The following is a 72,089-nucleotide window of genomic DNA, read 5'->3' as shown; positions in this document are numbered from 1 at the left end:
AAGTGAAAGGAAAGGTCCACACTTCCACATAACAACCACAATGAAAACCCAGTAATTCACAAGAAACCGAGAAAGTCAAATAAGCACTTCCCTCATTCCAAACTTGCACAACAAACTGAAATCCACTAAGGAAGATCATTTCCACGTCAAATCAAACTCCAAGAACAAATCAAATTCACAAATTGCAGACACAGAGAAGACAATCTTTTCCAGAAAGAAAATGCAGAAGTAAGAACCACCAACTTGCAATTCGCAAAACCAAAATTGAAGAAATATGAAAATGCCAAGACTTCGAAATTCCAAATCCAAATTCGAAAATCCTCTTGCAAAGATATGTCGGATGATTAACCCGTGCACAAACCAACAAGCCAAAATAAATAGAAAATAAAATTCAAGACTATAGTTTTCTTGACCAATTGAAAATTTCCAAAAACCATATATCATACTTACCTTCACAATATTCGAAAAAGGCATAATATAAATATATATTTCTTACCTACCCAATCAAGCCGACCAATCAAAAATAAAGGTAGGTAGAAATAAATCAAATTCAATTACTTAGTACAGATATGACAATTAATTGGGAAATACAAATATTTCCTCAAAATTAGACGATAGGTAAAAATAATATTATTTACCCATATTTTATTAAATAATTAAATAAACTAAAATAAATAAATTAAATAAACTAAAATAAATAGAACCCAAATAAATAATTAAATTAAAAACAATAACTAAATAAAAGTCATCTTCAACAATAAATAAAACAAATTAAATAATTAAACAATAATAAAGTTCAATTAAATATCAATAAATTAAATTAAATTAATTAATTACTTAATTAAATTATTAATTAAAATAAATAATCCAATCAAGCAATAAAGCCAATAATCAAGTCACGACTGATCAAAATAAGAAGCCAAAGAGATTTGACCTCATGACCTATGAAACAAGGTAGAAGAGACTTAACCAATACACCACGTCTCTTAGTTGACCCTAAAGGGGAATCAACCAAGCAAAAGACATCAAGATAAACTAACAAGGTATACATCTTAGACCAAGAGTGTGTGAGGGAAACTATGTCATCTCCGACAACTTGCCATTGGGATAGGACACACTCAGACCTGTGAAGCCAGGTGGAGTCGATGTCTGGTACCTGCAAACCTGCATCAAAGACTAAACACAACATATACGATACATAAACATCATATTAAACATGTATGTGATAGAGAATCACAACAACATATCATGCTCACAATGAGTGATATGACATCGTCTCTACTCATGAAGATAGTCACACAATATAACACCAAAACACCGCATAGAAACATCGTCATGAAATATGGGTTAGTGTCATCATAAATCAAATAATCCACATGATCAATGAACACACACACACACACACACACACATCCATGAAACATACAAATCATTCATCGAGGTGATTCTATGTACTAACATCCATTAAAACCATCAAGTATCACATGTCATAAAGCATGTCTAACATCATCAACCATATGAAGCTCCAAAACATAATAAGTCATATCAAGTAATCATAAATCCACGTAGAGTCCTAGCATCAATGATACCATCGAAGATAGCAGAAGAGTCATATATAGTCATCAAAACATCCACCATAAGCATCAAAACATAAATAGAGTCATAAGTATCGATCAAGATACCATCAATAAGTCTAACTAGGTCTATTTGGACAACAAAAGAAGAGATGAATCTGGGAGGGGCATTACATGAGATCTGCTTCAATGGTAACATGATATAAGGTGTACCAGTCCAATAGATAGAATTCAGTATCCGATACTGCAATATATGCAGCCTATCAGATGCTCAAGGAGGACAAGAGATATGATCCATGTGGAGTGCTTCTTAGTGAGTTAATGAGCAAGATAAGAAGCGTGATTTCAAGTTTGGTTCTTTGATTGTTTGTTTGGCACTTTACTTTTTGAATGAAATTCCTGATATAGGAAAAGTACAGTGGGATTATGATAAACCGGTGGCAGTCCAAATTAAAGAAGGTTTGCAAGGATTAGGTGATGTAGTAACTCAAAAATTTGCTTTGTGGGGTTACTTCAAATCATTTCAGGCTATGATGTAAAGTAGAGAGAGGATCCCAAAAGATATTGTTGAAAAATATGAAGATACCATATGTTTTATAGTAGACAAAGATCAATGTCACATGGAGGTTGCAGAACCAAGAACCGTTTGGATCATGCCCATGGGGTATGAAGTAGATAAAAACACACTTGATGCATATGCTCAACACCTATTGAGTAAACCAATAGATGAGAAAGAAGAAAGGTACGATACTTATAAGGAGAAAGACCTAAACCTGCACAAGAAATTCACTGAGTCCACAAGGAAGAGGAAGGTTAGAAGAGAAGTTGAAGAGCTTTTAGAACAAATGGGAATAACAAAAGAAGTCTTTCAAAGGGCTAGGGAATAGAATATACTAAAGGAAGAGGACATGGTAAAGCCTAAGAAGTCAAAATTGGTCTCCAATCCTCCCAAGCCAACCAAGCCAAGCCAAGCCCAATCAACACCTACCTCTGGTGCTCAGATGCATGTCCCTCCACCTAAGCCACAAGCCAAGTCAATCGGTGGAGCAAAAAAAGAGGAAGAAGGAGAAGCCTCAAAGAGAATATGTTGCAGCCACTCTTGAAGATGTAGAGAGAATCTGATGAAGCAGTGAAAGAGGTGAAGAAGTCAGCTACCTATGCTAGGGTAGTGAAGAAACCTCAATCCGATGGAGCTCAGCCGACCAAGAAGCCAAGGACAAAAGTTGAGCCATCCGGTAGAGCTAGAGCAAGCAAGAAGCAAAATTCTGAATTGGATGAAGCTCTGAAGTCTGGCAAGGTAGAAGGTACTTATGTTGTTGTGCCCCCAATGACATTAAATGAAATAATTGATGAATTGCTAAAGGAAGGTAATTTGAAGAATGTACTTGTATATTATTAAAAATGTGATGATAATGATCAGAGAGATATAGATGAAACAATTGTACAATATATGAATATGTATAGCAAAGCCTTGATAGAGTTGTCATCTATGATTCCGAAGGGATTATATTATATTTTTGATGCCAAGAGGCATACAACTAGCTTAGAGGATGAAAGAATATGTATTACTGATTTTGTCTTCTGTAATCTCTAAAGCTGAAGTTGATATATTGCTTAAGCTTGCAAAGGATAGATTCAGAAGCAAGAAGAGAGTCAACAAAATCATGCTCGGTAAAATATATGAAGTGACTAAAGAGACGGAAGCAATTTTGAGACAATTTTTGAAAGAGCACATATATGATGTAAATTCGACACAAGATGACACTCAACCGGAAGAGCAGGCACAAGACACTTCCATTTTGGAAGTACATGCAACAATTTTTGATATGCAGGATGAACAACCAACTAAGAAATCCATTTCGGCAGGGTATACAAATGAACAAACCACAGTTGCAGATGATACTAACACTGTTAAGGCTGATAACTCCAATGAAGTTGAACAAAATACTCCAGTGATAAGTGTTGACTCTGAAAAGGCAGCTAAGGAGATTGGAGAAGTTGATGAAGAAAAGGGAGAGGTTGATGCAGAGAATGATGAAAAAGATGGTAGTGCATAGGTAGAAGAGAAGGAGAAAGGAGAAGAGAAGGATGATCAGGCTTCGATGACAGTGGCAAGAGATACTATAGCTAACAAAGGAAAATAGGTTGTCATCGACTCAGATGATTTCACTCAAGGACCTATAGATTTGAGTTCACTATCTCCTATTAAAGCAATGAAGCTTGCAACTCTTGCACAAGCAAAAGAAAGTGAGGACTTACTCAAGTCTCACACCACAAATAAAGAGTTGATAAAGTTGGCCACAAACATGTTAGAGAAAATTTTGCCATCCTTCAAACCAGATACAACTGATACTCCCTTTGGTAAGCTTAGAGGCATGCTAAATGCAGTAGAATCTCATTTTGTGTCTTTGGAGAGAGCGACAAATGCTAGAATTTTGACTTGGTCTAATGCTATGAGATTGAGGACAATTTTAAAGATGATTGAGGGAGATAGGGTAAGCTTGATAACTACAATGAAGAATATACAAGATGCATTAGATGAAAGCAGTCAAATATATAAGTCATGTCTAATTTTGCCTAAGTTTACAACTAACATTGACAGGAAAAGAAAAGAATGTGAAGGCCAGCTAGCTAGCACGTCTCAATCATATGCACCCTAATTAGTCCCGACTAGCAATTTTGAAGCTCAAGTTATGGCTATACTGGATAAGATTAAGAGCTTAAATTTGGAAAAGGACAAAATTTTGGGTAGGGTGGGAGAAGTAAGAAGCCTTATCACTCCTCGGATAGATTCATTGATCAACATAACAAGAGTGTTCCAACATACTGAAGAGGAGCTGAGATGCATGCCTGTCTTCTTTGTGGTCTGATCAATATTTTGGACAATTTGAAGAAGGGTTGGGATGACCACTTTTTGTCCCTAAAAACAATTTTTGTCGATATCTTCAAATTTTTGTAAGTAACTATATACATCCCTGTATATAAATTTTGGTGGATTCCTATATTTGGCATTATTGTCAAAAGGGGAGAGAGCGAAGTGAAAAATGGTGCAAATCCTCGGGGGGAGCTTGTTGAGCTTGTAGAGTCTTGGAGATTTTTGAAGTTTTAAAGTTTTGCAGCTTTGAGTGTATAGTGTCATTTTTCACAGTATTGCCATCAATGCCAAAGGGGGACATTGTTGGCAAGAGACACTAATCCGGTGAAGATTGATGCATGAGAAATGCTTAGGAGTTGTCATTGATGGAAACTCGGTTATGATATCATATTCGGTACACATATATTTGATTTACCGAAAGTTGTATTATCATGAGGCATGTCTGGAAGGTGGAATACAGTAACCAACGAAGCATGAGTACAGTTTGTAGATCTTGATTTTGGTTGCATTAATTTGGTTGCGGTAATAGAGGAAATGATTCGAGGCAACTTATTTTGTAATCCTAATATTCGATGTTGATTCATGAGCAAGACTGAAGGTCCGGTAACTGGTAATTCAGAAAGAACAAAGCTATTTTGATGTAACATGTGATCCAAAATCTTTGGGATGATTTCGGTGATTGGTTTCAAGTTCAAGGAGATTGGGCTGACATATGTGAAGCTTGTTATCATCTTGTTTAGGTCCACATATGGATTTGCAGATGGATTGAGCTGACTTGTTGGTTACACGTTTCATGTTGCGTGTTATGCGATTTTTGGAAGCCGACATGGGAATTGATTTGTTTTGTTGATGCGGATATATAAGATCAACTTGTATGATTATTTTTGTATCAAAATATGTGGTAGATGTGTGAATGTTGATGTATGATGAGTGAATGAGCATCAATATGCAAATTTGGTGCTTCGATATATGATTGTGTAGCAAAATAGGGCAGATAAGCAGAATAGAGGAAGATAATCAGATTGTGCTTAACTGAAACTGGTATTTGACATTAGTAGATGCTATTCTTTAGTTTAGACACTATTGTAATCTTTTGTAATCATTTGTAGGACAGTGAGTCCTCCGGGTTGTAACCCTCTTTTGCATTTGAGTAGTGAGCTCTAGGCAGTGTGCTTGAATGCAAGTGCATTCCCCTTTTTGTAATATTATCATGCTCCTGATCAAAGTATAATAATATTGTGGGTTCAAATCTCACCGTGGTTTTTCCCTTTCCGTATTTCCATGAAAAAAATCCTGGTGTTATGGTTTTGTGGTTGATTGGTTTATGTTTCTGCACTTTACTTTTCCTCATATGCATCTAGTGGTTTAAGAATCAATTTAATAAGTTTGTGAATTGTAGAACACTGATTCACCCCCCCCGCCCTCTTAGTGTTCATTGATTCCAACACTTCTAAATAACATTTATTTCCTATTATTTCATTCTTCACTATGTGACACTAGTAGCTTATCTTTTGGGGGCTCATTCTCATTCATGGTGGTATGATTTCATGTGTAATCATACTTGGATAGCAACATAATAGCCTAATTATTCTTGACTCTACATTGGGGGCAAAAATAGTTTTGAAATATCTCTCTTTCATTAGGATTCACTTTCCACTTGTTTAGTTATATCTTTCATAACTTGATATCTTTTCTTGCATGGAATTGTTTGTCCTTCACGAGGAATTCATCCTTGGTTGGAGGCATGTATCCTTGATTTGGACCTCTCCCTTTCTTGAAAGTGTGTGTCATTTATAAATGATCTCCCAATTGTGATAGAAAGCATGCAATCCTTCATCAAGAATCCATCTCCTAGCAATTGGGAATGTATGTAATCTTGGCTACCTTATCCCTTATAGTTGAAGATGTCATCTTTATTAAAAATCTCCTTTATGTATAGAGTAAGATGTATTGAGGCAAATATCTCTTCCTCCCCCATTTGATAGTTATGCATCATTGATAAGGATTCCTTTACACTTGTTGCAATATATCACCTTTGCAACCATCTCTTCCTTGCTTAAAGAATCACATCCTTTGCAAGGATCTTTCTTTTTAGCTAAGAACACATGTTTTTTTAAGGATATCTCCTCAGTTTTAAAGATTTTATCTTTTATGTCGACCTCTATCTTCCTTGATATAACAACATGACGATATGTTGACATTATAAAGGGGATGCATATGGGGTCTCCTTTTTGTTTCTATTCATTTATTAGTGTGCCCCTGAAGTGGCAATGTTGTGTTACATGGTTCCCCTTAAGGCATAATTATCAATCTTTAGACCTTTTTTCTTGGTCACCTAGTATAGTGTGGCTTGCTAGTATGATCATTGTTGTTCATGCCTACTTAATTGTTGGTTACCATTGTTGTTTGTGTCTCCTCGAACATTGATTACCTATTATATTATGGCTTGTTAGTATGATCACTAGTTGCACTACATTGATAACCCAACATAACACATCTCGTTGGCCAGTGGAATTCATGCCTTCTTGTCTTGTCAATTGGTGTACACCCTTGTTCTTTCTATAATTCCACTTGTGCTCTTGCAATAACATACAAAGAATGATATTAGTAGTTGAGACATTTTGACACCGAGGTCTCTTCAACTAGCTGGCTTCGAACCTTTTGTTTGCTTTAGTGCTAAAATTGTTTTCTTTGTGTATATTTGAAGGTTTTTAATATGATCCTATACTTAGGGGATTGATCATCGCTCAAACTTAGTATTATCCTATCGCTATCTTCTCTTGCTCTCAGATGCTCCATCTCTTCATCTCTACTTTACCATGAGTATGAGCATAAGTTCATACTCTCACTAAAGTGGGGGCTAAATATAGTGTCTTGAATTATAACCCCTTATAATGTCACACTCATTTTTTGGCCCCTTCATTCAGTGTGCTTTCTCATGTGTCATTCCAAGCTTATTTTTGGTTATATCTTATTTTAATTTCAAGACACCTTATTCCCTACTAAAATGTCATCGATCCAAATTTAAATTTTGTATATCCAATATTATGGCCCTATTATTTCAATTCCCTAAAAATTAGGGCCTATTTTGTCAGGTCATTGTAGCTTAGCCACAATGATCGACACTATTTGCCAAAATTTTGGGAGAGTAATGTGTTGGCATTGACATTGTGGAATTTGGTCTCAAAACTTGTATATGACTGTTGTAAGTCATCCTAAATGCAAAAACACCTTGAGAACCCTATATAAGACATTATATCTAATTTATTTTGACATATCTCACACATCCATGAGTTCCATTCAAGCACTCAATTCTTCATTCAAGAGCATATCTAAGTATAATAGGTATCAAGCTACAACAAGTCATCTTCAAGCATGTTTTCATTAGGATTTTGTTATGATTTATCATATTATTGCATCAACACTTTGAGGAATTATCTAAAGATCATTACATCATCAATCAAAGGTATAATCAATTTATTTTAACACTTCAATTCAACATTTATTCTAGATTTAGCCTTTTCCCTACCAAGGTTAAGCTCTCTAATCATCATTGTTGTATGTTGGAGGTTAATATTCACCTGGGGTTTGGCTTACACAAGCCTCTATACAACCCAAAACCATTTTTCCTCTTCTTTTATGCATTTGAAGTCTTAGGAATAGATTCCAAACTTAGTTGTAAGTACAAGAACAAAAAGCAGACTAAGAGAAAGGTGACTAGACAGAGTTTGGTAGAAAAGGTAGGCACTAAGACAATTAGGGACTAGGGTGCGTAGTGCCAATGTCTAGGTGGTTTGACTTTAAATTTGATAGAAAATTAGATTGAAAGATCCTAAGACCAGTTTTGACCCTTGTTTACACTTGGACACCTATAAGGACTGTGATGCCTAGCTCTGATGTCCAACCATTTTGAGCCCTGATTTCATATACCGGTTCCCCTCTATACCTCATTTCTAATTTTGTAAATCTCAGTTGGCTTTTTATTTTGTAGCTTGTTGTTTATGCTAATTATTGTCAATATTGCATCATTTAACCTACTTTTTGCATCATTTATCATTCTATCATATCAAATCACAAAAGAGAATAACCAATCAAATTGCCTAGCTTCCCCAGTGGTGTGAAGTTGGGCCTATTGATTATTCTCCAATGAATGTTGATGTGAATGGGTTTGATTCCTGATTTGCATGTTTAGACTAGTAAATCCCATTTCCACTACATTACAAAAGCAAACCACTCCTTGTGAGTAGTTGTGTGGTAGGAGCAACCTAAATAAAAAATCCAAGAATCATTTTAAGAGTGTTAGCTAAAATAAATAAATCATTAGAATCACCATCAAATGAATTTTTCGTGGAGGAATCAAAATTATTTTCTTAACTTTACACTCCTTTACATGCACTCTCGAAATTATTTTCTTAACTTTACACTCTTTCACATGCACTCTTTTATTGTAATTCCAATAATTAATTATACTCTTTCTAGGTGTCTTATAGCGTCTTTTATACTCATCCTTCTTTTTATCCCCTTTAGGCACCTCCTCTTTTGTCCTACCCCACACATGCAAGGCATCTTGAGAGCCAACGTTAATAGAATTTATCCTCATCTCTTATGAGAGAAGTATTAAAATCATGTTGTCCATCTTTAGGTCTACATTACCACTACTAATGGGAAAAATTATATTTTCCCAAGATTTGATCTAAGAACAAAGAAACGAGATACACTTATCTTCATCTTTTAATTTAACATCTGTTGATGTAACCTAACTTGTAATCACAATGAATGCATTTAAATGATCTATAATTGAGTCACCACCTTTCATTTTTTAAGAATACAACTTTCTTTTGAGATATAACTACTTGGAAAAACTTTTAGTTTGATAGATATCACCTATCCTGTTCTACAACTTGTATGTAAAGTCTTATGTAGAGACATTTAAGATGACTAAATTTGTAAAACAAAATTAAATGGTTCCTCGTGCCTTCTTGTCCAAATCCTTCCAATCTTCATCGATCATTGTTGATGGGTTTGTTTCTCATGAAACTAACAACCAATAATCTCTCCTTTCCAAGAGATCATACATCTTTAACCTCCACATCTCATAGCCAATCTATTGAATTTATCAATATATTGGAAAGAATTAGAGGACACAATTTATAATTCTCATCAAATTTATAAAATATCACACAACAAAATCTCCCACCATAGCAAAAAACCTTTAACACTTCAAGGAAAGGTGTCCTCTTCTTAACATAACCATCGGTTCTAATACCAAATGCTGAAAACAAGGTGAAGAAAACTTGGAAGTCTAAAAATAAGATTACCAAATATGAAATATGTATGTGATTGCACATTCAACTCAAATGGAAAAGTCAACAAACAATACAGACACCAAATTTATGTAGGGAAACCCTTTCAAACAAAAAAACTCCACACTAGAAAGAGGGCAAGTATATCAGTAATTTTTCACAACATTAGACACACAACAATAAACTTCATTACTCTCCACCTCAACAACACATTGTTACCTACAAGAACTTAACATTGTGTAACACTACCATCTTATGAATCCAAATTATATAAATTTGCGAGAGGGAAAACTACAATGGTATCTCAAAACAAGAGGCATGAAAACACTTGCAAAAACCCATGCCTAAGATAATGGACATTGTTTAATCATAATAATAAAATAATATATTTCAAATGGCTCCAATGTGGGCCACCTAACCTGTAGCCACTCAACTCTTCTTCTTTGTGGATGCTCCATAACTCCCCAATGACTCTTTGGATCACTCAATGGACAACATTTCATCTTCCAAACTTGGGCACCCAAAGAATGACTCTTCACATTCCTCGAAGTGGATGCCTAGGAGGTATCTTTGCCCATTTTGTCTTATCTTCATTATCAAAAAATGTTCACCTCTTAAATATGCAATTACAATTTGTCATATAATACAAATATTAAATATTTTTCATTTCATATCCCCGAGAACACTTTCTAAGGAACATGTAGACACATGAATTCCACAACATTGCAAGGTTAACGTCACACCTTATCCTAACACTTTCGAGTAAATTATCTTGTAAATCATGAAGATGCAACTAGTTTGTAGTAGATATTTATAACTAAATATCTTCTTGGCCATTTGTGCATCTTCAAGAAGACTTCTAAGTAATGAATTGTGATAGTTTTTTCTTAGCTTGGGATTTTTTCTCATTACATTTGTTGGCATGAATATAATACTAATTTGAAAGTGTCACAACACTTTAGTGCATTGTAAATGTTATTTCTAGTTGTCTTTACAACTATTGCATATGGACATTTGCAAGTTTAGAAAGGGATTACTATTTGTTAAATATCATAATTATTTTGTTATTTATATGGGTTGTTGTTCTAATTCACAAAGGATTTGTAACCCAATAAAAGGTACCAATCATAAATTTTTTTACCCTCCATTCACTTAAAATGAACAATAGCATTAACCAATGATGCATGAATAGGGACTAGTTTATGCACGTACTTCATGATTCAACATTATTCCCAAGGAAATGTTTCCAATAAGTTCCAAGAGTTTTATCCTTAGAGAATCATGTCTTGCATGCATTTATAAACTTAATATAGGTTATATGTGCAATAAGTTAGTCATTGGTCTAGTGACAAATTTTAGGTCCGTGCATGCACTAGATACTACCATAATTGCTTCAACATGTCTATTTTTGGTTGTGTCTAAATCTTGTTAAAGGTGATCTCAAAGTGAAGGAGAGATTATACACCCTCACTAATTAGCCTATCACCACTCTTTGTTGATGAGTTGGTCTATCCATGTTTAAGAATCACATCTCTTTTGCCTTTAAGTGGATTTATCCATTTAAAAGTGTGAGCAACAATTTTAGGACCAATAGATCATAAGCCACTTTGCTTTTTGCATACATAAACCAAGTCAAAGAATGCATGTCACATGAAGTAGATGGCATACCTACAATATTTTCACTTGGAAACTAAGCATAAGCATGGGAGACACTAAGACAATAAAATAGGATAGTGTGTTAATTTGAGTGATTGGGTTCTTTTCAAGATTAAGCATTTGCGCATTCTAGATGGTATGACTCGCTAATATAGGTGACATGCCATGCCTAAACAACTAGACACTTCAATGTTGCTAAAAATTTGGTAGGGATATAATGAGATTTTTATTGTTCCCAAATGCATGTAGACATTGAGTCCTGCATTAAGTCCTATATCTTTTATTGTGTTTCCAAGCCAAAGAAGATGAAGCTTCAACTTTACACACCTCTTGTATTTTTGCAAAGGTCTTAGGAATTTATTGATATGGATTCTATGAGTGAACTATTGATGACAAGACACCAAAATGACTCACTATTTGTCACAGTGGATATGTTCTTAAAAATGACCATCGATATTGCTTGTAAGAAAAACATCACAGTGTAAGAATTGTACACCTTTTCTTACACACACACACAACATCCAACACAGCTACAATAGATATTTGTATGGTTTATATGAGTCATAGTCCTCTCTAGACATGTCCTAGGTCACATCTCACATCACCCCTTTACATATCCTATTATGCACCTTCACACTTGGGAGTTGTGCGTATGAATGAGAAGCAGGCAAAGTATAATATTTTTTGCAACACATCTAAAGTTCACCGACATGTTTAGTACATTATCTTAATCCAATAATAAAAATATAGAGAGAATTATGAAACACAATGTACAACTCATTTATTCAAGGCCAATGATAAAGTTTCATTGTATCTTCATAAGAAACATTTCAAGGGCTTACATGAGAAGATGATCCCTTGTACCATGGTCCACACACCATTTGATGTGTAGTAAATGATCTTTTGTTCCTATTCTCTTGTATAACTTGGATTTACATTTAATGTTTAATGTGGAATTATTCAAGCCATATTTTCCTCCTTTTCTTGAACAACCTAGTAGGTAAACTCAATATCCTTTAGACCTTAATCTTGAGCAAGGTTTACATATTGTCATGTGCAAGATGATATCATCTAAACTACCAAAATGTGTACTGACCACTATTCACATAATTTATTCAAAGTGGCCAAGATAGGATAGTATGCAAATCAAACAAAGAAGTAGGATCTTCAACAATTTCATGTTCAATTTTTTTTGTTACTTTTTCTATTTATTGAAGATGAATGGGGACCATCACTTCTCAAGAAAGGGCTAATAATTTGAGTGTAGCTAGGGAAGACTTTCAACACATTAAATGCACTTCGATAATCATCACTCATGTTTTCCTCCCTAGCATGCATGCCCTGCATACATATCTTAAGCATCACCATATACTATTGCACATGACTTTTCATAATGTTCATCATGTGCTACCACACACGACCTTGCTTAACTCCATGCATTCACCTAGCAACTTCAACAAAGTTGTACATATGTATGACTTTAGTCATGAGATAGTGCCAATCTTCAAGAAGAGCAATTGAAAGGTAATTTGAGGGTTAATGGTTTATACTGTTACAATTATGATCATTTTTTTAAAATGAATATGAAATATTTCCACGAATCCTCACATTATAGTTGATTATGGATATTATATAATTGTAAGTAAAATGATCTGTGTTAGCTCTTTCTAGTTGCATGAATATCTATTCCTAACACTATCTTTAAATGTCTGTTGCACCTTATTTTTTATTACGAATCAAAGTAGCATACACATATTTATTAAAATCTTTTACTTATATAATTTAATAGTATTGGTTTGCTATTTTTTTGTTTCCCATCATAATTAAAGTCAGAGACATTCTACAATGACATCAAGAGGTGAAATATAATGACACAACCATGTTAACTTGATTTGCTAGAATTTATTAATAACTTTAAAGATTATTGATTTTTTAGTATATATAAAATTGTTTCTACTCAATGTAATTGATTTCTCACATTATATTAATACAATCCACAAATATTTTCTTTGTATTAAAACTTTAAAACCTGAATCTTTGTTGGACATTTTTGAACAAGAAAAAAGTGAAGACACTACTTAAATTGGCAAACTTCCTGAACAAAAAACGAGGGGATGTACTAATGTTGTACTAATTATCTGGCACAGGCGGGAACTTATAAATACAAGATACGCTGATGTTTTTCACTCCCGTAGAAGGAAAATATCTGGAATGTGTGTATACAAGTAAACGGGAGGATTCCTACATTTTCTACGGCACAATGAATGGTCCGCCATCAAGGTCGTTCGTCTGCTATCACAATCTATATATACAGATAACCCCGCTTTGTTACTGCTACAGTATGTATAGCGGATGATATTTGGTGAAGAATAGTGGGATTGGGTGAGAAACAACAAAACCATGGCTGAGGGAGGAGGCAGTGATAGCGATGATAATAGCATGGCGAATGCAAAAGACTGGGAGATGATCTCTATTGCTGCTTCTTGTACAAGTGAGGTTTGTACAGAGCCTTCTGATTATCCAGATGATTTCATTTTCCCCCCGAAACTCCACGAAGGTCTGCCGATTGAAACATCCCAAGGCTCCGGCATTGTGAATTCTCGATTGGGTTTTAATGATTACGCTGATGGTTTTGAAGAAAATGATAAGAACGAGAGCCCCAGAGGTCGCGGGGTGGAATCATTAAAATTTGAAGCGCCCGAATTCTTTAGCGAAGTGCAGGATTTGGGTGTTTGTCAGAATGAAGGAGTTTGCGATTCGGAAGTTGGGGAGAATTTTGTGTTGGAGAATGAGGAGGAAGTGCTGGTAAATTCTAAAAATATGGGAGAATATTTAGAACCGTACGATATTTGGGGTTGGGGTTTTAGGAGTGGGGTTAAGGGTTTTGTTGATTGTGAAGACTGGTGGAAGAGGCAGGTGGATCGGCTGGGGCAGCCCAATACGCTGTGGTCGATTGCCATGGCTGCTGCTCTGGTAGGTGTTGTGGTTTTGGGGCAGAGGTGGCGGAGTGAGAAGTGGAAGAATGTGCAGATAAGGCAGCAACTCTGTGCCAATGACGAGGTATGTGAAGTCTTTTTTACGTCTTCTACTTTTTCATTTAGATGATACGAAGTAGGAAATTAGTTTAAGATCATAATAATCAGGCTGAATATGAAAATTATGATTACAAAATTAAGAAACCGTTTGAATTGAATTTCTGAGTGAAATCAGTAGCTGGACCCACATCAATGAAACTTTAGTCAAATACATTTTTGGGACAAAGAACATGGAAGGCATGCAACCTAAATCAAGTTAACCATAAAAACACTTATTTTAATCTCCCCGCTACATAATAGTATAAGGCATGATACATTTTGTAACCATAGTGTCATATGGGAATCTTAAATCAAGATAATCAAACAAATCTTAGATAAATTAGTGTGTTTGTTTAGAACGGAATAGTCAAGAAACAATTTTCTAAACTGATAAATATACCTTGATAGGTCCTGCAGACTAATTTGGTCCAGAGGGTGTTGAAATTTAACTTGTTCTATTGGGGTGTTTTCTAATGTAGTCTCAGTGAGGAAGATGGACCGTGGAACATCCACGAGAATATGGTGGCGTGAAATTTAATCAATTGGGTTGATTAAGTTTCCTTTTATTAAGAAAACTGTTTTTACAATACTCAGAAGTCAGAACTGTAGGCATGTGAATGACCACGTGGAAAATTTGTCCCGAGAACCCAGCGATGAAGTATTCGAAAACTTGTTCATTATGTTATCAGATCTCTTAAATAAAAGAATGGTTTATCTTTGTATTATGATAGTTTAAATTTTGTTTTCACCAAAGGTGCAGGATTTGCCTGGTAAAACCCCTGGCATGCGTACTGCCATACCTGGTACTGTATGGCTCTGATACGGTACAGGTACCGTGTTTGATTGTACCCAAAACACCATTTAATTTTTCTGTGCTTGATATTGCAAGATACGGCACCCATGTAATCTGTGCCCAATATGAAAAATATTAACCCTCAAATGTTAAAAAAGCCCTATTTTTAACATATAAATGTAGTGCGTAGTCATGTACAATTTCAAGTTACCAACATGGAAAAGTCGACGTTGCGGTGGTGTATGTACAGATTGCAGTGTTGGAGCAGAGGTAGGCAGGGTCGAGACCCCGAACTTTTGTTTTCTCTATGTTTTCATTTGTAAATCCTATGTACTTTCCTTCTCCTGGTCACCCTTGTGCGAATGCTAGATCATCACCGATGGTGTGGTGTCTGCCACGAGAAGAGTGTTTCCTTGAGTTTCGGTCACTGCCCACACAAGTTGCTGCTGCGCGATCATCTACTCCACTTTCTCTCTAACCTTTCATTCTTTCTGCCACCTGGATCTATCCAAGTTTTCTCCTGCTCCCAATCCAATGCATATGCGTTCCATTTGAATGTATTTTAAACCTTTTTAGGTTATGCTGTAGTATTTTTATGCTGAGAGCCTGAGAGGCATAATCAGTGGCAACACGGATGAAGTGTAATGATAGGAGTGTGTTAATAAAAGCTATTAGACAGATAGCATATCAAAATAATAAAAATACAAAAGAAATAAAATGTGTGACTCACAATGTTCAACATTAATAATGAAAAGTTATATATATTTAATAAAAAAATTGATAACTGCATATAGAATATTATATGCATATTTTGTGTGTGAATGGTTATTTTCGTTCAACAATAGTGAATAAAGTAAAATCTAATGAAATAATTGTATACTTCAGTAAACAAAAGAACTAATAGCCGTGCATTTCAGTAAATAAAACAGCAGAGAATATTTCTGATTTAACAATATGATTAAATATAAAAATTTGTTTGGTACCTAGTTTTTTCAAATTTCAGGAAAACAAAGTAGATTTTATTCATTAAGCTGCATAGCTATTAGATAAAATAACAAGTAAAACTTCAGATTTAAGTAGAAATGAAATAGTAAACAAAACTTTAGACATCTTAAATAGATTTTGATATAGTAAATAAAACTTTAGCTTTAAGTAGACAAAATAATAAGTAAAACTATTAAAAAATAATAAGTAAAATTATTGAAATAACTATATAGATAAGATATTAAATAAATGATATGTGATAGTATGCAAATAAGAACATAAATTCAGATGTGTTGTGTAGAAAATAAAAGAAAATAATTAAACTTGTAAGAAAAACAAGACATATGCTACTTACTCTCCTTTGATTGCTTCTTAGTTGAAGCCTCAAACTGATTTAATAGGGAGCAGCTGTGATGTTTCCATTTAAAATCCTCAGAAGGAAGGTCATCCTTATTGTGGAACCTGTTTTTGCATCAATATCTTGCCTCAGTGATGCAGTACGATGAGGGATCACTTACACTGGCACCTTAACTTGACAAGGTTGTTAGAATTCGTGAAATGCAAATCCCACAAGCCCAGTTATCTTTTGCAAGAATACCTGTCACACATAAAGAGAGAATTGAACAAAAAAATAATTGAAGACAATAACAATGAAACTGATTGAATTGCTTTGAAATTTCTTTAGTTACAATGAAGGATATTACATCCTTATAAAGAAATCTAACTCTAAAGATAGAAACCCTAAATGGTGGAGTCTACAAGATAGAGAGTTTGAAACACAATGCATGAATCAGTCATGTATGCACAAAAAACATAATAGACTAATTAAATGCTTGAAACTCTCGAAATCTAAAGATAGTTTGCTTTTCCTAGTTTGCATTATGCATGGAGATAAATATTAATTAATTAATCGTAATTAATTAATTAACTAAATAATAAATGCCAATAATTAATTACTAATTAAGGCACATATTATTTAGTGAATTAATGCAATTAAGGGAATAATTAATATATAAATTATTTATTCCAACACCCCCCCTGAATGTATAATTGGGGAGAGAGGCAAAAAAGATGTAGGAAAAAAGCATGCAAATATGAATGCAAGATGGCTCTCGGCATAAAGCTTGATGAGGTACCCATGAACAAAAATGGAAGTTTCTCAGAAACGGAGCAAAGGAGAAAACCCAGTGGGAACAAAACTCCTATCCAAAAGAGAAACAAAAAAGAAAGTACAAAACCAATGTCTCAAGAGACTCTCTCAAGAACATATGTACAACCAACCCCCCCATGAGAGAGGATCGAGGCTCCAAAGCCCCCCCAGAATGATAGAACCCCTGTGTCGATGATCAAACCGATGTGGCTCCAATGTGGAGGAAACAAAGTCAACAGACAAAGAAGAGGAAAAACTTGTATGTAAGGCAAAACTGGAAGGCCTGGATGCTGATCAAAGGAGAACGCATGATGATCCTGAAAAGGAAGCTCCAATGATGGTGGGATAACAGATGTGCTGGATCTGCCATTTGAGAGGGAATGAACATCCTTTGATATGTCCACAACAACAACAGTAGTGGGCTCAATGCATGGAGCTACAATGTCAGGCAGTGCTGAAGAGGAATCTTGTTGAACAAATGCTAACTCAACAGGAGGTGGAGGTGTAGAAGTCACAACACTGGTCTCAGGAACAACACAAGTTCAAGTGACCTAACTTCACCTCAACATGCGCTCTTGAAAAAAAAGAGTGATTCTCAGAAAATGGAGGTGGTGGACCAAAATGAGAAAAGGAGTACAAGAGGGAAGAATGATCAACTGTCCCTGTGGCAACAATGTCTCCAATCTCACTGTCTTTGATGTGCATTGAATCTCGGGTAAACTCAACTGTCTTCCCTGTCCCACTGTGAGCAATCTAATAAATAGAGAGAAGGTTAGTACACAAAGTACATCATTGAAAGTACCGTTATCAATGTCGATAGAACCCTTCCCACATACTGTCATAACAGTGTTGTTGCCCATCAAGATGTGTGGTGTAGGAGAAGCCTGAAAAGATGACGAAATATCCTGAGAAGATGCCATATGGTGTGAAGCACTTGAATCCAGTAGCTTGGAATGAAGGAGAAGAAGACCTGTCAGAAGAAGAAGAATGAATATTGCTCTTTGCAAGAAGAGTAGTCAAATCTGAAATCTGTTTCTCATATCCATCAAACTTCTTCTGATGGCATTGTGACTCATCATGCCATGGCTTGTTGCAATAAGCACAAATAGGTCTTTCTTTCTTTGATGATTCTCCCTTAGGAGAAGGTGAACTAGAGGTGTTCTGTGAGCTGAAATCCTTTCCTTTCCCTGTGGTCTTTGGATTCTGTTTCTTTCCTTTGCTCGATGAATCCTTCGTGTCCCTCTGAGTTGGTGAAGTAAGAAGAGCTGAAGCTTTTGAAGGCTTCAATGTACCCATCTGAATCAACTTGGGTTGTTCTCGCATGAGTTGAATGGCAAACTCATCAAGAGAAGGCATTTTGTAGTTGGAGCCCATAGCATCCTTTGTAGCATACAAGGCAGAAACAAAGACAAAATAATTCGGACCAAGCTTTGCAAGAATAGAAAGGATCAACTGGTCATCTTTCTTCTCAATACCGGACTGCTTTAGCTGAAGCCTCAAGGACTTAAGCTTTGTGAAGAGGTCCGGGATCGTGTCAAAATCAGAAGGATTAAGACATATCAACTCATTCTCCAATTGATAACTACTGAGTGTGTCCTGCTTACCAAATAGAAGCTCAAGTTGTACCCAACCTTATTGCGGTGTATTACAAGACTGAACATGAAACAAGAGATCAGGAGAGATACTCATGCAAAGAGTGCCAAAAGCCTCATCACATCTGTTGAACCATTTCCTCTTTTCTGCAGCACATGTTGGTTTGAGTTTTGTACCCATGGTGACTCGATACAACCCCAACTTCTTGAGAGTGATCTCAATGTGAGACTTCCACTCGAGAAAATTAGAATTGGTAAGAAGAGGCACGTTGCTTTTCTCCATGATGTGGAAAAAGTATCGATCTGAGATAAGAAAAATTAGAACAAAATTCCTTTGAGAACAATAGTTGCGAAGCTCGGATCACATAAAGGCAGAATAGGACGAAAACATGCACTGTTGACTTCGGAAGGAAGAGACAGAAATCTGGTAAACAATCTGCGAAAAAGGACTTGAGATCTGGATAGAGCTCTGAATCAGCTTTCTGGCGATATTTTGTTTGCGAAAAATGGAGTTCGGATGCACAAGATATGCCCCTGGGAATGCAAACAACAACTTTTGACTTCAATTGGCAAAAAAGCTTGCAAAATGGAAAAATCAGAAAAAAATACCTCCAGAAATGAATCCATCTTGGAAAGAGCTTTCCGACAATATATGGTTTGTCAAAAAATGCCTCAATTTGCTCAAGATATCGTGAAAAAACCCCAACTAGCTTAAAAAAGGGTTTCAAGTTGAGTTTGGGTGGTTGGCTGGCTGGTGGCGGCCCGATGGAGGTGGCGGAGCACGAGCTAAGTGCTGCTTGGCTGGGCGACGGTGGACATTGTCGGCCAGGTGGCGGTTTTGGTCGACAGCGGCCAAACTAGCGTTTTCCATGACAGGCCGCTGGCGGTTGCGGGCAACGGCTATTGTTAGCGACTTTAAAGCCGCTGGCAGGGAGCCCACCTAACCGCAGTGGTGACCCCTGCATGACCGCTAGGGTTAACTCGGTGGTTTGAAAACAAATTGGCAATTTTTATTTTTTAAAATTTTTTTTGACGAAATTTTATAAAATTCCGTACGTGTACGACCTGATTGAAATTTTTTTTGCCCCCGATGCTCCCATCACAAAAAATAGGCGAACTATATATCAAAATTCGTGGAATCGGCCTTTTGAATACAACCACGAGGTCCTTTTGGGCCCAAAAAGCTCTGAATTTTCAGGTACCCTCTGGAATAGAGCAAACCCTCGAACTTCGAACCCTTGCAAAATGGACTCCGTGTATCTAATTTTAGCGAAACAAAAGATGATTTTTGACTTTCTCGAGCCTTTTGGAACTAATTGTGTGCTCCAAATTAACCCAAGATGAACAATTTGCTGTGTAAATGCAAATAATTTTCAAAAAAGCAAACAAGAATCTTTAGATCTGGAGCTCTGGTATTATGTTATAATTCGTGAAGTGCGAATTCTACAAGCCCAGTTATCTTCTGCAAGAATACTTGTCACACATAAAGAGAGAATTGAACAACAAAATAATTGAAGACAATAACAATGAAATTGATTGAATTGCTTTGAAATTTCTTTAGTTACAATGAAGGATATTACATCCTTATAAAGAAATCTAACTCTAAAGATAGAAACCCTAAATGGTGGAGTTTACAAGATAGACCAAGAGTTTGAAACACAATGCATGAATCAATCATGTATGCACAAAAAGCATAATAGACTAATTAAATGCATGAAACTCTCGAAATCTAAACATAGTTTGTTTTTCCTAGTTTGCATTATGCATGGAGATAAATATTAATTAACTAACTAAATAATAAATGCCAATAATTAATTACTAATTAAGGCACATATTATCTAGTGAATTAATGCAATTAAGTGAATAATTAATATATAAATTATTTATTCCAACAATCTACTCAAGATTTCATATCACCAAATGGCTCCAACTCTCCAACCCCTTCAACAAATTCATCGAACACTGTAGAATATGTGTAAATGACATGACTAAACTGATTTGGACTTCCAAGAAGTTAGGTTGTACGTATTCCACATTCTTACCCCTCCAATAGACCTATAGGTTAGTAGTATTTGTTGATGTTCTATAGCTTCGGTCGGAGAAGTCTCATATGTATAAGTAATGCATATTATCGTTGATATGAATATATATATATTAATATATGTAACAATAATAAGTGTCATTATTATTATATATACGAATATCTATATATATACATAACGAATATTTATTATTGTCTATACAAATCAGAATATGAGCACCGTATCCATAAGTGTCGATTATATTGATCATTTCATTTGATCAATATGAATCGACTTTTCTTATAAAGAAATCCGATATATATTTATCATCGTGCATATCGACTTAAGTCAATCTCCTTCAAAACGATTATGGAAATCGTTGTTGCACGTAACAATAATGATTAACGATTTGAAGAATCGTTAAATACTAAACGATAAGAGAAATCGTGGTTGAATATTAAACCGAATAAATAACGATTAAGATATCGTTGCTTTGCATAAACCTTAGTTGTAGAGACATCGCAATGAAGAGGCATGTCTCCACGTACGTGGAGACATGTCTATTCATCGACATGTCTCCATATATGTAGAGGCATGTCTGTCCATTGACATGCCTATACCGTAAGGTATATAATATGGTGCAGTTCGAGTTTAATAAGGCAAGTGTAGTAATTATAAGTGCAAGCCTTTTAGATATCGATCTGCCTCATACAGCAGACTCTCATATAAATTATGCATTAAGTTGTGTTCCCTTCATATGTGCAGCAACCTGCATTCAAGAGTTCATTGACATATAGGTTAGTAAGAATTAAGTAAAAAAAACAAAACTGTTTACATATCTAATCTGATCCAAACTTAACAGTATTCCCAAACCGCAAATCAAGGCATAACTTTTAGTCCAAGTGTGATCTTCACAAACCAAAATTTGTTTTGAGTACCTTTTTCGGATTTATTAAACATATGTTAGAATGAGCATAGGTTGTTTTAGAACATGGGGGTCAAATGTTGACTGGTAATTCTGAACCTAGGCCTAATTATTACAACAAATTGAGTTTTTTGGTCATAACTTTTGATGCAGACCCGAGCTAGAGGATCCAAGACCATTTTTGGATACCCATTTGGGCTTTATACAACATATATCAAAATCATGGTAGGTTGTTTTGTAACACAAGGGCCTAAAATTGACTGGTAATCTGCATTAGGTTCATCCACCAAGGTTTTTTCAGACCCTGTCTTAGTAAAATGCCTCTAAAATACTCAAAACTCATAAAAAATGGATGAGACTGGTCACAATGGAAAGGTTATTCAATTCTCTATCCAACCATATCACTTTCAAATCATAGAACATCCGTACAAATGCATATTATTCCCTGCAACATGACTATTACCCGAAAATCTGGAAGTTGCAGTCATTAAAATGATTATAACTTTTGAAATACTTAATGAAAATCAATGAAACAAAAAGCAAATGAAAGAGGATTCAGATATTCATCAATCCCAATGCATTAAAGATCACCCATAGGCCGTACAAGGCCATACAACAGTTTGGAGCAGAGCAGAATGTTGGAAAATGCAGAAAACACAATGTATTTTATTCAATAATTTCTCAAAACTCTACATTCCACTTCTACCCTTCTCCTCTCGACCTTACATGAAGTATTTGAACATATTTAAACTTATTCCCAAGCATTGGTAACTGTCCAACCAACTCCACGACTTTTCAAATGACAACCTTTCATATTCCCAATTTTTTCATTTTTACAAGAAGACAATTTTGCAAGAATTGACAATTTTTAACAAAATGAACTCATAATCACCTAATAACCTATTGACTGACTCAAACATTTCAAATATGGTCTAAATGACCTTATGACATGACCCAAACACCATGTAAAGAAAATATTCACAAAATGGCCTCATGGAGGCATAAAGTCCACTAGGTACTCCTGCACCACTCAAACTGATTTAATAAGAAGCAGCTGTGATTACTTCTACATTAATCTCTTTTCATGTTGCAAAGATGCCTAAAGGGTAAAGCTTGAAGGCTAGAGTAGATGGCTCTTTTCTGATCAATCTGATTGCAGTAAAAGCATCTCATAGGCAGACCTTCAAAATCCACATATTGTAACTAAGATCCCATGAAGGATTGAACATGGTACTGAATTTAAAAGATCCACTCACACACATGCCCTTGCAGACTTGTTGAGGTCTAAAATTGAATCTAAAATGTACAGAAACTCCCACATTCATAGCCAACAATTTAACAATTTTGTTTGATTGATAAATGAGGGGGGGAGGTTGCCAAAACAAATCCAAAAGGAGACCTTAGTGAATTGGGATTGATCAAGATAAAAAAATGGTTGCCAAGATCTTAATATTTAACCAGATCTACCATAAAACTAGGGTCCATTATTCCAAACTGTCACACACCTGTAAAAGAACACTTTCACAGGGACATTACGTGGACAATGAAATCAATAAATAAAATAAACTTATTAGTTAAAGAGGACAAAAGAGACAAATTGATTGCTAAGTTTGTGCACTTGAAGAGAATGGAAAGAAGAGGACAATTGTAGTATGAAACAGGGCCAGCACATGAAGGTATGGGCATCCATCCTCAACAGACACAATAGGTGGGTAAATGTAAGAACCTCAAAAGGCCCTCAACTGAGACAACTAACGTTTTGCTTAACCTGTTGCGTTTCAAGTGTGTTCTTTGCAAATAATGACAGCAAATAGAATTTTGACAATCTTAAGCACAAAAAGCAACTAATAGTATTTGCTGGAAATCAATTTATATTCAACAACACTGATCAAACCCTCATTACATCTGTTCATCATTTATTTAATACTCAAATAAAAATAACAAGTAGCTAGAGAAGAACTGATAAATACCAGTATATTCTGTTAAAACCCTTATTTTCCTATTGCTGGTCATGCACAGATTTTATGACAGCAAGCTGTAATTTATTTTAAACTGACCCGAAATACTTGCATGTTAGCTCGATGGAAAGACATTGGCAAGGCGTCCCTTCTGGCATTTGTTTCGGAATTTTTGGACTCCTCCTCAGCAAAAATTGTACCCTTTCAAGGAAGAAAGGTATGGCAGATCAGCAAGCTGTACATGCACAAAACCCCCATCTGTCACACACTTATTCCTGCCTCTGTTCTAACTCTGCGGCTGCAATCAATCTTTTGCAGAAAAATTAATAAACCCCTTTCCAATCTGTCCAATCTTGGTTTCTGGATAAAACCAACTGAAAGAGCAAGATCAGCTGATATTTCACAACCTCTGATGCTGTTGCACAAGAATCCTACGTTTTCCTTTACCAATACCTCTGATCACTGCAGAAGAATCTTTTGCTGAAACCCTAGGCCAAAACTCCTCTCAGAGCTCCAAATAAAAATATCAAAACTTAGCATAATGAAAAAGAAGATCTAAAATCTTTTTTAATCTTCTCCATTTAGGGTTGGGGCGATTCCCAAGGAAGGTGCGACTTGGCCTTTAATGATGTTTTAACTTTTATTATTTATTTTTGACTATTGAAGTGTCAGAAATAAATCATCTTCCATTTAATATAAAAACTGGCTCCATCTGATGAGAAATAGACCCTCACTTAAGTTATAACTTAAAGTGACTTTTTAAAACATTAAAACATTAAAGTTTGCCATTTAATATTTAATAAAAAATAATTAAATATTAATATCTCTCTAAGTATTCATCAGAAATGCCTGCCGTCTGACTGTAGACTGCCAAACCATAATCTGTCCTTGCCCAACCTACTAGCTATAAATAGCAGGATTGCTAAAAATAGAAAGTATCTCAAACGGAGTCCTAGAGACCTCAAACGAAGACTAGACTTGGAGTGCTTGCTCTGAAGGTGGTGAATCAAACTCTGGAGGACCCTCTACCCAACCTCATCAGCCTACGAGGGTCAGTGATAGGCTAATCTACTCAGCTGACAGATGTCAACTAGAAGGGGACATCACAGTAAATAAAATAAATAAATAAATAAAAGAAACTTGTGATGTCATCAACTCAAACCTCGAGGATTTACAGTGCGTTGGCTGTACTTTCCTTGGTTACCCAAGAGGAAGAGGATGTAGCATTATTGGGTAAGTGTGGAGTCCATGGCTTTTATTTTATTGTATTCTTAATTTGTGGGCATGTCTTTTTATGCAATTTAAGTGAACTCAAGTGGTTTTAAGTTGTGGGCACGCCTTTTTATGCAACTTAAGTGAACTCAAGTGATTTTAAGTTGTGGGCACATCTTTTTATGCAATTTAAGTGACTCCTAGCCTAAAGACTTAAATTGTTCCCCTTTTCATGTATTTCAAGTGATTTTAATAAATGTGATAAAAAGGCCAAGGGGGCATGGGTTTTCAAGGAGTTTATTGGCTCATTTTTAGGGTTCTAATGTGGAGCATTGGATTGAGTTGGTAGTGGATCAAGTGATGAGGTTAAATCCTTTTTTTGGGAGTTATTATATAACATTATAGGGGTCTTTTAGAGCTTATCATGTTATCAGTCATATCTTTTGCTGCTACAATCTTTGGCTTAAGGTCTGAAACCTATCCTTGGTTTTAGAGAGACATATGGGCTCCCTCTAGTCAGAAGGGTGTGTTTTGAGGGAAGGGGTTTGGTCTGTGATGCCCTAGCACATCACTATCAGAGATGCAATTCATTATCGGGTTTGGAGGCCATTTTTTGAAGGTGAAATTCAAGCATCAGGTTCAGATTTGGGTTTACTACAAGAAGGATTCTTCATATTACTGAGTTTCATTGGAAATAGCAACGGCAAGGGAAGCTAGGGTTTGAAGACATTTTTGAGGTACTTGTGTCTAAATATGCATATTGTTAATTATCTTCATCTTAGAAAAATAAAAGTAAGTCGATGTGAATCATTTTTGAAGTTTTTGGGCAGATTTAGAGTGATTTTTTGTACTTTTTCTCTACTCAGAAAATAAGAAATTTATTTATATTAGCAAAAAAATCAATTCTATCATCTGAATGTAAATCTGAGTTTGTTAAAGAATCCCTTATATGCAAATAAAAAATCAGATTTTTCTGTGCACTATTTTTGGAGATATTGTTGTTCTTCTATTATCCCTGTTTGGGGATATTACAAAAGTCCCTAATTTTTTGCCAATATTCCTCCAGTTTGAGCCATAATGAGAGCTTCCAGATAGGTTATGGACCCTCATCAAGCATAGATGACAGAGGAAGTTTTGGGAGTAGAGGGAGAATAGAGAAAAAATTGCAGCTATGCATGAAGGATAATAAAGAGAGAGAAAGAGACTGTCAACCCTCCATGAATCTGCAATTTTGTGAAGAAAAGGCAGAGAGAAGGAAAAAACAATGTAGAAAAGAGAGGATAGAGGGACATGAGGAAAAGGAAGGAGAAATCATTTGGGAAGGGAAGGGAATCATGAGTAGAAGAGAAAAGGAGGCGAGGGGGAAGACAAGAATAGAGGTGATTGGGGTTGTGGTTACTTTGAGGCAGTTGGAAGGTAAGAAAACTGCGTGGGAGAGGAATTCAGAGACGTGAGGAGAATGTAGAGAAATAGTGTGGAAAAGGGGTAGAAAAATGTCGAAGGAGGTTGGTTGGAGTTGGGAATGATTTAGGAAGGCCGATTTGGGAGCTAAGCATGACTAAGGAGTCATTTTGCTAGTTTATTTCGTCCCAATCATAAATTTTTAAATGAATTTGTTAAAAAGGCTATAGAAACTTCCAAGAAAACATAGTTGGTAGGCTTAAGAGCTAGATCACACAACCTCTAACCACATCCTTCCTATCTGGTGCACCCTAAGAGCTTACAAATAGCTTATGGTGTGTATCCAAGGTGAAAGGGAAGAGGAAATTTGTCAAAGGGCACAACACACAAAGAGGAGATTTTAGAAATATTTGAAGGAGCTCATGTGTGTGGAGTAGGATGCCACCTCGTGCTTGGATGGCAACCCCGTCAGATAAGTTCTTTACATTCACATTGTTTTTGTGCTAAGGAGTAACATATGGTTGATGGTTGAGCTCAAGAATTACACCATTGTTTGATCCTTGATTAAATTAGGAATTCTCTAGTGAGAAAATTCAAGAATTCTCTAATATGCTCAATATGGTGGGGGTAAAGAAACACATGTTTTGTATGCTTATCAAGGTATCACCTCTATTTGCGAATTTGATATAACCTAGTAATTGTAGATGTTGCAATTGTGGCATGATATCAATATAATTGAATGATATGATGTAGGTTACTATAGTGCTTGATAACCCATTTTGGACAATTTGAAACTTACCTACTGGATCATAGTCGTTAGTGGCATAACATGCTTGTGTAATCAATATGTTTATTAGCTTGTGGCTAGGAAAAGTGTCTAGATCATAACTTCTATTGTTAAAATTTAGATTGTTTCATATGGTGAAGAGTTCCTAGTAGGCTTGGCATCAAGTGAAATATTATTTAGGGTTATAGTGCCATTATTTTAGAAATAATACTAATGCCAAATAGCTATTACTCATCTTTCCTAGGCTTGATTTCAATGTGGCTTTTAATTTTGTAAAACTATGAGATTTGAAATACTTGTACTATTGGAAATGTTAGAGGTAGTGTTATTTTGAGAAGAAATCAAGATGCAAGTAATTATTTAGACCATTTGAGAAATTCTTTTATGGTGGTAATAGGTGTATCATGTTTCTTTAATGTTGTTTTATCCTTCTTGCTTAATGCAATATTAAGACTCACTATATAATTGTAGACTGGTATTTGGGTATTGGGGTAAAGGGTTTTGATGATTAGAAATGACCCCTTGAGTATAAGAACTTTGCTATTGAATCATACATGAATTTGAATGAAAGTGCTTTCATATGGGTTCATGTAAACTAGGGTAGTTTGTGTTGAGTAATAAGCTTAGCCCCTATGTGGATTAGACAAACCTTGGGATCTTCACGTTGGTTTATGAACAGTAATGAGGGAATGTTGATCCATGACCTTGATATCCTTGAAGGGGAGTGTTATAGTACATGTTACTAAATTGTGAACCCAGTGTTATTAATTAAGGGTAAATGTAAAAAAACCTTGATTACAAGATCCTATGTGTATGCATCCTTTGACAAAGCTTGTGACTAGAACTACATGTGACTTCGATCACGTTTAGAAGTGGATACATAGGCAGTCCTTGGGTGAAGCATGCCCTTTGACCTCAAGTTTGTAGGGAGAGGGTTTAGGGGGGCATAACTTGAAAGGTTAAGGTTATCCCTAACTTGTTTGATCTTCCCTCTTTAGTAGGCTTTAGTTTGAGGTTGGAATGGGTATTAGATGGTCATGAATGAGTTAAGGAGACTTGATAGCTTGTGCTCAATACATAATGTGCTTCTGAATATTAAGTTGAATGAAAATTTGTCTACTTTATAGTAAGTATTTGTTTGTGTGTACATGTTGAGTAGAAACCATCTCATGTTGTTTCAATGTGTTTTTTTTTGTGTTTGTGAAATTCAATTCTAGAGTTAGAGGACTCTATGTATAGGCTCTTGAATTTGTTTATTGAATATAATTATCTAGGTCCACTTGACTTGTATTGTGAATCTTGTTATGTATGACCCCCACAAGTGTGAACTTTTGGGATTTTAGACAGTTATTAGACCTTACCAATGATTGATGTCGGGGCTACTGCAAGGGATTATCCAACATTCACTTGGTTCACGCAGGTGAAGGTTGCCAAGGGCTACTCTGGAAATGACATGGAACTAATTGTGTAGGTTGTTATCCTATTGTGTGGGTAATGTTAGTTGGAGCTAACCATTATATTGGGAGGGTTAGTAGACAACATGGGGGTGTTTGATGCCAAGTGCTACTCGAGATTGTGAAGAAAATTGTTGACAATATCACTAAATTCACTAGGTGGTATATGTTGGGAGCTACTTCTTATTGGGTTAACAAACCTATCACTGGTGGCCTATATGTGATTAAAGTTGGAATCCATTAGGCTATGTTGGTTCACTACTTGTGGAAATCTTCGGGATGGAGGACGAACCCTCAGTGTAGTATGGGATACATTGAATTCTCTTCCTAATTGTTTGATGTGTACTTGACCCTATTGGTTTGAGGATGGACTTGTGTAGTATGGGATATATTGAATCCTCTTTCTAGTTGTTTGATGGTGTTGCAAATAGCATGGGATGCTTGCCATTATCATGACAAGTGTAGAAGATTGGAGAAAAAGATGGAACCCATGGTATGGTTTGCAATGCATTGACGTTCTTTTTCTGTATGTGATGTATGCAGGACCCAGTCATTGTGGTATAAGTGTTGTATGTTGGAGCTAGTCATTATGTATATGTGATGTATGTCGGAGCTAGTCATTGTGGTATATGCGATGTACATTAGAGCTAGTCATTGTGTATATGTGATATGTGCAGGAACTAGTCATTGTGGTATTAGTGATGTATGTTGGAGCTAGTCACTATGTATATGTGATGTATGTCGGAGCTAGCAGTTGTGTATGTGGGATGTATGCTTATGGGAATTTGGGGATTATGGAATGATATGACTCCAATGTAGTTGTGTATGTTTGTACACACTACTAATTGATAATGTTTGGTATGGAACCAACACTTGATGGCAAATTTATCATCATTACAATAATTGGATTAAATTGAGGGCTTATTACGCTTTATTAATAGTCAGAGTTTAAAGAGAGATCATAGATCTCATGTAAGAGGAGAGAACAAACTCCATCTAACATTGGTTTGCGAATTACGAAGCCTACCACTTCCCATGAGAGGATGCATAGGTAGGGTCATCATGAATGAATCCTTGAGGTTTAGGTCTTGGTCTAGGGATAACCCTCACCTTATGAGCTTACCACTTTTGAGTGTAAGCATAAGTGGTGGTGTGGAGTTGTCACCACCATGATTTGGAGAAGTTATGAAGTCAACACCTCTAATATGGAATTTGCTTGGTCGATTGATTTGGTAGTCATTGTAAAGTTATGATTCAAAGTTGAAATAAAATTGATGAGAAATAAACATTTGGGAGAAGTGGGTAGAGCATTGGTCTATCTCGAGCTAGACCAAGTCCACGCAAGTGCTATCCTAAATAGCGCTCTTTGAAAGTAAAAAATGTAAGTTAAAAATGAAAATAAAATAAAATAAATTGTATGTAAAGTTGAAATTTATATGTCCATGAGTGTATGTAATAAATAATAACTTTGAATAACACATTTGATCTATTTGCAATGGCTGGTGTTGCTCCACTTGCAACATGGATTTGAACTTTTAAGATTAATTCAATCACAAGCTCCCTTGCAAAGAAGTCCCTTTCTCTTGCTTGTATGATGTATAGATAAAATAGATTGTAAGTTGAAATTTATATGTCCATGAGTGTATGCAGTTAATAAAATAGGTTTGAATTACACATTTGATCTATTTGCAATGACTTGTGTTAGTCCACTCGCAACAGGAATTTGAACTTTAGGTAGGTCCCCAAGCCCCTCTTTGCATAATAATGGTGAGGTAAATTTAGTTACAAGCTCCTCTGCAGAGAACTTCCTTTCTCGTGCCAACAATATAATGTATAGAGGTCTGTAGACCTTGCAAAAAGCATTAAATAATCTTTAAAAAATGCAAACTTAGATCCACACTAGTAATATTGGTGACGTAGAATATATCTTCGAAATATGTTGAGGATGTAGTAGATTATTTTGATGATATAGTGGAATGTGTTGATGATGGAGCAAAATATGCTAGTAGAATGGGAAGATGCTTGTGTAGGTATATGTTGCCTATATGGACAATATTGATGTTGTACAACCAACATAGTTACTAGGAGATCAACATTGTTAATTTTTTTTTTGATCGGTAAATGTGTCTTTGTATTAATATTAAAAGAGTAAGTACAATATCATCAGATAGTTTCAAAATATGCATATAGTTCCCTACCACCCTGACTCACTACACAGTCAAAAAACATCAAAACATCTACACTCCCTAGCTTGTTTACACAATAGGACTTATCTCTAAGTATTAAAAATAGATACAATTAGAAAGAGGCAGTTATCCAACTATCATAATTGCCTTGCCTTTGTCCATCGCATTAGTCACCCGGTCCTCTAAAAGATCCAACTCTCCTGCATCGGTTTTGTGGTTTGAAGGTTCTCCAATCTGCAACACACGAACTGACATCATCTTTCTCGAACCTCGTGGTTTACCTTTTTTGTGTTTTGAGGTTGATGCTATTGTTGGTGTCGTCGTGCACAACTCATATGGCCCCCATTTTTCTAGTTCCAATCTAACACTTTGAGCATGTTTGGCCCTCAAGAATTCTTTAACCCCATGCAAATCAATTTGAGCTGAGGCACGACACACCTCTTTGTTACAATTTGTGCCCCACAACAGAAAAGGCCTCAATGGGCGAATGAATTCGCTGACATGCAACCATTCTCCCCCAGGACAAACAAACCCTTTTCTAGCTCTCGCCATGCCCACAAGTCTCTCTAGACCACCACACCATTCCTCTCACACAACTACCAACCAACCATTTCACCATTTCTAGAGACTCCAATTCAAAACACCATGCTAGAAACATCGTGGCTATGTCCGCGTTCGTTTTGTTGCGGAATTGTGCTTTCATGTACTCGTTGCTCAAAACGATTTTCACCCTGGTTAGAAAATCCTGCTCATCAAACTTGAAGACATTTGATAAGCGCTCATCTGAGATTTGCCCCCAAAAGGCCATCATCGGTTTCGACACTTGAAATGAGAAGTTCGGCTCCATTCCTTGAAGGCAAAAACATGTTCTTTGTCTCAGTCCAAGCTTCCTTCATACGAGTTTAGAAACACAGGGACTCGCTTAGCTAAAAAGGCCTTAATCTGCCAAGGACGTACCGCCACCCAAGACAATTAATGAGGCAACACTCATCTCAAGCCAAGTTTGATCCAACCCAACTATGGCCAAATCTTCCACTCGATATTGTTTCCTTAATTGCACCTATAATGCGTAGGGAAGTGAGACACTGATTATCCCCAACAATGTTCTAAAACTCTATTCGATCTTGTACAAAACTTGGCCTGGCCGTTGCCATCAAAGGCAAACCATTGCATCTACATAGTTTAGCTGTAGTGTGTGATCTCCGTGCCATAGTACGGACACTTAAAACCGTTGGCAATCCCTCCCATAAATGAGGCATTGTGACATGAATTGATATCTATCTTGAGCCGGTACAAATCTTAAATCCTAGACATCACAATTGCCACCTTCGCCTTCCACCTCAGCCACCAACAAATGAATCTCAAGTTGAAGCCTCTCAAATTTTTTCAAAATTATGATCGTTTGGGTGGATAAGACTCAGGTTTGTTTCACCCTCTTGAAGATCAAAAGCTTGGTTTGCACTAGAGTATCAAAACTCGCCGCGAGTCAGTCGAGTTTCCCGAGTTGGCAAGTTGAGTGAAGCTCGACGAGTTTTGGTAGCTCGTGACTTGGACTCGGCGAGTTTTTCGCATAACTCACATGACTTGTGAGTTATGGACAAACTCGCCGAGTTTGAGTTCCAGGACTCACGCCGCGGCAAGTCACGTTTTGACTTTAAAAAAAGAAAAAAAAAGAAAAAAATTTTGACGGTTTTTTTTTGTATTTCTTTTTCATTTAACCCTAAAAGGTCTTCTAATTGCTAGTTGTGAGAAGAAGAGAGGAAAAGTGAGAGAGAGGAAGGAAAACAAGAGGCCATAGGTTTTGGACACTGACTCCTCTCCGATCACTCTAAAGGAGATCAATCCAGAGTCTGAGTGGATCACTGAGTATACCGATCCCGTCTTCACTGAGGAGGACCATGAGTGGGTTGACTAGGCAGACAGAGAACCTTTAGATTTCTTGAAAGCAATATTTTCTTCAAAGGTGACATCCCTACTTACCTCAATATATCTTTGACCGGGAATGTAGATGCGAAATGCCTTGGAAGATTCACTATATCCAACAAGGATACCCTTCTTCCCGGAAGGCTCTAACTTAGTCCTCTTTTCCTTTGGCATATGAACATAGACATGACTTCCAAAGATCCTTAGGTGGCTAATATCTGGTTTGACTCCAGTGAAAGCTTCCTCGGGAGTTATGTTCTTTAGGACACGGTGAGGGCATCTATTCTGAATGTACACTGCAGTCTTGGATGCTTCAGCCCATAACAAGGTCTGCAAGTCCTGATTGTGAATCATAGCTTTGGCTGCTTCAACAATGACTCTATTCTTTCGTTCAGCTACACCATTTTGTTGAGGATTGTAGGGAACACATAACTCCCTCTTAATTCCCGTCTCTACACAAAAGTCATTGAAGCCACTTGAGTTGTATTCACCTCCATTGTCAGATCTTAACACTTTAATCCTTTTACCAGACATATTTTCAGCTATGGCTTTAAATTCTTTAAACCTACTTAGCATTTCATCAGATTCTTTAGATTTTAGAAAGTAAATCCAAGTCTTTCTAGAAAAATCATCTATAAATGTAACATAGTATAGAAATCCGCTAGGTGAAGGAATAGACATGGGTCCACATAAATCAGAATGAACAAGTGCTAATTTTTCCTTAGCTCTACTTTCACTTTTATGAAATGGACTTTTAGTGTTCTTACCTAATGCACAACCTTTGCAAGTATCATCATGAAATTGACTAAGTTTAGGCATACCTTTAACCATCTTTTCAAGTGAGGGAAGTGCCTGATAGTGAAGATGGCTGAGCCTTCTATGCCATAGCTTGCTAGGTTCATAAGCTTCATGAATGAGTGCTCCAATGGGGTTAGCTGAAAGCTTATACAAACTATCATATCTATTTCCAATAACACGAGCAGATTTAATACTAGATTTCTTAGGCCATCCAAGTACTTTACCTTCTGAAAATGCTATTTGATAACCTTTAAATTTAGGGCAGAAATAGAAATTAAATTCCTCTTAATTCGAGGAACAAATAAAATATCACTAAGATGCAAGGACATGCCAGATTCTAAATTTAAAGAAGTGTTACCAAAATCTCTTACCGAATACTAAGCATCATCACCAATTACCACATGAAGGTTGGACTCTTTCTCCATCAAGTCTGAGAGATGCTCTCGATATCCCGTGATGTGTCTAGATGCACCACTGTCTATCAACCAAGTGTTGCTATCGGTTGGCACATTGCTGGACATGGCAGAAATGAAGAGGTAGCCTTCATTATCCTCTGAATTTGCAACTTCATTCAGGTTGGCCTCTCCTTGCATGGGCGGATTTTGACATTCTTTAGCATAGTGTCCAAACTTTTCGCATCTGAAGCAATGAACACGTGAAAGATCCCTTGGCTTCTTCCTTGAATCGTAAGTAGGAGGTCTGAAGTCTCTATCTCTTTTGAAGCTGTTCTTCTTCCAATGGCCTCCCTTTCTTTTAACATGTTGAGATGCAAGCACATGTTGATCTCCTCCATGAATGCCTTTATGCATTCCTCTGGCAGCAAGGCGTGACTCCTCTTGAATGCAATCTGACCGGAGGCGATCGAAGGAAGGAAATTCAATTCTTCCACTTATGCTTTGAATGAATGGATCCCAAGAGTCAGGAAGACCATTCAAAGCAATCATGCGAATATCTTTGTCCATAACTTCGCTTCCAATGGCGCTGAGTTGGTCCTTCAACTCTGAAATTTTCATGAAGAAGGACATGACTGAATCTCCTTTGCTAATTTTGATTTGAAGAAGTTGCTGCCTCAATGTAAGTGCCCGGTTGATGTTGTTGATCTCATACATCCCTTGGAGATAACTAGAGCAAGATGATCCTTCACGGAATCAATAAGAAACTTTTTTGCCTTGAGAGCATTCTTCTTGAATTACTTTAGCTCATCTGGATCCGAAGGTTCAGTCAGATCCTTGTCTTCCACAAACTGTAACAGCTCTAATTCTTCAAGAGCAAGGAGGACACAGACCTTCCATGATGTAAAATTGAGGGCACCTTCAAGTCTGTCCTCTACTTTCAGACCTGTAACCATCTTGCAAAACTAAACAGCAAACTGAAAGTGAAGGACAACTAATAATCTGATTATTTAGAATGAACCTAAAACTCTGATACCATGTTAATTTTAGCAATCAGATTTTTAACACTGTAGATAAACAGTAACTGCAATGAAAACACAAGACAAAAACACACCAATACCCTGGGAAAACCTCCCGCTTGGAGGTGAAAAACCCAGCCACAACAATTCAATATGTATTATCTCAAATGTAGGCAATTACAAGGCAATGAACTTATCTCAGATTGCTGTCCTATCAGCGAGTTAGCAGGTCACAATCTTTCTTTACACAACAATGAAGATTGCCTTATGGTTATGGGCCCACTTACTTTTAACAATCAGATTATAACACTGTAGATAAACAGTAACTGCAATGAAAACACAAGACAAAAACACACCAATACCCTGGGAAAATCTCTCACTTGGAGGTGAAAAACCCAGTCACAAAAATTCAATATGTATTATCTCAAATGTAGGCAATTACAAGGCAATGAACTTATCTCAGATTGCTGTCCAATCAGCGAGTTAGCAGATCACAATCTTTCTTTACACAACAATGAAGATTGCAGTCCTTGTCAACAACAGATGGCTAAGGAAGATCAGCAGCAGATGGCTAAGGAAGACTTGACCAGATTCACACAAGAAGAGTCTTCATCAACTTCACATGATGATCTTGACAACTTCGCCCCAGAATCAGCCTTAATAAATTCGCACAATAGACATGAAACAAGTTCGCACAAGAGAGAGAGAGATCGCCGATTTTGGAGAGCAGATTACATTCGTAGAAGATGATGATTGATAATGACTTTATTTGATGTTTGTTTTATATCCACCTTTGGCGCCAATTCCCCAAGTCGGCTTGCATATTTATTTATTTATATTACATTGCCATTTTACAAGTTATATCATTTGCCTTCACGTTACATGTGTTTGGGCCCAGCCCTAAATAGTTCATTTGCCTTCACGTTACATGTGTTTTGGCCCAGCCCTAAATAGTCCGAATTACATGAGAGATAATACATATGGATTTTAATTGTCATAGGCAACATTAAAATGCAATAGTCAGGTATCCGAGCTAGCTACTATTTTCAACACATCCAAGGTCTTGCTCCAGAATTGCAGTTTCATCTGAGAGGAACTTGGGTGAACTTGTAGTGTATTTGGTGGGTTTTCACACCTAGGCAAGAAATATGCAATTTTAATTTTTTTTTAATTATATTTTGACTTCCAATTTTGACCAAAATCCAAAAATGCCCCCCAAACTTTAAAATGTGGATTCCAATGCATTTTGAACATAAACAAATTCATTTCTCTTATTGTGACTGAATGCAAACTTTGTTGGAGTTAGTACCTTTAGACCCCTGTGAGGGGGCATTGCTCCTCTATCCCATTGAACTTATTTGATATGCTGAGTACTCTTCAAGTCCAAGTTTGCCTACACGTCCTCGTCTACAATGTTGTCATGAAATTGAACAATCTTCCTTAATGTTACTTTATGCTTACTTTTTTTCCTTGTTGTCTTGAGGATGACCTTTTGTTTGAGAGGGATGATGTAGTTAATGTACGATGTCTATTATTATGTTTTAACAATATGGTTTATCCAGCTATGTATTTGGCAGTGCTAGTGCTAGTGCAATGCCAATTGCATTGTGGTTTTTCTAATTTACTAGATGATATTTTTGAAGACCCATATGCTAATGCTTGATCAGAGATGGTTGCTGATGCTTGGCATTGTTATTTTTTAATTATAATATATATCATGACATTCAAATTTGACTAATTGACATTGTAATTTTAAAATTTTTTTTTATAGTGGTTTTGTTTATTGTACAATGTATGATGCTTTGTGGTATTTTGAACTTAATTATTGCTTCAAGTATGTGTGTATTTCTGATTTTTATCTGTTTTTGTATGGATGAACCCAAAATGAACCCAACCCCCAATTTTTTTTTTTTCTGACGAAACACGACGGACTGGTAACTTAGTGTGATATATTTGGAAAAGCTCTATTTGAAGTTTCTTCATTTTCAAAGGATTCTTATAGGAAGACACAAAAAAAACTTCATTTGAAGTCTTTTAATGTTTGAAGACATATCCATATATGTCTCCAAGATGGGAATGTGTTTCTGTAATAAACATCTTTAATTTTTTTTTTTTTTGAAAATTTTGTCAAATTAACAAAAATTGAATGTTAACTGCTGTTACAAGGTTTGTTATAACATATTCAACATTTTACTAACTGCTGGTACAAGAATCATGCTGACAAGCATTCATTAGATATAATTACATATAACAGAGGTACATATGACACACTACATGAGAAGTACCTTGGATATGATGATAAAGTCACATGCTGCAGGTCTTAATGGAATGTAGAATGCTGTAGCCAAGATGTAGCTCACTTCTCACAGGTCTAGACAGCCCCAAAACCATCAAATCTGACTTCCAAACAAGTGAAACATTTTCCCAAAGGACTCAAACCAGCAAGGCAATGATCCATCAGTTGTTAAAGGACCTTTAATTGTCAAGGTATGGACAGGGACAGGTCTGTCGATGGTTTTCAGTTGTATGTGGGACCTTTTTGGTACCTTTTCTTGATATCAAACCCATCAAATACAACATCAAATTGTCACCAAGGTTACCCAACATACCCAACACTGTCACAATGGCCTCCAAACACACCCAACATTGTTGCAAAGGCTACAAAATACGAAGAAACAGGTTTGATATATAAATCTCAGCATCATCAGGTCTGATAATGGACTGTTACAATCCCAAAGAGCAACGGTAACCTCTCATAACCATCTTCAAAGATGCATAAAACACCTCCAAATGGTCACCTCTCACCAAATACCAACCCAGCACTGTAGCGGGTACTATAGCAGCACTGTAGCTGCATTGTGGTTTGCAACCCTTGTGCCTTTTTTTCCTCCAAATTCCCTCTATAATTTGCCAAACCAATATTACCAAGAGAATCATCAATCTGGAAACAAAATGCAAACTTGGAAATATTATTTAAACACAAATCTCCACAAAACAATATAGGGTACAAATCTTCCAACTCAAATATTTAGCTCCAATGTGAATTTTGTGTGAATCCACCATAAACCAGTTAAGGAGGATCTTTCACCACTGAAACCAGCAAACTCAAGAGGGTTTTATCCTCAAAGGGTTTTTGAGAAGAATACAAGTTCGCTCCAAATTGGAAAAGCAAAATCATATTCATCAACAACCAAACAATGAGCCCTCAACCTCCTTTTATAACTCTATGAAGCAATAAAATATTATTTTTTCCTTGTTTGCTCCAAAACTCCTTTAATAATATATGAATTAACTTATGGGGCACTTTTCTCTTTCTTAGGAATGATAATGTTTTCTCATGAAACAAGTCCCTTTTCTAAGGTGTCCATTAGAAATAACTTTTCAACACCTTTAAAATGAGCTATTACACTTTGTTGTCATTTTAAATATTTCCAACATTAGACAACTTAAGTGAAATATTAATTAACTCAATAAGATATCCAAGTTGTGGAAAGCACTCAAATGATATAATTTTGATAATTTGTTCATACCGAAGTGATATTGAAAGACTAGGGACGATGATCAAATGAAAAAAGGGTGACTTTCTAGAAATAGCCTGCTTCTTCAATAAGTTTGGAGAGCACCCAAAAGGTCAGAAATCAATTCCAAAATCATCAAAGGACTCCATTTAACGAATGAACTCAAACACAAAGACAAATGCTTTGCAATATTGATCAAATGCTTCTCCAAAAATGTTGGAGTTCTCCCTAATTAGCTAGCTAACATCGTAAAGAATTGAAAACTGACTAAATGTGCATAAATTGGCTAAGCGTCAAAAGGGGACATTACAGTTTCTGGTATGGGACATAAGTACCGGGGGTCAGGGTATGAGTCTCTTGGTAGCTCTGATAGTCAGTTAGGGTTACATAAAAATGCCAATAGGGGCTGTAACAAGTTCCATAACCCCATGGAGTCATCCATACAGATTTGGACTTTCTAGACTCGACTATTAGGTCAGATCTGGATCTGGATGCATTGAATAAAGCTTTTTGGCAAAATCTCCTCAGAAAAAGAGAGAGGATTTCAAATTTGAAGTTGCGATACCATGCTGAAGTAATTAAAATGACTAATAGAAGTAAACACCAAAAACCTTTCACACAACAGAAAAACATTGAAAAATGGTATATGGTAATAATGGTAGAATGCGTACAATATACAATAGGATGAAAAGTATGTAGAAACCCTTGTATGTATAGGCAAGAGTGAGACATAGGACAACATAGGATTGTTACACTTATATGACTTGAAAGTTGAAACACAAGAAGAAAATGTTGTAAGTAAACTTAACTAGGTGCGACTAGGACCTAAAAGAGAACTTCTTAGGTAATGTACCCCGTTCACACCAACATTGGGGTTCCTATTGATGTGTTTTTATGCACAATCAACACAAATTAAAATATGAAGGTATCTTATCCTCTATTGAATAAAGTCTCTCAAATGCTATGCTTCGCGATCAAATGAGACAACTCCAAGGTTTCTATTGTCAGGTCTTGACTTGTAGATAAGCTCAATAGTTGATGTGATTGCTGGTAATCCAAGGGGACTTACATTGAATACTTGAATGTTGAATGTTTGGATGTTGCTGGAACTTAGATTTTAACTGCTTGCTTGGAAAATAAAATGGCAAAAGAGATAGAGTTTAGGAAGACTATGCTACTCCTAAGAATGCAAGAGACAATGAACAATTAGGTGAAATTCAACTAAGCTTCGCTTCGCCATCAACAAACAACTCTACAAAGCTAGTGTGATCTCGTAAGGTAGGTACGTGATGGTCAAATCACTAACAACAACAAAGACACCATCAAGACGATGCATATCAAAGTGTGAATGGCAATTGAAGTTAAGTTTATTAAGAATTCCAGTTGATCACACAAAGCAAACTTACAATCAACAAATCGCTAGTGGTATGGATATATGAATTTCATCATTAATCATTCACAATTCCTTTCATTCATCTAATCAACATGGAAACAAATGAGAAGTAGAAACCATGTAGCTTGTTGAAATAACACATTTTACCATATCTTCAATGAAAAGAGTATATCCATTTACAAGCCTTAGCAACAATTTCTTCTTCTCCTACTCTATTCTAATTGCTAATTTCTAATTTATCTATTCTTCTACTTTTCTAACTCTATCAATTTGCTATTAACCTGCTATTCCCTTTACAAGTGAGAGAAAGTGAGCCTTATATAATGCTCTCTTTACAATGAGTGGCTCAGATTGATTTACAATAAAAAACAACTCCCTCTGGCCAATGAGAAATTTACATTTAGGTTCAATATTGAATGTGAACCAATGAAATATGAGGGCAGGTAGCTCAAAGTTTGTGCCTCCATAGGTTGAGTCAGGTGCATTGTATCCAAACATGCTAACATGGAACCTTTTGATTGGTTGAGTGATGACAAGGATGCCATCTCAACTTGCACTTGTAGACATGATTCATCATCATGAATGAGTAGTGAGTAATATCTCTTGATACTCAACATTATTCAGTTTTCTCAATGTGATGATGATTGATCTTCCCTTATTCATAGTCTTAATTTTGTCATTCCTTGGTGTCGTTCTTGACTTCATTTTGTGAAATCCTTTGTTTTGAGCTTAGATTCCTCTTGTTATCCTTTGAAACTTCTTGCATCCTCCTTCTTGAATGTCTTGAATTTATCTTCCTTGAAGTTGTGATGGTGTTGACTCGCCTTGGAACGTAGAAAATTCCTTGCCTTGAGTGTGTAGAACATATGTTTGTTGTTTCTCCTTCATCCTTATGCTTCCTTTGTATTCACTTGCAATCATTGCAATCATGCCTGATTTTATTGTGCTATTGTCCTCCAAGTCCTGATTGCAGATGTTGAGGTTGAACTTGCTGTCCAGAAAGCTTTATTTGCTGATGTTGATGGTAAACAGGGTTCGCTGATGCTGAAGATGAATGGATGAAATCGCCTTACCCTTGATCAACTTTGCTGCACTGTGAAGATACAAATCACTGCTCTGCACGTTATTTGCTTTGCTATTAGTGATCAAATGACACGATTAACTTATCATTTATAGGCGTTCAAGCGATGTGGTGTGTCTCTTCATCCATCTTGGCCGACTTGATTACATTTTACAGAATTCTCTCCCATCCTCTAGGAAGTCGACTTGGTTGTGTTTTGAATAAAATTTATTGTCACCTAAAAAGGCCGACTTGCTAATATTTTTGAACATTTTCCTTGCAAACTCAAACCCAGACCTTAAGCGCTAATAATGCTCATTCTTATTGCTTGCTTGACGTGATCACAAAGAGGGATTGGACTTTTTGACTAGCAAAGGAAGTGGGATCGTACTTTTCCATGGGCAATGGAAGTGAGTTCGGACTTTCTGGAGGGCAATGGAAGTGGGATCGGACTTTTGAGGAGGCAATGGAAGTCATCTTAAGTTGCTATCTCCAGCTTGCTCTCAGCCTTCCAACCACCAAGAAACCTCCAAAAGTACTTCTTCCATTCAAATTTTGCTTTCATTTGTATTGCCACACTTCTATTTGCAAATTCGATCAGCTTTTCTTCTCCCATTTGCACTATATGCTGGCGTTACTTTGGGTTTTGTTTTTCATTTGCATCATTTTCATCTTGCCAAATCCAAACTTGAAGTGGAGGCTTTTATAGGATCATTTGCACAAAGTCATCTGGTATAAAAAACATTTCATATCCTTGTATGAACAAAAATCTTCATTTCTGAATTGGTCACTAGGGCTTCATTTGTAGCAGATGACTGATCAATCAATTTTACTTGCCTCTCCTTACCAAGACAAATCGGTCTTAAGGGTCTGATTTGTACAAAATACAATTTTATGAACACTGTACTTATCTTTTCTGAGTGCCAAGTCAAGTGGTGTTTTCTACTCTTACTTGCACAATTGAATCAGGCCTGATTTTCATAACCTTAGGTCTCATTTGAGGATTTTTCACCTCTGAGTTTCTGTGTTTGCAAGATTAATTCTATCTGAGTGCATTCTTCATGTGGTAATGCACAGATCTTTTCCCTTGTGTTGAGGAGTCCCCATTCTTGGTTTGTCATCATCTTATATTCCTTGTGCTTCATTCTTCATTTGTTTATAACCATACCTGCAAAAACACACAACTTGAATTAAACATCTTGCACATTAATCATATTTCTGAGTATGAAATAATACTTAGGTCTGATTGTGGTCTAAACTCAGAGAAATTAATCCACTGGAATTTGCATTTAAACCAAGGGTGAATGAGGTCTGATCACTTCCCAAAGATCTGATAAAATTCCCAAAGATCTGAAAAAATTCTCTGATCAGGAACCAGCCTACTTGGTGTCACTTGTTTGGAGTGCTGCCTCCCACCGGAGAGAGTCTTCTCTTACACAGCTTATCCTTTATAATTCACCTCATTTATGCTTGAAAATTTTCTCTCCTTTGAAGTAATTAAAATCTTCTTCCACTGTGAATCCCTTTGAGCAGGTACGAACTTAAAAGTTTGAATCAAATTAAAGTGATATGCTTTAAATCCTCCATCATAAAGTTTTAGTGGGGCCCAAAACATGCCACGAATGTGGAAAGGGAGGAAAGGTGTAATGGTAAGGGGAATATTGTGGCAAGAAAGGTGGGGGGATGTGGTAAAGAGGTGCCGCGGGAGGGGCGTAAGGTGGAAGAGATGTGTGGTAGAGTGAGGTGCAAGGTGTGGGAAATGAAAGGGGGAAATAAAGATAGGTGTTGTGGGATATGGGGAGATATAAGGGGTAATGAAGGGAGTTAGGATATGTTGGGGAGTAAGTGGAGTGAGAGGTATAAGGTGTAATGAATGAAGGTAGGAAGGGAAGGGGATGGAAATGGAAGGGGTATGGTAGGTAGGTAGGGAAAGGGTAGAATAACGGGAGTAAGGGTAGGAAGATAGAAAGGTAGAGGTGGAAAGGTATGCTAAGGGAAGTAGAGGGGTAAGGGGTGAATGGAAATAAATGGAAGTGGAAAGGGAGATGTGAGGGTGTGGTGAAGGCATAGAGGGGTGGAAGTGAAAGGAAGTGGAAAGTAGAGAAGATGGAAGGGTGAAATGGTGATGGCAAAGGTGAGGAATGGAAATGGGAGTGATCGAGTTGGATACCCACTGATAGTGCTGGGAGAAGTGGAAGTGATTATGTCTTGGCTGGGCAAAGGAAGTGCTGTCAATGCCTCGGTTGCTAATCTAGGCGTTGAAAGGAAATTTTCATGCCTTAGCCGAATTTAGCATTTCATCCCTAATTCTGCAAGCAAAAGATGTAAATCCTTCATTTCGAAAGCCTTGGAGACTTGGCTGACCTCACTTAATCAAGAGAGAGAGACTTGACTTGATTAGCTCTTAATCAACTACACTTCTTCAATGTAAAGGCTAATAACAAAAGACTCTACCACTATCCTAGAAAGTAGAAAAAAGTGGGGGTCCCCATTTGCAATGAGGCGATGTGTGAATACGTCACAACAATTCCTATCTTTGAAGATGGAGATTTTTAAGGAATGCAAAAAGTAGGGCAAGGGGGAGGCTGAAATTTTTTGGCACCTATTCAAGAGATATTCTTATAGGCATGTAAGTGGTGTAATTTTCAAAATGATTGTTTTCCAGATTTTATTTTTTTGCTACTTTTACGTGCAGATTCTTTATAATCTCTAGCTTAGCAAGCAGATGTTGAAGTTTCGTGGAACTGTTTGAGTTCCAAGGTTCACACGTTTTCTGAGCAGCACAGGCACAGAAATTTCTGGAAGCCTTTTCGATAGGACTGAAAGATTATTGTTCAGGAGTGTTGGTGTCTGTTTTATCATCTACCAAACATTAGAATAGGATACCCGAAGGTATTCCATCCTCTCTTGAAAAATCACTACTGATTCCAAGGTCTATATGTGCGAACAAGCGACTTTAGTGAAATAGCTTCTTGGGTAGTGTATGCTGAAAATCTCAAGGGGGACTTACGTTAACAAGTATCTTTGAACTGTTGGACTTAGATGGATTTAGCAATTTTAGGCTCTTCTTTTTTTGGGATTTAGACTTCCAAAAAAAGGGGAAAAGAGATAGGGTTTGAGAAGGCTAATCTAATCCTACGAACTTTGGAGACAGTATCAAATGGATGCTCTCGAGAAACCAAACTTTGCTTTGCCACACTAGGGACAACTACACAAAGCCGGTGCAATCTTCAATGGATTGTGCTTATGATCGAGATGTTGGGATGCAAAGAGGATGGGCTCAGACTAACTTTGCACAGTGAAATGGAAATCATCCATTCACCAAAAGTATGAGCGGAGATACACCATTAATTGACACTTATCAAATCCTTCATTCAAATTAACAACGATGAAAGCAAATATAAATTAATTTTAACTAAGTGTTGAGGAAATTGAAACCATGCAAATCATTCAAACAATAGAGCCTTAAGAGAAAGCGCACATGCAATATATTATTTGGAAATGACCTTACGCAACAATACATCAAAAACCTCACACTCTACAAATGAGAGGAGGTAGCCTTATATAGTTTTCAGAAATAAATGAATGACCGAGATCAAATAGTGATCAAGGGCCCAGATTGAAAGCTACAAACCCTAATTAGGGTTTCCCAAAACTAACTACCCTCGACCAATGAGAAAATTACGTTTGGGACACTTGTCCTTCTTGCTAAATATGAACCATCAATGAAAATAGAAGGTTGTTGCATTGTGAAGTGTGTCCTTCTAGAAACTTTTGGATAAGTCAGGTTCATTGAACTTGGACATGCTGACTTGGAGCAATCTGATTGGTCGAAAGATGACGAGGCACCACCTCAACATGCTGGATGTCTTCCTTGAATTCTCCAATTTGTGTCAAGAAATTGTCTAAGTATGGAGATTTGATTCCTTCTTGTCACCATTTGATTTTGCTTGGGAGCTTGTCTTTCAGGAGATGAAATCTTTTCCATATTTTCACCAAGTCTGAGAACTTTTTCTTTCTTGATGCCTTGAGATTCTTTCAAGTGCCTCGAATTTGGAGAAGAAATCCCTTCGTGAAGTATTTCTCATACTTAGCCAAATTTTGGCCCTCTCTGTGCTTGGACGAACCTTGCTCGTGGTCCTGTCTTTAATTTTGAATTTGGCTTGAAACTCCATTTGTGTTTTCTGTGACGATCCTGCCTTCAGCTGCCAATTTATGTTGCGCGGGAGGAGGGTAAAAGCTCTAGATAACCCCTTGCAAATATGAAATGATGGGATCAAGCTGTTCAGACATTCATTGTGATCATGCCCTCCTTGATACCTTGAAATTTGGAGAAGAATTTCTCCATGCCTCCATCATAATTGAGGAAATTGGAATTTTCTTTGTGAAACATTTCCCATACTTAGCCAAATTTTGGCTATCTTCACGCTCGGATGAACCTTGCTTGTGAACTTGTCCTCAATCTTCCGTTTGGCTTGAAACTCCAGCTGCTATCTCTATGATGATCTCGCTTCTATTTCCTCTCGCGACCTGTAAAACCAAAGGAAAATAAGTTAGAAATCTATCTTGGGTTAAAGAAAATCGAGGCTGCGAATGGCTAAGCGTTTGGAGATTTTATTTCATTTTCGTACTTAACCATGAGAATGGGATTTTCACATGTAAATTCTCCAACCTTCTATAACTTCAAAACTTTCATTCCATTTAGTCAACAAAAATGATTATTCTCACTAAAAACTTGAACAAGTCCACAAAAATCATCTCCAACGGATTTTGAAAACTCAGAGAATGTAATAAATCTGTACTTAACCAACTTCACCTTCGATGGGGAGAGAAGAAAAAGACAAGAAGACAGAAAGATCTTTAGAAAAACTCAGAAAATCTGAATGATCTGCCTCCTATTAGCTGGTTATACTCCAAAATCTGCGGATTCTTTGACAAGAAGCTCACCCAAGCAATATTGAAATTTTCTCCAAATTAACTCCAATCTGCAAACACTTCTTTATGCTCTCCTTAGCTAAAGAATTTCGAACTTCTTGGTGTAAGAATGAAGTTACAAGTGATGCATTTGTAATGAAGTTAAAAATCATCCAACTCATGTTTCTAAATCTAACTCAAATCTTGGGAAAGTGTTGTCATCTTCTTTAGTTCGAAAATCCTTTTACTTGTGCAAGTTTCTAAATTGTTTTTAGTCCATTAACTCGAACTAGGCTCATAAAATAGTATCTTCAAAAAGTTTCTAATTTGGAACTCAGTCTGAAAATGATCTTGATCTGCAAATATCTTCTTTCCCATTTGAACTTTGAGTTTCCATTTTGATTTCTTAACTTTCCTGGTTTCAATTTCCAACTTTCTAAATTGATTACAAGTTCGATTTTTAGTAAGATTTGATGACATCACTCAAATTCTTGTTGACTTTATTTGACTTCCAAGAGTAGGGCGGAGTTTTAAGTGTTCAATTTCATACTTGGGCAGACTTTTGAAGGTCTTCAACATGGGCGACCTTTGGAGAGTCCACAAGACATGGCGGAGTTTAGAGCTCTCTCTTCAAGGCGGAGTTTTGAAGGCATCAAGAAGGGCGGGGTTTAAGGTCTTCACCATGATTAGCACCTTGGGCGGACTTTTGATGCATCTCCTAGGGCGGACTTTTGAAGGTCTTGCTTGGGCGGAGTTTTGAAGGCATCAAGGAGGTATAGGGCGGAGTTTTAAGCTCCCTCTTCATAGCCTCTCCAACATTCATGGCGGACTTTTGATGCACCTCAACACATGGCGGAGTTTGAACATTCCCCTAGGGCGGACTTTTGACTACCTCTACATGGCGGACTTTGGACATTCCCCATGATAGGGCGGACTTTTGGGCTTACTCTTCAAGGTGAAGTTTAGGAAGCACTCCCACATGGTGGACTTTTGTCATGACTACCAAGGCGGAGTTTGGAAAGACCTCTATCAAGGTGGAGTTTTGACTACTTCCTCATGCATGGTGGACTTTGGTGTTCCCTCCAACATGGCGGACTTTCTTCACTTCTCATGAGGGCGGACTTTTGACTACCAACTTCATGGCGGACTTTTGGGAGGTCGCCATCATCTTGCTTGGATAGGTCGGAGTTTCATAGACATTATGACTCTTTGCCAGGGCAGACTTTTGGAAGGCCACCAAGAGGGTGGACTATATATGAAATATAACATTTAAGTATAAGTGGTTTCTCTTTCTTATACTTTAAGTTATATTTCATATATATTGTTAGGATGTTTGAGAGTGGTTTCGAACCTCCAGGATTTATAATGCAAAATCTAGTTTTTGGAGGATTCTTCAATTTTCCAGACAGCCAAATTTCAGGATCAGGATGACATTCGAGACTTGGATGATTTTTTTTTGAGCTGATTATCCTTTGAATATGCCATGACCCCCTAAAATATAGGAAGTTAGCTTTTTGGGTCAAAACTTGAAAATTTTCGATCACGATCGGAGCAAGCCAACGCCACCAGTGCAAACCCTAGGTCCCCATTCTGAAAAAGCAAAAAGCAAGCATCCCTAAAAAATAGGGAAAACTTTCTAAAAATAGCCATATCGGGGATTGGGCTAAAAATGCCAAAAATGAAACTTCCTAAAAAATAGGAAAAAACAAACTTTCTAAAAATAGAAAGTTGTCCAAATTCGTCCAAATCAATTGCGATCTTCGTCCTTTGGCCTTTCTAGGCACTTTGACGGTATCCGGACTCTGGTGTCACTTGGCTTGCAAAAACTAGCTTTCAATCTCTAGGACTTGAACCGTTCAAAACTGAGCTAGGCTTGGCAAAACTGAAGTGGAAGACGACGGCACACTAACAAAAACCCTAGAAAGCAGGAAAAGAGAGGGTCCCCATTTGCAATGGGGCGATGTGTGGAAAAGGTCACAACAAGGAGTGACAAAAATTGGTCAATGGGATTCAGGAGCAGCAAGTTACATTAGCTAATCAAAAGTGCTAAACGCAACTCTAGCTAGAATAAAGTAATTTAATCTAATCCTAAATATAAGAAACAGGTGAACTGAATATGAGGGGTTTGAATTCAAGCAGTCAAGTCCTAGGTGTGTCAGTATATACAAAAGCTATAAAATACCATCTAATTCTTTAAAGGAATGAACCAATGATTGAGGCAAGATGAAGGGACCATTGACGAAGAAAACTCTAGTCTGTATTACTATCAAAAGCAAAGGGCCATCATCCTTGTCAATCGCTATCAAAGGGCCAGTAGGGCTTTTAAGGTCCTTGAGGGAGTTGCTTGGGCTTGGAGAGCTTGGATGAACAATCATGAGAGGAAGCAAGGCACCATATTCTTTGTTCCCTATTATCCAAGGTCGTTGATTCTCTTCATATAGAGACGAAAAAGCTAAATTTCTTCTGCTTCCATACCCTGGACTTTAAATTTGGCAGGGTAGCAATCTTCTATGCCAGTTGTAAGAATAAGAAGTTTGAGGTGCTTTGATGGTCACTAGAAAAGGGGCCACCATTTCACAGTTTATTACCATCTATGCTGGTTATTATGGCCGCCAACAGGCACTCGACATCCTGATGGTTGGAAGAAATAATCCATCTAGTGGTCTTAGAACACCCATTAGGATACTGAAAGCTTCTTGTCATCTCTTTTGAGATTACTAATGACAAAATTGTATTAGTGATACATTTGGGTATTCCGATTATTGATATTACAAGAAAACATTGACTTGTAAACACTCATGAGGAGGAAACCTGTGAAGGATGATATTATAGAAATACATTTGGTTATTTTTGAATTTTGATAGTACAGGAAAACATTAACTTGTCAACACCCATGGGGAGGAAACTTGTGAAGGATGATGCAAACAAAAATTTCTTCATTCTCTTATTTAGGCCCCCTTCCCTGCCCCACAGATGATTAGTATTATATTAGTACTTTTTAGTTGTGTAAGCAGAAAAGTTTTGTGTTAAAATGTAAATTCTCTTGTAGTATCATGGATTTCAATGTCTGACGATGATCTCGGTATAGGCGAGAAATCTTGTTTGTTTTCTTAAACGACATTTAGAGATTTTCTTCGGAAGGTGAATGTATTACAAAGTTGGATGTACTGCCTGGCGAGAAACAAATTTGGCTGTTGGACAACGAAAGTGTGCACCTGGCCCATTAATTTAAGGACAAACTAATATTCAACCTGTTGTTATTTAGGAACTCTTGATACGTTGTGTTGTATTCCCAATTTATAGTTTATACTTGAATGCCAGTGAAATTTATTTTGAAATTTGAAACCGATATGAGCAGATGAGCTGCATCCCTTGGATTCCTAAGCAGAATATGTTAATTCCTTCATTCTTCAAGTATTATTATTATGTATGTAGGCTACATGCACGCTATACACTTTATCAGGCTCTTTTGGCTGGCCAGGATAAACCTTACCAGTGTTTGATTCCGTTTGCCCAGTAGGAAATAATTTATATACACGTTTTCATGTAATTTTCCCGTAGAATGTGTTCTCATAAGATATCCTTCCGCATGGTTGAAATGTTTTTAAATTTATGCAGTCCACATTTTAAAAGGTTTGATTTTGCTTCTGGTATTAAAGGTTTTTTTCAGAATATAGAATGCTTCATCTATCAATTGTATTTAGTGGATCTAATCTACTATCAGCAACCAGTAAGGAGGAGTTTGTTACATGCACGGGCAATGAGATATTCCATGCAAAACCTTATGGATTTTTCTGTCGTGTGATCTAGTCATGAGATGGATTCTAAAACTTTCAGATTTGGCTGTTGTGCATCAAATTCGAAAGATCCCGAACCATCCCTTCTAGCTGTTTTGAGGACCAAGTTGAAATATCAATTGGCAAGTTGTGGGTTGGCCACTAAGAACTGAATGACGAGTAGGTTGAATATCAAACAAAAAAAAAAATTCACTGCTTTTGTCGTACATGAGACCGCTAGACTATAATTTGTTTGTACATTGACTAGTAATAATAAAAATTAGCTTTTTGTTGTTATCGTCATCTATATGGTTGAATTACTTAAATATGACGTATTACTGATAGAAGTTTGTATTTTTGTAGTTACTTCTCTGATTTCTGCTTGGATCTTTTGTATTTACTTTACATATAAGCCATTGCTGCATATTTCAAATCTAATTGCATGTACCGATTTTTCCTTTTTACTCATCTTGCAGAAAATAAGTGAACTCTTATGTCAAGTTGCACAGTTGAAAGATGCAATTTCTGGTCGGCAAAAAGTGACGGTGGTAAAGAGTGGATTTTCATAGAATATATTCTCTGATCATCAGTCAAGGTGGCTGGCATACGCTGGCTCTAAATAGAACGAATTCTCTTATCATCAATGCCAGGGTGACGCTTTACACCGAGACAAATCATAATTTTGATGCTGCATGCTTCAGTTTGAGCAAGGTTGATTAATCGTTTGTTTCTTATGCTTACGAACTTTTTTTGGACCATGCAAAAGAGATCTGGACGGCTTTTATGCTACCTAATCTTGACATCTAGCTTTGGTAATATATTAGATTGTCAAATTTGCATGCAGTGTTTAGTCTAATGTCAAAAGCAAGTGAGTTTGACTAATTTGTAAATAGTCACAGTAATATGTTTTGATTTATATAAAAGTTATAATCTTATTTTTCTATAATCCAGACGGTACAGTAAATTGATTAATAGAACAGTGTAATCTCCAAGATATAGAGGGTTTGTGTTTTCTGATTTGTTTGTGTAATTTCTGAGTTCTGCAATCAAAATGCAAACATAAAAGAATAACTGGTTGTAATATTGTTTAGTAAATACTTACAATAAACAGCTAATATGAAACATTAAACTCTGAAATCGCTGATATAATCGATTAAATTAGCACACAGTATCAAGTGAACCCAGATCTCATATTGTTTCCAACAAAACGTTGATTGCAATCATATACATGTATTTAGATTAACTTAGCCGGCCACTCATTTGAAAAATGCCGGACAAAGAGGAAAACGCTGATGTATGATCAAATTGAACGTGACAGCCGTGATATGTCTGCTCTTCAATCCTCTATTCGGACTGTCAAGATATTAATGCCACACCTTCACGAACAGGTGTAGCCGCTTCACCGTAAATGGAGCGATCAGCTGTTATAATGCCCTATGATGATGCAATCAACAGTTGTATGTATGGCAGTTGTTCTCAGCAGTTGGTGCACTCCTGTAGGCAACTTGCAGCTACCAAAACTGTATAATCCTGCCCCCAAAATGATGCGATTCCCTACAACAGTCACAACACTTAGATCAAGCTCGACCACCTGTAATTATTAATCGCGATCAGCCCTAAGGAGAGGTGCAACTCTGAATTTTGCTTGGTGAGTGTGCAGTGATCAAGGAAGATGACCAACGACCTATGCGATTCCAAGCCAGTAGTCCAATTGATATGGATTTGCTTTGCAAATATAATTCGATGACTCAGCAAGATGTCAGTGAGTAGCCATCAGAATGTGAATTGTTTTCTATCAACCTCTTCAGAAGAGCCAAGAGGGTTTGGATTGCAGAAATACAGCCAAGGGTTTTGTCCTTGGATGTGAATATTAACACCAAACCTGTAATGAAAATGTCAAATGAAAAGAAATGAAGTTAGGTGCCTCCTTGATATACCTTTCCTTTGTAAATGAGGACATTGGATTTAGATTTCTCCCAAGTACTTAATTTAATTTTTTTAAAAATATTTTATTTTAATTAATTAAAATAATAATCAAATTAAGCTGCTTAAAGATAACAGTAATTTAAAATAACATTATTTACTTTTGAACAATCCTTTAGCACACAAGAAATGAAAATAGATTAAAGGTCTTTTCATGATGGTAGTTTTCAAAAATAGAGACCCATATCTTATTTTAAATATAATTTCTTCATTTATTAATTATTTTAGGATGTTAGATTTATAAATAAATTTTAAAATTTAAAAAAAGGATGTAGAAGTGTAATTATATATATCTTTTAGGCAAGTCAAAATTTGTTACAAAGAGTTTTATATTAAGTTCGTTCAATTTGAAGCAAATCAAAATCATTGTGTTTTTAATACAAGATGTTTTTAGTGTGGTATGAAATCAGTTTAGATCAGATTCACGATAATTATATGAAATTTATAATAATACAAGATATAAAATGATTTCAGTATGGTATCAATTAAAAAATTATGTTGCATAGAAAAAATTTAGTAGCAAAAGTATTCTTAATAAATTAATCTCAATAAAGCTAGAGGAAATTGTAATTATGTATTTTTATGGAGACTTTGCTGAAACGTTGGATTTGATATGTAAATATAACCTTACAACAAAATTATGAACCATCGATGGATTACTTAAGTTATAACAAAAACCATAAATTAAGATATATTCCAAATAAATCGAATTAGATGCACGTGTCGCTGTGTAATAAATCTTTTGAGAATAAAATTTAATTTCCATGACTTCTTTTAATTCCTATGACCTAAGGGATCTAATGTAACTACTAATTATTCCATGCAGAAGTACTAATTATGCTCACACACATCTATTGTTCAACTATATTTAGACAATCTTAGATGTCCTTTCTAGTTCATTATGTTACTCTTCTATTTTTTTGAACATTTGTCACAACAAATTGGTAAGTAACATAGTGTATCATCTAAAAGGCTTTACTATTCTTTCCAAGTATGTTGCCTCATTTTTTGAAGATTTAGATATTTCACAACCAAAGTGGAAATTAAATTAATATTAAAATAGGATTTGAAGATTTAAATATTACAACACATTAATAACTAATAATAATTTTTAAGGTGCTCAATATTTAGTTTTAACAATATACTACTTGTATACATAGTAAAAGAACATACTCGAATCCAACAAGAACTAATTGATAGGGTTTGAAATACCATTGCCATCCTCATCATTTGTATTTCTTTGGGCTCATTGGTTTGATCAAAACATGGACTTTCTCCAATGGGTTGTTCAACTCCCTCTAATATTCACTAAATAACCTAATATTTTTTTTTTATTTTTTTTTGTTTTTTGAAGAAAGGTACAATTGTACAAATTAGGAAAGTGTCATCGTATTTATTTTATAATTATTCTATCTTATATTTAGTTGAAATCAATAATTCTTGACTTAATTCAATTACATGATTATTAATAAAAAACCATAAGAATATTTGGTTGATTATTTTAATTCACGTGTACATCTCTTGACAAAACAAAGTAGTGAGATAGATCAACACTCGATACTTTATTTGTTTCCCACATTCTTAGAGAAGGCTTATATGAGAAGTGAAATTTCAAATTTAAATTCTAGAGTTCCAAACTACACCAATCTTTTTCATGGATTATTTAATTTGTTAACAATTGAACTAATGGTGCTAATAGATATACCATTTTAGTTGTCATTGAAGATATTAACAAGTTTTTCCTTTGATCACATGAGTTTAATCCAGAGGTTTAAGAATAACTTGGATCCAATTATAATCCTCAACCTATTCAAAGAAAAACAAGCTACCCATTTAATTATCTGGATGTTGAACAACCACATATGTTATAAGCATATCCATTAAATTTGATATTTCCTCGTTTAGGGTTCTCCTGACAATAAGATTGATAATATTTTACTATAAAATTTAACATAATTAAGAAAATTTTCATTCATAATATAAATACATTTTTCATATACTACATCCACAAATTTTTATGATGAGGTGATCTATGATTCTTAACTTGACCATGTATAGCATCATACTTAAAGGTAAAAATAGTCCTTTCCCTCCTCAACATCATAATTACAATAAGATTCCTAGATCATGTCTCATCTATTGGAATAATAACCATTTTTCTAGGATGCTAATGACACTATACCATGATACAATTCCAATATAAATCATGATCTAATTAGATCACAACCATGTTAAATCAAAAGAAGTATAACCTGTTATTTCAAACTAGCAATTTAGAAGAGATTAAAAGAAAGTCAAATTGGATGTTTTTCATTAAGTATTTACATACCATTACTAATGCTAATTCAACTTAATTCTAACTGTAATTAAATTTTAATTTTCATTGTAATTTTCTTACACAATGTGATTTATAAACTTCACATTTATTGATGCACATGAACAATCCAATTTTAAAAATAACACTCACCAAAAAAATAAATTATTTCATCAAATCATTCAATTCTACAACCAATCAAAGAAACATTTTTCAGATTTGCATTGAAACTCGCTCTTTGCTTATGTTAAACCATATATATAGAGTTCCTTAGCTTTTTTTTAAGATAAACTATTCTTTGCACTTACAAAATAATTAAAACATTTACAACATAATTTCAAATAATTTGATCATCTAATTGTACTTACAACATTCTCCCCATTGTGCACTTTATTGAGTAGAAAACAAGCAACAATATAATTTTTATATAATTACCATCTTAGAGATAAAAGGGCAATTTGTCTACTCCACATGATCAAAAGAGATTGGTTGCATTCATCAAAGGTATAATTTGATCACATGGTGGGGGCACAAGCCACAAGGGAAATATGTCACATCATTTGCTAATTAAAGCAAATATTATACAAGGATGGATCCTAAGAGTTTAGGAAGTTGAAGATAAAATTTTTAAGGTTATTCCAATTAGGAAATTAAAGTAACTCTACATATCATCAATATTAATTATTCTTGTTATTATGATCTTTATCATTTTTTATTGGCTATTTTTTAAAAAATATATATATTTTTTAAATCTTAAAAAAATTAAAGTGGTCCTTGAGAACTTAACTTAAATTTTAAAAAATAAGGACATAATGAAGAGGACATATTAATTGCATCACCTTCTTAATTATAACCTTTTGTCATATCAAGAAAAAATGGCATTGCACATCAATGTGCTTTGACCACATGTGGAAAATAAGGTTCTTTGTCATGTTGATGACACTTTTAACTATCATAATCAATATTAACTATAGCTTGATCCAAGCCTACATTTGAATACAATATTTGAAGTCCAACCATTTCTTTATAGGCATGGAAAGCTGTCATACTTTGTTCCTTTGCCATAATTCACCATAATCCATATTTTTATCCTTAGTAACTGCATCACCAATCTAATTAAATCTAATCATGTGTAGATATTTTGCTAGCCATGCCTCCAACCCAATGTGTATCAATGAAACCCTATATTCTAGTTGTTCAACTCAAATTTGGTCTTGCCTAGTAGTAAATAGAAGATTGTAAAGTGTCACAAAGGTATTTGCAGACCCTCTTAGTTTTAGTCCAATCCTCCTTGCTTAGATTGAACATATACTTTCTAGGAATTCCATTGTTTGAGCAATGTCTAGTTTGGTGTAGACTAAAGCATACATTAGGCTACCAATTGCACTCATATATGGGACACGACTCTTCTCTTCAATATCATTAGATATCAAGAGACACCACTCAAAGTAAAGCTGGACTCATAGAGGAATACTCATTGGTTTGCAATCACACCTAAAATATCTACAAAATAGAGTAAACACACATCCTTTGACTACTTGAAAGTTTTCTATTAGCCTTATCCCTCTCAATATCTATCCCTAAGATAAAACTTAAAAACCCCAAATATTTCATATACAACTATAATGAAACTTAATATTTCATAATTCTAATCATTTTAGTGTCATGGATTAACCTTCTATGAATATGCAAAATGATAGTAATAAATTGACATTTATCTTCATATAATATACTAGAATGATCTAATTTATCTCTATCAAATTTCAATCTCAAAGCATATGAATCAAAATTTTGTTTTTAATTAAAAAAGCAACGTTAACCAGGGTGTTGACCCTTAACAAAAAACAACGTCAAGAGAGATGATGTTGGAAGAGAACCACAACCCAAAGGCGGAAAGGAACAAACACAAGAACCTAACCAACCAGGGAACAAACCCCACTCAAGACGGGTCACCCAAACCCCCACGAGGTGGGGTATGGGGCAGGGGAGAAGATTTCCCCTTACGCCTGTGAGCAACCACCGTCTTGGCAATGATAAGATTAGTCGGAAGAGCCCCTGCAGGGTCAACAATATTGATGACAACAGAAGGCTGGAAGAGGGCTGTAGGGGGTTCAGAACATCAACATCAATAGGTTGTGATAGAACAACAATAGCAGGAGCAGATCCAGTAGTAGGGGAGGGTTGCAGGACAGGAGAAGCGAAAGAGGGACCCTCCGAAGACGAGGCCACAAAAACATTAGTAGGAGCAACAAGAGCCATGGGGGGCACAACATCATCCTCATGGGAGGAGCCAACAAATGTAGAATCTGTAGTATTTATCGTTAAGGGGTCAGCAGTAGCATTCTTCCACCAGGTAGAAACCCCTTTATGTTGTGGAGAAGAGCAACCCCAAGCAAGATGGCCAGTAGAGAAGCACCTTTTGCAACGAAAGGGGAGGCCTTCAAAATCCAACAGTTATGACCAAGGCCTATCCCCCACCTTAAGAACCACATCACCTGGGAGAGGAGCAGAGATGTCAATATCAACAAGAATGCGGGCAAAGGTCGTGTGTTCCATTGTCGACGTAGCATCATCGACCTTCAGGAAATGACCAATAGAGTTACCGATCGCCTCATAGAAAGAGTGTTCCCAGAAATGAAGAGGAAGATTGATGAGCCAAACCCAAACTGGACACACATTAAGTGGTTCAGTGAGAGGGTTAAAATAGGTTGTCCAAGGCTTGATGGAGAGGGAGTGCACTCCCCAAGCCCAAAGCTTGTTCAAAATCAAATCCCTATCAGCAGAAGAAGTGAAGGAAGCAACAAAAAATCCTTTAGCACATGGGAAAAAGCTCGATATTGAGAGCAACCAAAGGCCTCTAGGAGTCACTTACCCAACGGTGAAGGTCCGACAGGGAAGGCCAGATCCCAGAGAATCTGCACACCAAAGCACAGTGCTGGTAAAACCCAATGTTGTCCACAACATCCTATCCGCAAACCACCATAGGGGAGGATTTCGTACAAGGGAGAGGACAAACCCCCTTAGAGGGTTGGGCGGAAGATCTGGCCACACGAGCAAAGCTACGCTTAACAATAGGTTTGGGAAGAGGACCAAGAACATCAGTGGCAGATGACAAGGTCGTTTCCCCAGAAGCCAGAGAGCCAACAACAGTAGGATCCACAACTGGGGAACTAGAGGTGGGGGGGGGGGGGGGTGGATGCAACACCAGGCGCATCAACAACTGCCAAAGGGGTCGCCGACCAAACAATAGTAGCATGGATCGTAGGAGCCGAGGACCCCGCACAAGGAAGGGGGGAAAGCAGAGCCCCAGACATGCACAAGAGAACCAGGGGTGTTCAAAAAGAGGGAGGCAGGAGAGCCGTTGGAGGGAGGCGGGGGAGCCATTAGTTACCACACCTTAGGGGATTGTTTTACATTATTTTTAGACATATTACACATGCAAATTGTGTCCTTTTTTCCTTCCACCATGAAATACATTAGTTGTGACATAAACATTTCCAAATTTTCGTATATAAAACTATCTTAACATATATTTGCTTAACTCTTTGGTTAAGTGCCTTTACATGTAATGGAAAAAACATAATGAATGTAAACTAAGAAAAAAAAGAGAAAATATCATAAAAAATCATCTCCCTTAACATTACAATAACCTTTAGTATCAATCATGCCTTTTTATTTTTCAACTTTACCCTTAATGCTAAATTTATTCTTGAAAACCTATTCGTAGCAAGCGAGTTTCTGACCCTCAATAAATTATACCAAGTTTCATCTTCATTCATCTCATCATACAAAGACTTCCCACCTCTAGGATCAGTGATCTCCTTCACTATTCTGGGCTCATCATCTTTATTAGGAAAAATAAAAATATGATGAGAATTAGGTGGGTTATACTTGTAGATGGAGGAAATGTGCTATTAGAATCTCAGATTCAAAAGCATTCCAACATCCAACAATGAAGTGCCTGTAAAACAAACATACATGCAAAACAAAAATCCAAGCTAGAAACACACATGCATGCTACAAAAATCTACCGCATTGCACTCCTTAAATCAAGGTCTTGTGTTTTTAATATTTTTACTCTTAGAGCACTGTGCACAAGAGGCTATGATTTATTGGAGATTCAAAATGATGAATGCAAAGAAAGCTAAAGAAAGCAAAATGCAAGAGAAGAATGCAAAAAGAGAACTAATTGTTAGATTGCCAGATGGCCTCAAATGAGAGAGGGGGTTGGGTTTAAATAGGAATTTTCCAAGTGGATCCAAGCCGTGGGATGAATATGGGATAATAGGAGATCGGTGGTGTAGGAAGAATGAATGGTAAGGGGAGAAGATGAGTGGTATTGGAAAATGGTAAGTGACGAGGAATGATTATTTTTTATTTTAAATGAATGAGATGGATAAATAATGAAATATATATTCACTTAATAGATTTCATGAATTAATGATATGGATATATTAATGAAATAATGAAGAATGAATACATTATAATATAGTAAATAATGGATAATGGAAATAATGGAATATGGGTGTAAATATTAATATAATGAATAGTATAATGAAAAATGAGAAATAATATTATATTGGATCCACCCTGATGATGATTAGAAAATTGAGGTTTGATAAGAGGACACATTTTAATGGAAATTTTTTATGTGTCTACATTTTGCCCCTCTTTGAGACAATGCAGCATGTCGCATTGTTTCAAAGAAAAAATTGATCAATTGATATGCCCCATAGATATCCTGGTAGGGATGGTGAGTGATATGATATGCCCCCTGGAGAGATTGATCAAACAGATTGTAACGGAGATTGATCTCTCGATAAATTATGAAAAGGAAATTGGATGATTGATATTGCGGAAGTGACTAAGTTAAGATGCACATTTGATGGGAATGCATAGTTGATGAGGCGTAACTGAACAATTGATGGAAATGAACAGTATAGCCAGGTTGATAAGCTGATTAAGCTGATGGGTTTGATTAAGATGATTGAGATAATTGAGCTGATTAAGTTGATAGGGATTGATGATAACGCAATATAAATTGATCCAATGATTGACTCGATTGAGGGGCTTTGAGATTGAGAAAACCAAGTTGATTGATAAAGCGATTAAAGATTCATAGACACACATCAGTTGGATAAAGTGTTTGTTTGATCTCGCTGCAATGAGAATAATGAAGAAGATGATGAAAGAAGTAATGAAAAAGAGAGATGAACAGGGTGATGAAAAGAGAAAAGTGATGAGAAAGAAGAATGAGTGATGAGAAAGGGGATATGAAAGTGATGAGAATTCTTGTGCTTTTTAAGTGCTTATATCATCTTCGAGCTTATTATGGCAAAAGGATAAACTTATCTGGATATGGATTAGACCCAAATGAATCAACATACCAATTGCGTGTAGGAAAACGCATCAGACAGTTAAGGAATGCCCCAGTTCACATGAGACCCATCCATCCTCGATGATCTTAGACAATCATGTCCTAAGACGAGTCATCATATTACTAAGGAACAATCCACAAACAACAAACTAATGAACATGCCCCATCCTCGCCTTTCTAGCCAAAGACATCCCGGAGATAAAATCTCTAGTCATAGACATCCCAAAAAAGCTAAAAGACATGTCACCAAAGATAAAATCTGAAACAATCAAAAGAAATAAGCAAACAAACAGACAATATGTTTCATGCCAAATGATTTTTGTTCATAGTTAATGTTTTTGCTTTTGATAAGTCAATAAGGTGTTGTTATGTCTTCTTAATCGTTGTCTTGGACTCTTGTGACATCATGATTTCGTTGAAGTTCAAAGCTGTATGGTCATCCAAAGTGTTTGTGTCATCGCAACATTTATTACATGTTTTTGGATTTTTGTGATTTTTAGGGTTTTATAAATGTTTTAATTTTTTTAAGGTTTTTTAGGACTTTTTATGATTTTTTATGATTTTTTCATGATATTTTATTATTTTTATGATTTTTTTAAGACATTTTAGGATCTTTAGGATTTTTTCAAGACATTTTACGATTTTTATGATTTTTTCCAGACATTTTATGATTTTTTCAGGACATTTTATGATTTTTACATTGTTTCAGGACATTTTAGGATTTTTATGTTTTTTTCAAGACATTTTATGATTTTTTAGGATATTTTCATGTTTGCCCCTAGTGTCTAGCAAGGTAAAAGGGATTTTGAGCTAGTGAATGAACAAATGGGGTAGGAATGGATAAATGAAAGATGGTAGAGGCTTATGTGATGTTCAAGGACTATCTCACAATAAGATAACATGTTTTTTATTAAAAAAACAACATTAACTAGGGCGCTAACTCTTAACATAGAAAGAGACTATCAAAAAAGAAAAGCCCGCAGGTAGGAAAAACAACACATTGGAGCAAGCCTGAGACCAACAAGGTCGAACAAAGGGAACTTGTGCAACCTTCAACAACTCAAACCCAACTCAGGGAGGGGTGTGGACACCCAATCCGAGGGGGGCGGGGAGGACTTCCCCTTTCGCCTATGATGAACAAAAGTCGAGGTGATACTACTCTCGGGGCCATCAAGGGAATGACCAAGTGGAAAGGATCCCGCTTGTAAACCATCAGGAAAGCCTCTGTCATTAGGAATCAAAGAACAATTAGGCAGGGAAGACCCCGTAGAGACACTGCCAGATTGCTGTTGCAGAACAAAAACAAAATGATGTTGTAGAATAGCATCAAGAGAAGAACCACCATGAGAAGAGCAAAGCAAAGGTGCAAGAGAAACAAATGTAGTAGCCAAGGGGACAGAAGAGTCCACAGTAGCGGTAATATCAGCAAAGGCTTCATCAGCAGTAAGGAGCACCTCATCTCATGAGGATTTAATCAAAAAAGATTCTGAAGCATTACTAGTCAAGTGATCTTTAGTAGCACCCTTCCACCAAGTAGTAGCTCCTCTACAACGAGAGAGAGAATAGTCCGAAGCTAAGTTACCCATTGAGAAGCACCTTCGACAGCGAAAGGGGAATAAGATAACATGTTAATCCAAGCATAGGGACCAGATATAGCAATGCAAATCAAGGATATGATGTAATGAATGTCATGTGATCCAAAGGAATGGACATGTCAAGAGGTTTTTTTGCATTTTATGTCCTTAATTTTGATCAAGATCAAGAGATGGGTTTGGATAGAATAAGCAAGATCAGAGGATGGTAATGAAGGATAGGAGCTGAAGGGTGTGGATCAGATGCAATAGATAGGGCATATGAAGCTTGGAAAGATCCTTAACCTTGTCAAGATCAAAGGTGGAAAAGGGGTACATATGTAGGTCGAGTGAATGAGGGATAATGGAGGATGAGAGATAATAGATTGATGTGGTGGATAAGATAACATGGATGGAACTTGCCCCCAATGAATAGTGCAAGAAATAATGGATTACACATGACGCCTGTTTACTAGGTTTTCATCATGGTACTTGCCCAAGGCGCCTATTTGCCAGGTTTTCACCAGTGGACAAATTTTGTTTCTTGACTTTTTCTGAATTTTCACTTTTTTCTTTTATCTTCCTTTTTTTTTTTTTGCATTTGGACTTTTTTGAACTTTTAGAAGATAATGGATACATGATAGGAAATATGACTTAAGAATCAAGTTGTTCTCTACATAGTACCCTTGAAAGATGTTCAATAGCGATCCATGGCTATTGAAGGTATGCTCAAAGATGTTGATATGGTGATGGTAAAGGGAGATGAAATGTATGATAAGATGGAAAGGTTATAAGGATTTATGCAAAGGATTGGATAAGAGGGAAGGAAGGATAGATCATAGGTACTAGATAATGGATGGGATTTTGGAAGATTTGTGTAGGAGTGGATGGAAATATCGGCAAGGTCAACATTGGCACACACCTTGAAGGGTGATGAAATGAGGGAGGAATAGTGGATTCTAGAGTTTGTGATTTTGATGGAAAGGTTGATGTGGATTTTAGGACACAAGGAGCCAAAATGGATGAAGGAGGTGACAAAGGTTTTAGGATAGTGGATGTGGGAGAAGCTGGGGTAGAAAACTTGAATGCCAATTTTGATTTTTCTTTAGTGTGCAAGTCTCGTACGAGCAACTTGGGAATCCACATGGTTCTTGATTTTTTTATTTTTTTGTGATTCTTTAGAACACATTGCCTCGATGTAAGACTTAGGAAGCCATACAATTTTTGATTTTTCTTCTTTCTTTGTGGGCCTTTGTGGCCTTTTGGACATTTCTTTTTCTTTTTGGATCAAAATTTTCTTTGTTTTTGCATGTTGATTAGATGGGACATGTTGATTCTTTGATTCATGTAGATTTTTGAATATTGGAATTTTATGCTTTGCATCCAAGTTGCTTCCAATGACATTAGGATTCATTGATGGATATAAATGATATGGAGAGTTCATATGGGTAGGTTGTTGAAGGTTCTCAAGGATGTGTTCCTTTGCTGATCTTGCCTTATAGCAAGGTTAGTGGATTGAAATCTAGGGGTAACATTGATAGGAGATGGAGGGATATAGGTACCCAAGATAGATGAAATGTTTGAAGGCTTTGATTTTGGCATATAGGGACCCAAAATAGATTTGGAGGATCCAAAAGGTGTGCGTTTGGATTTAACTGGATAAATGTAGGATTTATGAAGGATGTTGACATCTCGAGAGTGAGCAATGTAGCCATTATAATCAAGGTTTTCCTTATATATCAGGGGGTTCTAATATACCTTGTTCATGGATGTCTAACCCTTTTCTTTGATAATGCATGCTTTGAAATTTTTTTTAGAAAATGGTTTCTTCTTACTTTTGATGCCAGAGGCAAGTCCATTTTGAGGTGGAGGTGGCTTGCAAGGAATGATATGATCATGCGAGGGATTTATAGGAATGATGGATTCTTGAGGTAAACATGAAGAATTATGACAAGGGAATAAAGAGATACTTTGATCTTGAAATGGAAGAGGACTATTGGATAGAGTAGGAAGGGTGTTTGATTCTTCATTTTGAATAGGATCATTTGAAAAGGTGGAAGAGGCATCATGATATTTCTTAGGAAGTGGATTAGGAATGAGATTTGGAAGGATGCTTAGCTCTTTAGATGAAAGGGGATCATCTTGGAAGAAGTGGAAAGGTATAAGAGGATCATCATGGGATTCTAGGGAGGTAGGATCTTTTTCAACTATTGGATGGGATTGGAGAGTTTTGGTGTCTTGATCTTGATTTATGATATGACTTGTTTCTTCATTTTTTAGATTATCCTCTTGACATGGATCCACTTCTCAGAATGGGGTAGTATTTTCAATATTCATGGGGGATTCTTGGAAGGTGTTCATGTTTTTGCATGATGGGGAAGCATTTTGGATGGGGCCTTTTAGAGTGGGTATGATTGGAATTGGAGTGCATGATGGCATATGATCTCAGATATCCAAATCGTATAAAGGATTTGTATGAAAAAATAGATTAGCTTGGATTTGTACTATTGATAGCCCTTGAGGGTCAACACGAGAAGTTTTATCATTAGGTTCATTGTTTGAGGGATATGGTATGGATTGTTGTCCCACCGGGCATGCCAGATGTAGATGGAGGAAATGTGCTATCAAAATCTCAGATTCAAAAGCATTCCAACATCCAACAAGGAAGTGCCTGTAAATCACACATACATGCAAAACAAAAATCTAAGCTAGAAACATACATGCATGCTATAAAAATCTACTACATTGCACACCTTAAATCAAGGTCTTGTGTTTTTAAGATTTTTGCTCTCATATCACTATGCACAAGAGGCTATGATTTATTGGAGATTTGAAATGATGAATGCAAAGAAAGCTAAAGAAAGCAAAATGAAAGAGAAGAATGCAAAAAGAGAACTAATTGTTAGATTGCTAGATGGCCTCAAATGAGAGAGGGGGTTGGGTTTAAATAGAAATTCCCTGAGTGGATCCAAGATGTGGGATGAATATGGGATAATAGGAGGTCAGTGGTGTAGGAAGAATGAATGGTAAGGAGAGAAGATGAGTGGTATTAGAAAATTGTAAGTGGTAAGTGTAGACACCTAAAATTGTCCAGTTTAATTAAATAAATATTTTATTTATTTAATCATTTTATCCTAATTCTTCTATTAATTAAATAAATCTTTATTTATTTAATTAATTCATTTATCCTCTTCTAGCCTTATTTCTCATTTAAATAAATACCTTTATTTATTTAAATTATCCTTTTCCTAAATTAAATAAATATTTTATTTATTTAATTATCCCACTTCTTCTATTAATTAAATAAATCTTTATTTATTTAATTAATTCATTAGCCTTTTCTACGCATGACACATGTCATTCATCTCTTAATTCCTACACTACCTACCCTTTCATTATTTCATTATTTTCTTTACCTACTCTCTAATCATAGCCGACCTCTTTTTACACCTCTCAATCTTATCCCTCCATTTCTTATGGTGTCTTCTATATAAGGAGATGCTTCCTTCATTATCAAACCCTGGCTAATTCAATTATGCATTTGACTACACTACGCCTTTCATATGCGATCCTACTTGCAACCACATTCCGTTCTTTGTTGAGCTCTTGTGCACATAAAATCTGAGAGCAAATAGATCAAGCAAGATCAATGGAGATAGGAAGAATGGAGATCCAAACCCTATTGGACATGTGATGGTATAATCTTTGCGATTTCATTTGATTTGCATTGTCTTAGGTAATCTTCATATGTTATGATGGATCTTTGTTGTTGTTAGGCTAGAGTTTTATGGTTGAATTCATTTGGTCTTTCTATATTGTTTTTATCCATTTTCACCATATACATTTTGGCACGCCCGGTGGGACTCTTGTCCCTTTTGCATTTAACATCCTTGTTGCAGATTTTGTGTTTTGAGGTTGCAGATCTGACATTTTCGACAGTATTTTGGTATTTTTGCGTCTGCGTACTTTCGGATTGCGTTTTTGGTTTTCTGCCGCGTTTGCGACATCTAGGATCGCGTCCACACCCTTGACCGTATTTTTTTTTTTTGTAGATTCCGAAAATCGCGTCTGTGTTCACTAGTCGCGTCTGTGGGGTTTTCAGGCACTCTGCGTCCAGAAGCCATGTCTGCGTTCCGGAGCCATGTCTATGTTTCATAGAAGCGCGTCTACATCCAAAAGCCGCGTTTGTGTTTATGGTAACCGCGTCTGTGTGCACTGATTTCGTTCTGGGGTTTTCATTGATTCAGTTTTTAGTCATTCGATTTTTCAGATCTGGTTTATTTTGAGCTAACATTTGCAGATCTAGCTAACGAAATTGGTGCAACTTGTCTTGAAAGCAAAATCGTTTTGTCGAAGGCCCCTATTTCACAAAGTCTTTTGGATCTAAAATTTACCTAACTTGTGTGCTTGTAGGAAGGGGTGATCATTTGAAACAATCCAAACTACTAACAAATCTTTGTTGCAGGACCTTGGCAAGGGTTTTTGATCTTTATGGTGTGCCTTGTTTTCATAGACTAGCAAACACTTCAATTGGTGCTTTAAAATTGAATCATTGTCTTTTGTGTCTTGAGCAATAGGCTCTTTTTGTTTAATCTTTAGAGGGCTTGTCTCCCTGTGTGGTCATTAGGACTACTAGTGAGGAGAGAACGACCCAAGTGGTAGCAAAAGAAAAGCCATCTTCTTCCAAACCATTATAAATAACTATATTCATGGTGAAAACTATGAATAACGTGTGCTGATTAGTTCATACCGACACTATGTCTCCCCATAAACTCGTTTGATCAAATTTATTTGATCATTTGTAGGGCGTAACCCCTACCGGCTGGGAGCCTTTTGTATTTACAGAGCTGAAAGTGCCGCATGTATGGCCACACAAGTGGATGCCCTTACTAGCACCTTTTTGTTTTAGAAGCCAAAATCCTTCTAGTTGTTGGGGCAGGAGGTCAGACCTCTGGTAGCGGTCCACACACATACGGTTCTTAGTAGAGATACAAAGTTCGCCATGAGGAGTTTTCGTGGGGACTGATGCTTGGCTACCCCGAGAAGTGAGTGCCGAGGGTGGAGCCAGTGGGGTCAAGCATCTAAGTATCCACTCTGAATAGCATAGCGTCGGGGGAAACTCCATGTGGGATCAACAACTATTGTCTTGGCTAGCCATAAGAATTGTGCTTGACTTATTTTGAACAATCAAACATTCAAGACCAAACATCAAAACATTGTGTCTTTTGTGTCTTCAAGTGTATGCAAAACAATTTTACATCATACATCACACTTTTCTTTGAGTCATTTTTTTGAGTCTAAAATTTGCAAACATTGAGTCCTCATCAACATTGTGTCCTCTTGTCACGAAAAACAGTAAAAAAAAAAGAATCATATTTGGTCACAACAACAACTTCACAGATTGGAAAAAAATTGCACAAATTTTGCAGAAACGCGTCTGTGTCTGACAGAATAGCGTCTGTGTCGTATAACCGCGTCTATGAAGGGCAGAAACGCGTCTGTGTTTTGAGCAACTTCGCATTTACAACATCTCAAAAATGCGTCTGTGTCTGTCAGAATAGCGTCTGTGTCATTTAAGTGCGCCTGTGGAGTATACAGACATGTCTGTGTTCAGGATTGAGAACTTTCATAATTCAGCAAACAAGAACAGTCAGTTTCGGACTTATTGAGCTTCCTAGGTTATTTCTTCAGGTTTTCATCAAGCATTCAACCTGTCTTTAGGTCTCACAAAGTCCATCATTGCTTTACACCTTACATTACATTCACATTTGTCTAAACTTGAGTCAAAAGGTCACTTGCTTGTCCTCATCATACTTTGTCAACACACTACATACAACAACATTTTGCTAAGTGGTCCCTCATCAAGGTCTATCACCTTTGGGTCTCATTTGGTCTTACTTAGAGTCAAGGTCAACTTACCTCATCAAGAGAAACTATCATCTCTTTGGAAGCCACACCTACTCTACTACATACATACTTGGTCTTACACTTTGGACATTGCAAGTAAACCTCAGATTCATTTACATTCCATCCAACTCTTGGTCTTCCATACTGTTTCCATTTTCATCTAGTCTCACACATCTTGGTCAATACCTAGTTCATGGTTGAAACCCGTTCCCAAAAATCTAGGAGAGAAACTGAAGAGGCTCAAGAGTCTGCAAACATGAGTGTCTATGAGTATGACAATGATATCTTTTTCAATTATGATCATACTACATTCCTTGACATGGATGCTTATAGAAACATTCCAAATGTTGAGCACATGGACACTACAAACAACAATGATACACACAATGACAATATGGACAACTTTTCTGTACATTCAGCAGATGTGGAAGAATCCATTATGGATCCCCGTTTCAATAGATTGGTTGAGGAAATAATGAAGAGAGATAGACAATATTTCTTACAAATGATGGAACATAGTGGAGCCAAGATCCCTCATGATTTTGACATGTCTCAAATAATAGAAAATTGACCTTTGCAACAAACTCACTCCAACATGGATCAAAGGAGGCCTAATAGTGGAGGCAATAGAGGACCACATATGGTGCCTGAATCACCATCATCTTTATTTCAAAAACCTGAGGTCCCACATACACATGGTCAATCATATGATACTCATCTTCGCAGACCATTATGGAAGTCTTATGCAGAAAAATACACTCAATCACATACCAATGCTAAGGATCAACCACCAAAGCAATGGGATATTCAAAGGCATGCTCAAAATTTGGACACAAGGAAACCCTGTGTCAAATTTGGGGGCAACACACTAGAACAAACTCATGACATTCCTATAGAGTATGGTATACATGGACAAAGCAGATATGTCGTTCCTCAACATGACTCTATACCAAGTGGTCCATATGCGCAACATCATTATAGACCTCCTCCATATGAACATGTGTATGATCAATATCATCCATATATGCAGCATGCTACTCCTCCAATTGGTGCCTCAAGCATGGGGTATAGTCCAAGAAGTCGATCTCCACCTAAGAACAGTTTGGAGCAACAAATCAGGGACTTACAAAAGAAAATGGAGGACATAAATACACCGAAGCCAACATACACAATGAGAGACATATGTCCCTATCCATTTGACAAAAGCATTCCAATGCCTCCATTTCCTACACACTTTGTGACACCTAATTTTGATAAGTACAGAGGAAAAGGGGATCCTAAGGCACACATAAGACAGTTTTTCACAGCTTGCATTGAGGTAGCTTTAGAAGAGACATATTTGATGAGATTATTCCCACAAAGCCTAGGTGATCAAGCTATGGAATGGTTCTCCCAACTTCCACCTGGTATTAAGTCATGGGGTGACTTAGCAGAGGCATTTATTCATCATTTCTCCTACAACATAGAGACAAACATATCAGTCACTACTTTGTGCAACACCAAGCAAAAGGATGGAGAGTCTTTTTCATCATTTTTACAAAGATGGAGGAATCTAGCCAGCAGATGCTCCTGTGAAATTCCACAAAAACAAATGGTAGAGATGTTCACCCAAAATGTTAACAAAGACATTGGCTATGATCTAAGGAAAGCTTGTTTGTCCACCTTCAAGGACGTCATTGAAAAAGGCTTAGCGATAGAAAAGGTCCTAATTGAACAAGGAGTCATTAAGATATGTAAGGAAAACAAAGATGACTTTAAAGGAAAAGATAAGCCAAGATTTTGGAATAAAAACAAGAACATAGTCAATGATGGTGTTGTTGATGCCAATACAGTGCGACCCAAAATCGTTTTTTCGGGATCAAGCTCTACAAACAATCAAGTGAATACTCAAACAACTTCTAGATCATGAAAGAAGTACACCCCATTGGGAGAACCACTTGAGTCAGTTTTCAAGAAGCTAGTGGCAAACAAAGTAATCACAATTCCAAATTTTCCTCCATATGAGCCAAAGGTCAAACCAAATTGGTGGAATGATGATGAGTATTGCGAATTTCACAAGAGCAAGGGTCATAAAACAGGAAATTGTCATCGACTGAAGAACATCATACAAGATCTCATTGATAGAGGTGACATTGAGATTGAAGGACACTCATCCAACCAAGAACATGAAACGTTTAAGAAACCATTCCCAAAGCATGACAAGGGAAATGCCAAAGCCACAGATGACCAAACCAACTATACCAGAGCATCTTATAACTATGATTCAACTATCAATCACATCTGGATGGACAATTATGTCTCTACCATTATCATAAAGGACAAAACACCTGAAAATTCTACCCAAAGACCCAAGATTGTCCTAAAAGGCATTGGATCTTCTTCTGAACCCACCTTTGAATGTAATGTCACAACTCGTCGAGGTAAATTCACTTTACAAGGTGCTCCAACTAAAAACACCACTTTCTCATCAACCAAGCCTGAGTATGACCTTGAAGAACAGTTGGGGAAGACACCCGTGCTTATCTCAATCCTTGAGCTCTTACGCATATCCCCCGCACATAAAGCTATTCTTGACAAATTCTTGAGAGACACTGCCATCCCCACTGATCTAAATGTGGACCAGTTTCAAGCCATGGTGGGATACCTTTTCGTTCCACACTCCCTTACATTCACAGAAGCCAACGATGCTTCCGTAAGTCAGCCACATAACACCCCTTTACACATTGAAGCCTTCATACACAAACATCGAATAAAACGAGTCCTGATAGATGGAGGAGCAGGTCTAAACATTTGTACATTGAGCACTATTATACAATTGAGATATTCTGAAGAAGCTATGAATTCTACAAACAAAATCACCATCAAAGCATATGATGATGAAGAGCGTTCATCCAAAGGAATAGTCACCTTGCCTCTCATAGTTGGGCCAGTTACAAAGGATGTGGTCTGTCAAGTACTTGACCTCGATCTCACATACAACATACTCTTGGGATGCCCATGGATTCATGAAATGAGCACAGTCCCATCTACATATCATCGATGCATCAAGTTTCCACACAATGGAGTTGAAGTGACTGTTAAAGCTGATCCTAATCCATTCATATATTGCAACAATATGCGACCTAGATCAGAAATAACAATACCAGTCAATCGAGAAGCTATTCCTTCATCAGCATATGTGGATCCAGAATCCTTGAAACCTTCTACATCAAAGCAAGCAGAGCTCAAAGAAAAGTTCAAGTTTAAAGACTTGGGATGTGGTGAGTATATCTTTCATGTTGATCAACTCCCACTATCTCCTAACACATTTAGTCAACAAGAACAACCTACAAACAATCTACAATATCAAGGAATTGGGTGTGAACCACCTAGTGTTGTGGCTGCTAAGTCTGAATGCAAATCTCCTCTAGTGGTGCAAGCAACTCTTGATATCAATAGTTCTAAGAGTGGTTCCAACAAAGAATCTAATGAGCGTATCGCCAACCCTCTTGAGAATTCACATAACCTTACCACTTCATCCACTCCTTCCATTTCCACTCCATTTCCAGACTTGGATCAACAAGAATTACAAAAGCCCTTACTCATTGGGGATCAAAAATCAAGCTTTGAAAAGAAAAATCTAAAAGTCAAAAATAAAGAAAAGTCCTTTAGTCCAAATCAAAATCAAAAGCTATTGGACTCTGCAAAAATCAAAGTCAAGGATAAAAATCCTATGAAGAAAAAAGAACAAAAGTTGATCTCCCCTAATATCAAAATAACTGGGGGCAAAAGTTTTACAATTTTAAGTCAAAAAGCGTACTTGTTGATCCTAAGTCTCCATCATGCTATCCTACTTTCACTTCTTTTCACAATCATAAGCCTTCATAACTCATCCACTTGTTCCACACATCCATTCCCTTTTGGCGATACATCATGGACCTTTAATGGAACTTCCTTGAAGGACTTTGTTATCAGGGATGCCCAAACTTCTTTAGGTGACACGCATAAGGGCTTGTGTAGTCCACACACTAGTAATTCTATCTCAGTTTCTTTATCAAGGAAGACGGTCGCTCGAGCTACACATCATTCAGTCAAGGAACAATGCAACTACAATCATAAGATAAAGCCTCAGACACTTGAGGTGGGTGACTTAGTTCTCAAGGAGAATCCAAAAAATCAGCAAGACAGAGAGAAGAAGGGCAAGTTCGAACCAAACTGGCTTGGTCCCTACATCATCACAACAGCATATGGATCTGGTGCATATTAGCTCTCAACCACAGAGGGTGAACCTTTGGAGGATCCTATCAATAGCATACACCTTCACAGGTTTTACACATAGCTCTTCAGAGTATCCTAATTCAAAAATACAAAAAAATACAAAAAATATCAAAAAAAAAAAAAATCATAAACAAAAAAAAAATAAAAAATTGAAAAACAGAAAAACAATTCGTCCAACAGTGAAAACCACTTCGGTGGCGCCTTGGGCAAGTACCATGGTGAAATCTAGGTCACCAGCGCCATGCGTAGAGACATTTCTCCGCCCTCCTTCAAGATTCCATTTCATCCTTCACTTTGCACACACTCATAGCCTATTCATCCACAATAAACTTATCCATTCCCATCATGGCTTGTTATTGATCTACCTAAGATTGGTTAGCCATTCATAATAAACCTCCCTTTTCACCCCTTTCCATCCATAATAAATCAGCTCCTATCTGTGGCTAAGGCAAATCCTATGTCTAGTGATGGGTGTGGAACTAAGAGCATCGCTTGTTCTAAGGAGTATAGTTTCTTCCAGTTTTCTTCAGTCTATCTGCGCACAATCCGTAATAAATAAGCACTTGCATCGCCGATCCGCAATAAATTTTCTCTTTCTTCGCAATAAAGTATCAGTTTCATGGATTCAGTCAGTTTCAGATGAGACACAACAACAACAATAGACTTCAACAAATCAAATCTTTCAACAGACTCAAACAACATTATGGTTAAGTGCTATCTATCCTTTTTGTGAAAGTAAACATTGTGACCACAATCAAATAGACTTATACAAGTGACAAGAGACACTAAACTTGAGGACTACAGTGGATGTTGGTGTCGAGTCTTGGTTTTCTTTTGATTTTATCTTTTTGGTGACATGTCTTTTAGCTTTTCCAGGATGTCTCTAACTAGAGATTTTATCTCCAGGATGTTTTTGACTAGAAAGGCGAGGATGGGGTATCG

General features: G+C 36.5%; 1 protein-coding gene across 1 annotated transcript; it reads left to right on the top strand.

Annotated features, from left to right (window-relative positions):
* Positions 1 to 13,579: 13,579 nt before the first annotated feature.
* On the top strand, positions 13,580 to 50,684 carry LOC131046866 (ATG8-interacting protein 1). The gene is made up of 2 exons (XM_057980668.2): positions 13,580 to 14,468; positions 50,215 to 50,684. The coding sequence occupies exons 1-2, from the start codon at positions 13,809 to 13,811 to the stop codon at positions 50,305 to 50,307; spliced, it is 753 nt and encodes a 250-aa protein (XP_057836651.1). The 5' UTR covers positions 13,580 to 13,808; the 3' UTR covers positions 50,308 to 50,684.
* Positions 50,685 to 72,089: the final 21,405 nt, after the last annotated feature.

This window comes from Cryptomeria japonica, chromosome 4, assembly GCF_030272615.1.
Source record: "Cryptomeria japonica chromosome 4, Sugi_1.0, whole genome shotgun sequence".
NCBI classification, from domain to species: Eukaryota; Viridiplantae; Streptophyta; class Pinopsida; order Cupressales; family Cupressaceae; genus Cryptomeria; species Cryptomeria japonica.
The sequence above is the reverse complement of the archived record's forward strand: the minus strand, read 5'-3'. Positions and strand labels throughout refer to the sequence as shown.

Coding starts and splice junctions, on each gene's coding strand:
- LOC131046866 (XM_057980668.2), top strand. CDS start 13,809: ATGGCTGAGGGAGGAGGCAGTGATAGCGATGATAATAGCATGGCGAAT. Junction 14,469..50,214: donor AACTCTGTGCCAATGACGAG/GTATGTGAAGTC, acceptor CTCATCTTGCAG/AAAATAAGTGAACTCTTATG.